Source organism: Brassica oleracea, chromosome C6 (genome assembly GCF_000695525.1).
Source record: "Brassica oleracea var. oleracea cultivar TO1000 chromosome C6, BOL, whole genome shotgun sequence".
In the NCBI taxonomy this organism is placed as follows: Eukaryota; Viridiplantae; Streptophyta; class Magnoliopsida; order Brassicales; family Brassicaceae; genus Brassica; species Brassica oleracea.
In genome coordinates this window covers 17170301-17238286 of record NC_027753.1, presented here as the reverse complement: position 1 = coordinate 17238286, position 67986 = coordinate 17170301, and the positions used below count along the sequence as shown (strand labels likewise).

General features: G+C 34.5%; 6 protein-coding genes across 8 annotated transcripts; 4 read left to right on the top strand and 2 right to left on the bottom strand.

The window, feature by feature from the left end:
- Positions 1–9942: 9942 nt before the first annotated feature.
- LOC106300435 (chloride channel protein CLC-a) lies at positions 9943–13635 on the top strand. Its single transcript, XM_013736572.1, has 6 exons — positions 9943–10491; positions 10909–11109; positions 11202–11379; positions 11464–11996; positions 12077–13196; positions 13286–13635. Exons 1-6 carry the CDS (start codon positions 10316–10318, stop codon positions 13388–13390), a joined length of 2313 nt encoding a protein of 770 aa, XP_013592026.1. The 5' UTR covers positions 9943–10315; the 3' UTR covers positions 13391–13635.
- A 4591-nt stretch (positions 13636–18226) lies between these two features.
- On the bottom strand, positions 18227–21826 carry LOC106297609 (zinc finger CCCH domain-containing protein 62). Its single transcript, XM_013733816.1, is given in 8 exon segments — positions 18227–18447; positions 18450–18511; positions 18513–18570; positions 19407–19410; positions 20406–20513; positions 20644–20769; positions 20771–20808; positions 20881–21826. Coding segments are annotated over 8 exon segments (729 nt in total). The 5' UTR covers positions 20993–21826.
- Positions 21827–24190: 2364 nt separating this feature from the next.
- LOC106296328 (sister chromatid cohesion 1 protein 2-like) lies at positions 24191–28423 on the top strand. Of its 3 annotated transcripts, none has more exons than XM_013732433.1 (13): positions 24191–24443; positions 24802–24991; positions 25144–25184; positions 25257–25309; positions 25396–25463; positions 25550–26001; positions 26080–26194; positions 26280–26416; positions 26502–27034; positions 27109–27145; positions 27399–27420; positions 27506–27638; positions 27755–28417. In XM_013732433.1, the coding sequence occupies exons 1-13, from the start codon at positions 24320–24322 to the stop codon at positions 27848–27850; spliced, it is 2001 nt and encodes a 666-aa protein (XP_013587887.1). In that variant the 5' UTR covers positions 24191–24319; the 3' UTR covers positions 27851–28417. The 3 variants fall into 3 exon arrangements, with proteins under 3 accessions (XP_013587887.1, XP_013587886.1, XP_013587888.1); XM_013732432.1 differs by having other exon boundaries at positions 24802–25066; positions 27112–27145; positions 27755–28411; XM_013732434.1 differs by having other exon boundaries at positions 24271–24443; positions 24802–25066; positions 27755–28423.
- Positions 28424–28988: 565 nt separating this feature from the next.
- Positions 28989–34326, top strand: LOC106298614. Its single transcript, XM_013734752.1, has 5 exons — positions 28989–29322; positions 29616–29667; positions 33207–33243; positions 33334–33826; positions 33899–34326. Exons 4-5 carry the CDS (start codon positions 33362–33364, stop codon positions 34178–34180), a joined length of 747 nt encoding a protein of 248 aa, XP_013590206.1. The 5' UTR covers positions 28989–29322; positions 29616–29667; positions 33207–33243; positions 33334–33361; the 3' UTR covers positions 34181–34326.
- Positions 34327–36898: 2572 nt separating this feature from the next.
- On the bottom strand, positions 36899–41078 carry LOC106297062 (lysine histidine transporter 1). The gene is made up of 8 exons (XM_013733345.1): positions 40834–41078; positions 39039–39196; positions 38575–38958; positions 37814–38207; positions 37614–37719; positions 37408–37499; positions 37247–37315; positions 36899–37132 (listed from the first exon to the last, which is right to left on the bottom strand). Exons 1-8 carry the CDS (start codon positions 40861–40863, stop codon positions 37034–37036), a joined length of 1332 nt encoding a protein of 443 aa, XP_013588799.1. The 5' UTR covers positions 40864–41078; the 3' UTR covers positions 36899–37033.
- A 23787-nt stretch (positions 41079–64865) lies between these two features.
- Positions 64866–66333, top strand: LOC106296535 (prohibitin-3, mitochondrial). Its single transcript, XM_013732682.1, has 2 exons — positions 64866–65279; positions 65634–66333. The coding sequence occupies exons 1-2, from the start codon at positions 64968–64970 to the stop codon at positions 66153–66155; spliced, it is 834 nt and encodes a 277-aa protein (XP_013588136.1). The 5' UTR covers positions 64866–64967; the 3' UTR covers positions 66156–66333.
- The last annotated feature ends 1653 nt before the right edge of the window (positions 66334–67986 follow it).

Sequence of the window (67986 nt, the reverse complement as noted above, 5' to 3'; positions counted from 1 at the left end):
GCACCTTTCTCTTTTGTTTCCGAGGATTCTTATCTTTTGGAACTTATTGTTCTATCTTGTATAGACTCTATAGCAACTTGACTGTGTTTCTCTTCGACATCAATTTAGTTGGTGCTTTACAAGCTGGTTTATGTATGATTTAGTCATTCTTTTTCGGGTCAGCAAATGTGTCTGGCATTGATTAGCTAGCTTTGTAAATGTATAATTTTTGGACGTCTATTTCACATTCTTTAGTCCGAGGATCTTGCCAAGACAATGATGGTCAATGCCATTCTGTTTCTCTTACCAGCTTATTATTTTCTCCCCCTAATGTTGGATAGTCGGATCAATTAAACTTTGCAATCCGTGTTCTTGGCCACTAAATAGATCACCCATATTTGGCTCAAGGTACTTCATTATTTATGGGAGATTCATATCCAACAAATATCCCCATCCTCATCCTCTTCTAAGGATCCATCTTAAACGGCACATATATTTGTGGTGGCTTATCCAAATATCTCAAGATGTATATGTCTGGCTTATGATCCATAATAAATTTGAGATGGGAATATCTATGTTCACTTAATGGTCTGATGCTTATTAGTTAAGATGCATGTAAATTCGTGTGTCCCCAAGCCTTGGACTGAGAGTTTGGACCTATGGGTAATGGCCAATACAGATTTATAAAAGGATTCAGCCATGCTATATATAGTATGGACATGTGCGGATTTGTCCTCACTGTCCCCTCATGGACATACTATAATCTTTAAGGGCTTTGGGACATCATGGCCTAATGAGTTTCCCTTGTGTTTATACTACACACGTGAGATTCTATGGGATAACTCTTTGTGCCCTTTTCAATATCAATTTCGCATCATGTTTTGGACCAGGATGGCCAATCCGGTCATACCATAAAGTGTATAATTTCGTGGGTAAACCATTCTGGTTACCATGACTATTGCATCTATCATACTGATCTTGGCATAGTCTAGATCAATAGAGAATGCATGTATAGTTTTTTTTATAGGACTCATTATGGCATTGGGCTATTTTATACATATATCTGAAGGAACTCTTTGTTTCCTTCTCCCATTGTTTCAATATGGAAACCATTCATTCTTATATCTCTATATAATCTCAATGGGTTTTTCTGGGTGAATATAAAGCATCTAAATGCTTGCCCTTATACATATCTGGCTATAGCCCTTAATGTGTACCATACCCGCAAATCATATGGGCTTCAGGATTCTTCTGGATGATCTTAGCATCGAGCGCCCACTGAAGGTAATTGTCTCCAGATAAATTTAGGGCAGCAAAATCAAGGTTGTTGATTTTCGACACCAATGGATCAATCTCGATTTTTAGGGTTTGGAGATCGAACTTATAGAGTTTCGATTTACTCGCTTAGGATTGATCTATTATCCTATGGCTTTCATCTTAGAGATTATATTTTAGGGTTTCATTCTTTACAATCAACCAAATTTGATTCATTATGTTCTTAGAATTCGAAATACCTTTAGTTTAGTTGTTTGTAGAAACCGGACCACCAAGAATGAACCTCGAGCTTAGACACGATCGGGACGCGAGCTGGCTGGGACGCGAGCTGCTTCTATCGGATCGCGAGCGGCTCTGATGCGAACGGGAGCTGTTGCTGTCGGATCGCGAGCTGTCCTTGATGTAGGATGGAGCTGAGTTCGTCTAGGATCAGGAACGCCTTGGGGCTGGAGCTGATCAGGTGGACATGAGCTGGAACGGAGTCGCGAACGGATTAGGGTTCGTCAATATCGTCGGGTTCGGATTAGGGTTCCAAAGCAAATCGGCGCGCACTGTATCTGTGCGTAAGGGCGCGTCGGTGGTCAGATCGACAAGTGGTTTGCACTGACTGATTCGTCTCAGCCAGGGCTTCGATTTGATATCTTGATCGTTTTCTGGGTCCTCACGGTTTGGGAGAACGGTCTCTTCGAAGTTCTGAGACAGATTATTTTTCATTTAGGGTTTTAGGGTTTTAGCGATTTGGTTTTAGGCTCAGGGTGTTAGAGGCTATCGTGTTGATAACGTGTTGTAAACTTAAAGATATAGAACTGTAAGTTTTTGTATATTATTAATGAATAAGTGTTCCCTTTATATAGGGGCTACAAGAGAGATAAATGAAAATACAATAATAGGAAATATTACAAATTATTAACATAAACGAATTAGGAAATAGGCAAGCTGTAGCCGCCTCTCTCTCTCTAGGGTTGGACCGTCTCTCCCTCTAAGTGTATGGACCGGTTATTGACCGGGCTGGTTATGGACATCCACCAATTGATTTATAACAAGATCCAATTATTAAGGTTGTAAACCGAAAATAAATTTGGTGTCATACAATTTAAAAAAAAATCATATGGTCAAATTTCAATATAAATAAAACGTATGAATATTTATATTTTACCGATGACATCTTGAGATTCTTGACCCATCCTACGGATATGGTCAATTTTATACTGAGTTCTAAAAGATATGTATGATTTGCTGTTAAATGTTTTCTACGTTAGTTGATTTGGAACATGAAACCATAAAAGGAAATTGGTATTTATTTTGTGAAGAGAATAGGTTAATAGAGGTTATATTAATTGGATTAAGGATATTAGTATTAAAAGCTTATTTTTGATTGGTTGAATTTAAAAATGAGGAAAATAACTAAAAATTCTAATAAAGAAATGACATGCCATTGTAATTAACTTAAAAACTCAAGGGAAAATCTTAATAGGAATTTTGCTTTAATAGTATAGATTTCTTCTCGCATAACATAATTTAAATGGTAGATATGGTTGGACAAATTTTGGATTTAGGTGAGATTGAAATTGTTTATGTCTTTGGGTAACGAATGAAAAAAATGGAATTCACCCTCTCTGATACTTTAATTTATTTTTCTTTAAAAAAGATAGAATAAACAAATAGTAAATTAAAATTTAATATTTTGGGTTTAAAATTGTATACCTGAACTAATCTGGAACTAATCCGAATCTGTACCAAAATTTTACTAAGTACTATTTGAATATAATTTTTCTATAACGGAAATATCCGAAACCGATTCAAATACCCTATGTCGCAAGGCTAGGTTAGACTAAGCATGGTTGCTATTGTAAATATTTTTCCTAATCGCTATAACAAGGTAACAAAATATGTAGAGTATTCATAAACGTAAATGAATACGTAAAGCTAACTAAAGCAGTAACTAGTCACTTTATTTTTATTTTTTATTTTTTTTGGTAAAATGTTAAGATTATATTACCAAGTTTTTTTTTTTTACAGAAGAACACAGACACAAAGTAGCAGAGTGCAAGAATTGAAACTAAACAGATCATCTAAAGCAGAGTACAACTTTAAACAAAAGAAGATGATGTCCGGAAAGGGACTGATGTTAACGTAGCAGCGACGGACCTAATGAGAGGGTATGAGCGGAACAAGCCTCCAGTTGCCGTGAGCTACCGGAGAGAAAGGCGCCCTCAAACCTTGAAGCACCGGCTTCTACAGCTTCTAGAAACCCACTCATCAATACATTCCCAAAGAATCACGTCTCGAGCTCGCAAGCACATCCAACATTGCCTCACCGGCAGCACGTTGTTTGTGGATGTTATATGTTATTTGTTTGTTTTTTTAGGGCCGCTGAAGCTTTCAAAGTTTTTTGAAAAAATAAGAAAATTTTTTGAGATCCTTAAAAAAGCTTTTTGTTTTAAAAAGAATTAGCATAGCATTTTATTATATTATTTTATTTTATATGAGATTTTTTTTTAATTAATTTAGTTATGTAGAGTACGTATGGCGGAGCCACCTTTATGGGAAGTGGGTCAATTGACCCAAGTGGATTTCATGTAAAAAAAATTTTAGTTATATTTATGAAACAAAACTAGGAAAATACTGCAAAAATTAGCCTATTGACCCATCTCAAATCTTATGTTTGGAGAATATACATTTGGTAGATGGATCTTAAACTTCTACATCAATTTTAAGTGGAAATGGATGGTTGTGGCTTGATATCATTGAACGGTCACAACTTAACGGTATAAAAAATTATATCCCAAAAAATCCATGTTACATATGAAGTTGGAAGAACTATGCTGGACAATGAAAAATATGTTGACTCATTCGACATGGTAATATTTTGGGATAGAATGCAATGACTTGATAGCGATGCCATTTGGATATGATCACACAAAAAAAAAATACCATCTGGTTTACTATCATTGTATGTTATTATTAATAATAGCAGTCGAAACCAAACATTTTTAAAAAGGAAATTGGACCGTATAACCATCAAACAAATTATAATTCAATGGCTAACCAAAAACCCTACATCACCTATACACTCTACCTCTTATACATAATATTGTCATATTACCCTCACATACAACCGATTGAAACATGTAAGAAAAAATAAATAAAAGTTAATAATAATAATAATAATACTCAAAAAGAACGTGTGGTCTTTGAAAATCACACATTCTCTCGCATGTACTTTATTTTGGTAATTTTACCGTAGGTGCAATTCTTTTTCCCAGATTTTTTCTTGAATTGATTTCTTCTCACGGGAAAAACAATCAATTGTGGTAAAAAAGAAGCAACGATGAAGGCGTAGACGGTGAGAACACACACCAACTCTTTCATTTTTTTCCTCCTTCTCTTAACTCACTGATTCTCACAATCATGCTTTTGTTTTCATATTGTTTTCGTTTTTAAATCTTGCAAATGAGATTGAGATTATCGCATCAGAGTTAGATCCATGATAGATATCCACCGGTGAAGAATAACGACGGCGGATCTGTAAAGTGTCGATGTGTCAGAAAAAAGGGAGGAGATGGAGACGATCTCTATATGGTGGTAAAGAATAATGAGAGTGAGCCAAATGAATGTGTATCATCATGTCTACGAAAGAAGAATTGAAGAAGATGAACTCTCCGTCTATACTATTCAGTGAAATGAATAGTATAGTATATATTCTTTAGGGTAGCTATTTGTATAAGGATACCATACTATTTGAGACGAAATGCCATACTATTCCTTAAAATGTAATAACATGCCATGTTTTCAAATTCAATAGTTATTTTCACCGTCATTTTCTGTGATTGATTGTAATATGAAATTCATTTTTTTTAATGTTGAACAAATTTGATTATTTGGAATATTCATTATTACCAATTCTAGTTTAAAAATCTAAATTCTATTATTTACACGAATGGTGGTGAAGTTGAAGTTTGCATTAGATTTTGAGATTTGGGTTTATAAATTAGGGTTTTGGGTTTATATTTGGGTTTAGGATTTAGTGATTAGTGTTTAGGGTTTAGTAATTTCGTTCTCAAACTTGGTCATTTGGAAAATGTAAATGGAGTGGACCAGTACTTCTATACTATTTATAGCGGTTCCATACTATGTCGTGTATATTGAGAAAATTGACAACATATTATATAGATTTTGTTTGAGTTTATACTTTAGTTATTTGGGTTTAGATTTAGTAACTAGGGGTTTGTCTAGGGTTTTAGTATTTAAGTGGGTGAGTAGAGTTTAGTGTTTAGGGTTTATATTTGGGTTTAAGGTTTAGTGATTAGGGTTTATATTTGGGTTTAGGGTTTAGTGATTATGGTTTAGAGTTTATATTTGGGTTTAGGGTTTAGTGATTAGGGTGTAGGGTTTAGTGATTTCTTTCTCAAACTAGAGTTTAGGGTTTATATGTCATGTCTTCAAATTTAATATTTCTCTTCTATGCCTTTTTGTATGATTGCTCGTAACATAAAATTAGTTTCATTCAAATGTTTGACAATGTTAGGGTCATGTATAGTTCAAGAACGTCTTTTCATCAATAAGTACTTTTATTTCTTCTCGTACTATTTTACATATGATGCTCAACTAATATAAATAGAACAAACATTTGTATACTATTTTATACAATGTTTCATAATATGTATGTATAGTACTTGAAAATATTATAAAATATTATAAAATATTATATATTTCAGATTTTGATTTTCTTTTAAATATATATTATAGCTTAGATTTGGGTTTAAGATTTAGTGGCCAGGGTTTAGAGTTTAGTATGATATTTTTTCATCTTTATATATAGTATAGTTTAATATCACAAAATATTATATATATATATATATATATATATTTCAAATTTTAATTTTATTTTAAAATTATAAATATATAATATAGTTTAAATTTGAGTTTATGTTTAGTGATCCATTTAGGGTTTAGTATTTAAAATATGGAGTTAGATTTAGATTTAGATTTATATTTGAGTTTATGGTTTATATTTGGATTTAGGGTTTAGTGATTAGGATTTAAGGTTTAATATTTAGAGATTAGTTTCAGATTGAGATAAGTTTTAGTATCTAGAATTAAGGGTTGATGTATAATTAATATTTTATATTATTTTGGTTATATAAAGTAGAATTAATGAAATGTTTGTGTTTATTATGTATGTGATGTGGCTGTATTATCTTCTTTTTATTGATGACAGTTTGCATTAATTATTGACCACACTTGGATTTTGTCAATGTCATCTCTATATCTTTAAGTAACCGGCAACTTGTATGAATCAAGGGTAAAACCGGTGAAAATGAAGCACAATTGTTAGATAATACATTATGTCAAAATCAGTACTCTGCAAAAAGTTGGTCATTTCACAAATTCACCCTATTTAAAAATACACAGGAAATGATGAACAAAATAACTGGGCACTCTCTTGCAGATTATGATCAACTAACTACCTAATCCTAAACTACATTTCAGGCCGTAATTTTTTAATCATTTAAGTGGAAGAATAATATAATTTTTATAAAAAAAAAACTCGGCACTATCAACCCATCCCCAAGGTCGAGGAATTGCATAACGCAAACATGGCAAGACTCAAGAGTGTAACGTAGCTGGTCGGCCAAAGGCGGTGAGTCGACGCCGTGTTCATCAACATTACAATCTTATCATCTCTTCTCCAAATTAAACAATAATTGTATCGCCAATATGTTTGTTAAACTTTATACTCAAAAGGATATGTGATAATCTCAGTCCGTAGTTTTTTAACACCCAAATTTTCAAAACTATCATGATAAAGACTTTAAAATCATGAGATCAAAATTGTTTCATTTCAAGTATTATCCATGGTCTTTTATCGATTTTTCTTTATATTTTTAATCGTTTAATAATTTTTAAAAATTTGTAATATTATTTAACACTTTTATTTTGAATAAATATCAGCTGATGAGAAAAAAAGATATTTTTTGCTGAAAGTGAAAAAACAAACTTAATCAAACACATAAGCCCTTTCTCAAAAAAAAAAAAAAAAAAAAAAAAAACTTAATCAAACACATCATATCATAAAACTAAAACCAAAACATTGTCTATTTTATCCGCCTTCCTATATAAAACTAATGTTTTCTTCGAACATATAACTTTTGTTTGTTATAGTTGGTTATGACTTTATGTTATTTCATCATCTCTATCATGGGCGAAAGAAAATAAAAAGCAAAAATCAAAAGCTCACATGAACCACGACTAGTTACGTGTACCATACATGAGACCAGCCAGTTGGATCAAATACTTGTGGTCCCCTGATAAAAACAAGATCATCGTCAAATAGGGACTCTACAAATGGATCACATGGTTTTCACAGTTGCCACGTGTATGTTCATCTGTATGGGCCCCACCCATGACCAAAATATATGTTAAACATTTGATAGCGATGCATCGTACATACTGAAAACCAACCCATTAGAGCATGATTAGCGGTAAAACCCGTTTATGGAGTCTTTAAAAAAAAATTTTAATTTTTTTTTGTTTTCAAACAAAAAAAAATTTTAATTTTTTTTTGTTTTCAAAAAAAAAAAATTGAACCAATCCAAACCACCACGTGTCGGTGGGACCTGCAAACAGTACAAAAACGGGCCCAAAATCAATCCTTAACTCGCGACCGTTTTTTTTTAAAGAGTGAAACCCACCCATTAATTTCCTGCAGAAACCGGTTTAGAAAACCGCGATAATCATCCTCTCAGTTTCCTGAGAGCCTGACCACCAGCGCCAGCCAAATCCAGTTGCTCGTAAGAAGAATTAGATTTTGTTGTTTGGCCACGTAGATAGATGAATAAACTTGAATTGGCATTCGATCCCAAATCTTTTAAGAACATTTGGACGCCATGCGCCACCCGACTAGGTCCTTATAACCCTAAAACTTATGGATTGCTTAATTATATATTCGGTCAAATATTTATTTTAAAGTGAAGTTTGGGGCCGGCATATATTACATATATATAATCACGTGTATGGTGAATAAATGATTACATATAAAATATTCGTACAATGAAAATTAATATTAAAGTGGCTCTTCGTCACCTCAGGGGTCGGAATTGTTTTGAACGTTGGATCTTGAGATAATCAAGTAGTGTGTAATATTACACGTTTTTATATTATTGGTCACAAAAGCTTTGTTGATCTGTCTGGTGTAGTTGGCTGAGTTGTCTGGTTGACACTAGCCACCAGCCTAGATATGGTCACTGGGGCAGTACGCAACCAAATGACTGATTCAAAATTATGTTTATTTATTAGGAAAAATAAACTTTTATTTTGAAGTTGATAATGCTTTTTATGAGGAAATTATTTACGTAACACATGCATATTATTTTTGATGAGAAATGGAAAAGATTAAAAGAACTTTGTCGAATTATTTTTGTGATCTGCCATGTGTACAAAAGCAACCCCAACAAATATTTTAAATTAAAATTGTATAAAGAATAGTCCTCTAGTGCAAATTGTAGAATATTTTACACGTAAAACAGAATAAATTTGTCAATGCCTTGGAGATCCACATGCAACAGTCTTTATCAATCCAAAACGGAAAAGTATGGAGCGTTGGTCTGTCTGTTCAAGAAACAAATAAAACTAGTTATAGTGTATTACTTAAGAAATATAAATTATATATTTAGAAATTGATACATTATGATAAAGTTAGTTATTTCCAATCAACAGAAAATTGATGAAATGTTAAAAAAATGTAAATGAGAAACCCTTTTATGAAAGGCGTAATAACCTAATATTCCCACTTTCGGCCATAAAGGGATGTCACCCGAGGGTTTTGGAACTATCCACGTAAAACTTTTCTGTTTGCCGCCAAAAAAAACTCTTAAATGTTCGAGTTCAAGAGTATATAAAAATTATTAAGTTTAGTGTATACTCCTTATGTTTTATTATAAGTGTCGTTTTAGGTTTCCGCACATAGATTAAGGAAACAATTAATTTTATACATTTCATATAAAAAAATAGTATTACATATACACCTAACCATATTTCAACTAATAGAAAAATAAATTTTATATAAAATTAATAAATTTTGCATTGAAAATCGAAAACGACATTTATTTTGTAACGAAATTTTTTTTTTAAAACGACACTTATATAAAACGGAGTGAGTATATAACAATGTTTATTCATTCCTTCTTCAACTTACGTCAAAATTACATATACATTTTTAATTTGTTTTCTTTTCGCTATTGGAATAAAAAGAGTAGTACAATATTTTTTAGGCATATATATATAGATAATAGTCCATTTCTTTCTAGTCACACACAAAAATGGATGATCTTTCTTTGTGGATAAGAATAAACTATTTCAATTTGACAAATTAGAAGAAAAAGAACTGTCCTTCAAATTTACGTCAAATTCAAAGTGATTTATAAACAACATTGGCCTTTATTTTCATATACAGAAACATATAAGCTAATCTAGGGTTTGTATCCATAATCACAATTTTTTACTTTCTAACAATTTTTTTTTATGTATTCAAGTTAAAAGATAGTTTAAAAGTACGTAGACGATTCATTCACACACAAATTGTTTTTTTTTTTAATATTCCAACATATGCCGTAAATTGCCTTTCTTCTTTTGGCTATATTTATATAGGCCAATAATGATTGTCTTATCTCTAGTGAGAAACGCATATGGCACCCATCCACCCACTGGTGACTCCTCACAACAAATGAAATTTTAAATTAAATGTTCTGTATGTATAAACATTACATTTACATATAGTGTGTATATAGATGATGCATGTATGCGTCTATATGTTTTTTTTTTATGCGTCTATATGTTAGAGAGATCTATAAAGCTTTAGCAAAAGTGCTTCCTCTAGTAAAAACGACAAATTAAACACGCAGAGAAATCCAAACCATAAGTGGTTTTGTGACAGAGAGAGAAAGCTCTTGAAGATCCAACCAAAATCCTTTTATTTTCCATCTTCTTTTTCTTTTCCTTTTTCTTCTCTTTCTTTCTTTGGGTGGTCATATTATCATAAGAGAGATAGGAAGAGTTATCCATGGATGAAGACGGAAACTTACAGATTAGTAATAGTAACTACAATGGAGAAGAAGAAGCAGATCCGGAGAATAACACTATGAACCAGCCACTCCTTAAGAGACATAGAACTCTTTCTTCAACTCCTCTTGCTTTGGTCGGTACCAAAGTTTCACACATCGAGAGCTTAGACTATGAGTATGTCTTCTTTACCTAACAGATTTAGATTCTTGATCTCAGTCTCTCTATAGATCTTACTAGTCTTACTCTCTTGTTTTCAGATTATCGTCATTTATATAAAATAAATAAAAATTGGATGAATATAGCAGTGATGCAGACATATGAACTGTTGTAATACTTCAAGTCTCTCACTTCTTCAATTTTCCGCAAACAATCAATAGCCAAATCTTAAAAAAGAATCGATGTCAAGAACTTGGGTCACCTTTTGCATAGTAGCATGATTAGTCTTGGTCTCATAAAGTTTTTATCTTTACTCTGTTTTCAGATAATATTTAATTTCATAAATAACTCGAAGGAAAGTATTCAGTGATGGAGACATGAACTATTGTAATAATTTTGTAAGAAAAATTAAATTAAAATTTGTGATTACTGCAGAATAAACGAGAATGATCTGTTCAAGCATGACTGGAGAAGCAGATCAAAGACACAAGTGTTGCAATACATATTCGCAAAATGGACATTAGCTTTTCTTGTTGGTCTCTTAACTGGTCTCATAGCTACTCTCATCAACCTCGCCGTCGAAAACATCGCGGGTTACAAACTCCTGGCCGTCGGCCACTATATCGGTCAAGACAGGTATTGACTCATCATCAAAATCTTGACCAAAAAAAAAACGTTCATAACTAAGAAATGGAGTTAACTTGTATGATACGTTTCTGTTGAAATAGATATGTGACAGGTCTGTTGGTTTTTACTGGTGCGAATTTGGGTCTGACTCTGGTGGCGACAGTACTTGTTGTTGTATTTGCTCCTACGGCTGCTGGTCCTGGGATTCCAGAGATCAAAGCTTATCTTAATGGCATCGACACTCCCAATATGTTTGGTGCCACCACCATGATCGTTAAGGTTTGTTTCCTAAAGCTTGTGAGCGTTCATGAGATCTATTAATTATTTGACTCATAGATTTTTTTGCTGTATTTTGGAATATAGATTGTTGGAAGTATTGGAGCAGTTGCAGCTGGACTTGATCTTGGCAAAGAAGGGCCTTTGGTTCACATTGGAAGCTGCATAGCTTCTTTACTCGGTCAAGGTGGTCCAGACAACCATAGAATCAAATGGAGATGGCTTCGTTACTTCAACAACGACAGAGACCGAAGAGATCTTATTACATGTGGATCTGCCTCTGGAGTATGTGCAGCTTTCAGATCACCAGTAGGAGGGGTTCTCTTCGCTCTTGAGGAAGTTGCCACGTGGTGGAGAAGCGCTCTTCTATGGAGAACCTTCTTCAGTACAGCTGTTGTGGTGGTTGTATTGAGAGCTTTCATAGAGATTTGCAACTCCGGTAAATGCGGGCTTTTCGGTAAAGGAGGACTCATTATGTTTGATGTGAGTCATGTAGAGGTTAGGTACCATGCAGTGGATATAATCCCTGTTACATTGATTGGTGTCATTGGTGGCATTCTTGGAAGCTTGTACAATCACCTTCTTCATAAAGTCCTTCGTCTTTACAATCTCATCAATCAGTAAGTGATTTCTTGTGAGTCAAGCAAACATCAGTAACACAAAAGAGTTTCACTTTACTTACGTATGTTTGTTTGTGCAGGAAGGGTAAGCTCCACAAGGTGCTTCTAAGTCTTTCGGTGTCTCTCTTCACATCACTTTGCTTGTATGGGCTTCCTTTCTTAGCGGAATGCAAGCCTTGTAATCCTTCAATAGACGAGGCATGTCCAACAAACGGAAGATCAGGGAACTTCAAGCAGTTCAACTGTCCCAACGGTTACTACAACGATCTAGCGACTCTGTTTCTCACAACCAATGATGATGCTGTCAGAAACGTGTTCTCTTCAAACACTCCTAATGAGTTTGGTATGGTTTCCCTGTGGATATACTTTGGTCTCTACTGCATTTTGGGGCTTATCACATTCGGTATAGCCACACCTTCCGGTCTCTTCTTACCGATCATCCTCATGGGTTCTGCTTACGGTCGGATGCTAGGCACAGTAATGGGACCTTACACAAAGATCGACCAAGGGCTTTACGCGGTCCTTGGTGCAGCTTCACTCATGGCTGGTTCCATGAGAATGACTGTTTCTCTCTGTGTTATATTCCTTGAGCTCACCAACAACCTTCTTTTGTTGCCCATTACTATGTTTGTGCTTCTCATTTCTAAAACAGTTGGAGACAGCTTCAATCTTAGTATCTACGAGATCATTCTCCATCTTAAGGGCTTACCATTCCTGGAAGCAAATCCTGAGCCATGGATGAGGAATCTCACTGTAGGTGAGCTTGGTGATGCTAAGCCTCCGGTGGTTACCCTTCGCGGAGTTGAAAAAGTTGCCAATATAGTAGATGCACTGAGGAACACAACGCATAACGCCTTCCCGGTACTGGATGGTGATGCTACAGAGCTTCATGGGTTGATCTTGAGAGCACATCTTGTTAAAGTTTTGAAAAAGAGATGGTTCTTGAATGAGAAGAGAAGAACAGAAGACTGGGAAGTCAGAGAAAAGTTCACACCGGTGGAGTTGGCTGAGAGAGAAGACAATTTCGACGATGTTGCAATCACAAGCTCAGAGATGCAAATGTATGTTGATCTTCATCCTTTGACCAACACTACACCTTACACAGTGGTGCAGAGTATGTCGGTCGCTAAGGCTTTGGTGCTTTTCCGATCGGTCGGTCTCAGACATCTGCTGATTGTTCCCAAGATTCAAGCTTCAGGAGTAAGTAGTCCCCTCCTTTCTTGAAAGTAAGCAATCTTGCAAGAACACTACTTTAAACTTGTTTTCATGTCTCTTTTATGTGTTTGCAGATGTCTCCTGTGATAGGGATCTTAACAAGGCAAGATCTAAGGGCTTATAACATTCTCCAAGCGTTTCCTCATTTGGATAAACACAAAAGTGGAAAGCTACGATAAAAGAAACTAAGCAAAAGCAAGATTCATTACCTTTTGCTTATGTGTGAGTGATTGCATCATCTTTGGATTATTGTGTTCTTTCTCCCATTCTTAGTGATATTTATTCTGTCCAGTTTTGCTTGCATTCTTTCTTCTAGACCCACACAAAAACACATATATTGTTGTTTCGTACATTTGTACTTTCTACTTGTAAAGCTCTATATTTTTTTTACCATATATTACAAGAAATAATCAATTCGAGTACATTTACAATTCTGTTGAAAGTTTTTGTCAGTATCTGCCGGTCATTTGCAATAGAACCTCTTATAACTCATTTGAACCAAGAATGTATATAAAAAGTTGTTGTCATGAAGAAACGGGGGACTGACGTGTACAAAATAAAAGCGGAATTCAAAGTGCCTATTGTCAAAACCGCTTTTCACCACCAATCAAGAAATTTTCTCAAAAATGTGCGGTTTTAGAGCATCTCCAAAAGACACTCTATAACTTCAAATACGAAGTTTTTTTGCTTTCCAAAAAGAAACTTCAAAACTTCAAATTTGAAATTTTGAGGAGTGAAACTCTATATTTGAAGTTTCACTACTCAAAACTTCAAATTTGAAGTTTCATATTTTATTTGCATTTTGATCCATACAATTACACAACACATTTATGATTCATATATATTTTCTTGTTTATTGTTTTAATCCTTATAAGAATTATATCTCATAAATATTTAAGTTTTGTTTACAAAATTTAAGTTTATACATAAAATTAAATAAAACTTTAAAATAAGATTTAAAATATTTAAGAGCAGATTTAGATAACAAAATCCATACAATTACACAACACATTTATGATTCATATATATTTTCTTGTTTATTGTTTTAATCCTTATAAGAATTATATCTCATAAATATTTAAGTTTTGTTTACAAAATTTAAGTTTATACATAAAATTAAATAAAACTTTAAAATAAGATTTAAAATATTTAAAACTAGATTTAGATAACAAAATATACAAAAGAAACTTAACAAAAAATGCTTTTAAAAATTACATGAAGACATAACTATTTACACAAATTTAAATATTACAACAACACTAATAGTCAAGTAAGTTTGAACCGGAACCTTCAAAATTTCTAAATATTGTCCAATTTTTTTGTGTAACTGAAGATGGTCGTTATTGTTGTTGTTGATGATGTATTTTCGTACAATTATTTCTTGTTTATATTGAATATATTCACGAGTATTAATATTATCGATAAAAATTAGTCTTTTAGCAATATTTTATGTTTATCTTTTACTTTCTTGTTCTTATCTAATGTATTTACAAGTATTAATATCACCCAATTTCAACAATTTTTATATCTAATTTACAAATTAAAAATGAGGATAACCATTTTTACTTCAAAATGCACTAGTAGATCATATATGCATTACGGAAATCACTTAATAGAATAATATGGTATTTTGATTAAAGTTTAATATTAATTAAATTATTTTGTTTAAAAATTTATATTTTAATATAAAATTTTATTAATTAATATTGTTGTAATATGTTTATATATGTGCTAGTTATTTACAAAATTTTTATGAATTCAAATTAGTTATGATAAATATAAGGACCATATTATAAAATATAAATAGTTTTAAAGTTGAGTTTGAAGTTTTGCTTTTGGAGAAGAACAGCTTTAAACTTTAAATATAGAGCTTTAGAAACTTCAAAATAGAGTTCTTTTTTGGAGATGCTCTGACATCACGCAATTGCTCAAACTATCAATCAAATACTTGACACCCGTCTAAAACTGCACTTGAAGTAAAAGCTATGTAAGGGCATGCTAGGACTAATTGTTAAGTCCTTAGATTAGTTAATTATTATTTAGGTGTTAAGGACTAAAGTTAAGGACAATTTTAGAAAATAGGATTATTGGTAGGACTTATTGATGTTTCTTAGTATATTAATTAATTATTTAAATAAGTAATGATATATAAAAGAAAAAAATTAAAATAAAACATATAACATTAAAATTGAAAACATGAGAAAATTACAAAGTTGGAAAAAAAAATTACAAACATGATAAAAAAGCAAACAAACATTTTATTGAATTCATAGAAACTTAAACATTGTAGTTTATTTTTTTTCTCCGTCCAAGTTTTTCTAAACATTGTAGTTATTTGGGAGATGTCCAAATTTAGCCCATATATTTTCAATCGAATCTTCTTTTAATTGTTGATGGCCTTGTCTATCCCGAACTTCTGCTCGACGACCCATTGTAGTACCGAGATTTTTAGTCCTCTTGACTACAAATGTAGGATCAACATCTTGTTGAAATTCTGAAGTGTTATGCTGAGTGTATGAATCTCGTTCATCTTCGACAATCATATTATGGAGTATGATACATGCTCTCATAATATTTTCTATTTTGTCTTTATTCCATAAATTAGATGGATTTCTAACAACGGCGAATCTAGCTTGCAGGACTCCGAAGGCACGCTCTAGCGTGAGGACTTGCTTTGAAATAATTTTCAACACGTTCCCAGAAGGTCCGTGCATTTTGATCGTTTCCAACAACAACATCCTTAGATGTGTTCAGCCAGCCACTTATCGGAACCTCGTCGTCAGAAGGCGTCTATTTCTTCCTCTCCCTACGCTCCACTGGTGTGACTACAGGTTGAGATGGCACGTCAGGTTGTTGGGAACTGAAAGGGGGGATTTTTGATGCTCCAAGGTTCACACTAGAATGAAAACTTCCATAAGGGTAGTTTTCATGGTTAACAGTTTCGTGTTGACTGTTAAGGAGTCCTATATAACCAGAGGACTGGGTATATGGATACCTTGAAGCCATACCAATAAGAACAGAGAAGAGAGGAAAGAACAGAGAAGAGAGAAAGCGAGATAGTAGATTGCGTCGATTATACAATGTATGGTTGAGGTTTAATAGCCAAAAGTTTAAAGTGTGGTAAGTAAACCACATTATGACTAACCATAAACCAACAAGGTCTTATCAGAAGTTATTACACAAACAACAACACAAAAACCAATCAAGTTAACTTTTACAAGGTCATTTAATTCAAAGGGTATTTGGTTTCAATCAAACTAAGTTTCAAACTGTAACTCTAAATCATCAGACTCAATATATAACTCAATTTCAAACTCAATAAGGGCACGGTTTAACTGAAACGATAGTATTAAAAGGCTGACTATATTACATCATTCATTACAGAGCATTTTATACATGAAACTTGATATATAACTCAATGTATAACAGGAATAGAAACGAGAGTCTCTAACTAATCAGTTGCAATATATATATGAAACTCAAAATTTAACTCAATACATACAATAGAAACGAGAATCAAACAAAAAATCAAATGAAATTCTCAATATATAACAGGAATTCAAATGATCCTAAATGAAATCAAACATCAAGGCCAGCTAATTTTCTTAATCAAATCAAGCATCACGGCGTTTGTACAACGAAATTGCTAAACTGTTCTATCCATGCAAGTAATACGAAACAAGATTAAGAAAACCGTAACTCTATTTCATTTACAATCACAAACCACAATCCCATTCATCACAAACGACGATCCGATTCAGAAACATCAAAACCAACCAATCACAGAACAAGGCGGATACAAATCAAAAATCAATACATAATCATCAAAATCCCATGACCGATCCCACAAACCGGAGATACAAATCGTCAATCACAAAAAAAAACCCATGAAGGAGGAGGAAGACATACCTCGTTTAGGTCTGAATCGGCGGAGAAGCGTCGATGTGATGAATCGATTGACTCGGCGAAGAAGCGTTGAAGAGGCAGCAGATCGATTGAATCGGCGGAGAAGCGTCGATGAGGCAACTACTCGCACCTCCGGAGAACCTATCGCCACTGCTATCGCCGCGGAGAAGAGAGAATCAAAGAGAAGGCTGGAAAATAGAAGAGGACGGTCTGACTTTCCCCAACCCTATTTCGACTTCCAACCGGATGCTGCCACGTCGCCCATAAGGACGAAGCCCAAAGACCTTAATTAAGGTCCGTTTACAATGATATTCGGTCTTTTTTATTTATTTTTCGACCCAATAATATGGGGGACGGGCATTAGGACTCGCGATAATAATGGCCTAATAACCGCACTTGACGTAATAACTAGCGTATTTGCAAATACGCACTCCTCCTTCTCTAGATAACTATTGTTTTTATATATTAATTAATTTGTTACTTTTATTTTAAAAATCAAGTAATAAATTAAAACCAGAATATGTTGTAAAGAACTTTTAAAACTAGCACGTAGTTCAAACTATCTCTTTTGACATTTTTATTTTAACTACAGTCATCCAAATATTTATTTTCTGTTTATTAAATGATAATTATACAAATTATTTTAATTATTTAAATATGATTATTGATTATTTAAACAGTAGTTTATATAGTTTTAATAGTAATTTAATGATTCAAATTATATTAATTGTTATAATTATATAACCAAAATTTACTTATTAACTAAAAATAATTAAAATGTTTTATTAAAATTTTGTTATTTTTTTTCTTATCATATTTATAATTAATTTTGATATTTCTTCTGAAAAACTAAAATTTATTTTATTTCAAAAATAGCATAGAAGAAAAAAAAAATTATATTTGTTTTTCCGTAAAAGTCACATTATTTAAAAATTGTAAATTATAAAATATTCTTAAAATAAATATTCTAAATATTTATTTAGCAAAACCGCAAATACTTTTTCTCCAATCAAACACAATTCCGCACCGCTTATTCTATCAACACCGCACTTGTCCCGCAAACCGCATGAACCGCAGTTGGACCGTACCGCACTTTAAATCCGCACCGCTTAATCTATCAAAACCGCGGTTACCATTCGGACCCTTACTTGTTCTCGTCGGCGGGTATATTTAACTTTCAAGATGCCATTTTCAGAAGCAGCCCAGACTTTTATGGTCCCATCCAAAGAAGACGATAAGAGATACTGATCCCAGCGTAAGAGAGATGTGACAGTGTCGGTATGTTGCCTCAGGGTTATTGTGCACTCCAGTGTGTTGAGATCCCACACATTGTTTTATCCACGGAACCAGAGTATAGTCGCTGACCCCCAACAATAGATCATGTGACTTCACTTCACTATGGTGTCCGAAGGATCAGACTCGCCGTCAGTAGCTTTCCAGACAGATATATATGCTATCAAAAGCAACTTAATTTAGATACAACAAGGAAGTGATTAATGTAGAAAATGCTCAAAGAACTTTATTGGAACAGAAATATAATAGCTTATTAAAGCTTTATTTGAGAGCAAGAAATATACATAAAAAGAGAGACTATAATCTTGTCTTCAAGAACAGAACATACGTTAATTGTATTTCAAAATGAGATAGAGAGAAACTGCTTGTAGCAGCCAAGGTTCCAACTTCAGAACATATAACGACATATATATATGAATCTGTAATTCAGTTACATGAGTTATAAAGGCTTCTTATGGATCATGAGGTTGGGCTTTTCTTTGGGCTTCAATACTCCCCCGTAAACTTAGCGTAGGTGAATCTCAATGAGTTATAAAGGCTTCTTATGGATCATGAGGTTGGGCTTTTCTTTGGGATTCAATACTCCCCCGCAAACTTAGGCATAGGTGAATCTCAACGGAGCTCAGTTTGAAACACATGTTGTACTTGATAGGAGCAGAGTAGTAAGAAGGATCCCATGGAGGTGTAAGTAGATTGCTCACTTCGTCACAGAGATAGAGATCAGTATGAGATTGTTTGGTCTCTACTTGGAGAGTATCGCATGGTTTCGTCACAGAGATAGAGATCAGTATGAGATTGTTTGGTCTATACTTGGAGAGTATCGCATGGTTTCACTCAGAGATTTCTCTTGAACTTGGAGAGCTTAGTCGATCTCACTCAGAGGTACATTGTCACCTTTCTTTCTCACTAAGAGTTCGGGTTTCCTTAAGCCCGCTTACCTCAACAAATACTTCTCATGACAAAGGAGAATGTCCCCACAACTACTAAAAAATCTACAACTCTCTACTACCCATCAATTGACTAGCCTATCATTTAGCTCTCAGATTCCAAGCCAATAGCACTAAATCATTCATAACATACCAGAAGATATGCACTGATGAAGAGAAATGAAAGAACTTCCCCTGCTCTTGTCGTTGAAAGGTGAAGTGGGAAACAAGTGCTTTTCGTTTCCACTTTTTTTTTTGCATTTGGGCTTTTATTTGGATGAAAGAACTTCCCCTGCTCTTGTCGTTGAAAGGTGAAGTGGGAAACAAGCGCTTTTCGTTTCCACCTCTCTTTTTTTGCATTTGGGCTTTTATTTGGATGACCCAATAACATGTTGAGTTGCTGGAGCCCAACTTCTTCTTCTTTGATTGGATTCCCCGCTTCTGGTTTTTGTTACCATGCGACTCTGATGGAAAGAGTAAAGCTCAATTCCCCGCTTCTGGTTTTTGTTACCATGCGACTCTGATGGAAAGAGTAGAGCTCGAACTGTAACCCTCACTGTCATATCAACACATATCTGCAACACCATTGCAGAAAGTCTCTTCCTTTCTTTGGATTTCGCCTTCAAAACCAAACACCATGAAACGTTGAAGCAAACTTGATAAGCTTGAGCGGAAGTTCTAGAAGAGGCAAGATAAACCCATTAACCGACTGAAGCTCTGATACCATGATTAAAATGTAGAAAATGCTCAAAGAGCTTTATTGGAACAGAAATATAATAGCTTATTAAAGCTTTATTTGAGAGCAAGAAATATACATAAAAAGAGAGACTATAATCTTGTCTTCAAGAACAGAACATACGTTAATTGTATTTAAAAATGAGATAGGGAGAAGCTGCTTGTAGCAGCCAAGGTTCCAACTTCAGAACATATAACGACATATATATATATGAATCTGTAACTCAGTTACATGAGTTATAAAGGCTTCTTATGGATCATGAGGTTGGGTTTTTCTTTGGGCTTCGATAGGAACTAACACAAGTAGAAAGTGAGAGGAAATTAAAAAAATTACACTTGACCCAGCAAAAAGCATCCCACTGCTAACAGTCATAGCATGCACCTGACCAGCCATTCCATTAAGATGCAAATCTTTATCGGTTTGGAGTTTGGACGTTGAAAGCTTGCAAGGTTGTAAATAAACATAAAAAAACTATGAGATCAGAACAAGCAAGATAAAGACAACTCACGAAGATCACTAGGATTGCTGCAAATATAGTTTAGTTTAAGTAATGCCTCAAACTAAATTTTGCAGCATTTGGCAAGCCAAGGAAAACCCATGGCCCTTCACTTATTAAAAACCCGGCTTCTGCATGAAGTTTGATTGTGTGGCAGTCCCATATTTGCAATGTACCATCGCTACTGGCTGAGAAAAGTTTTATCTGAACCCTTAGGAAGCACAATCCCCTTTATATCCTATAGGCAACTTCATGTTAGCAAAAGAATATTTTTGATTTAGCCAGAAATTTAGAAAAAGGAAAAAAATAAGTTCTTGTGTCCATCGAGAGCAGCTACCATGACCAATCCTGGGAAGCAAGACCAAGAGTGCAGGAATGGGTTTCGTTGACCCGTAGGTGTTATGATCATTCTTCCTTGGCACATTTCCTTCTTATGCGGTCCAAATCAGATTCCTAGACCACTTATTTAGACCGTTCTTCAAAACATATTCTCCGAAGCTGCAAAATCTTGTTGTCTTTTTCACTCCGAAATTCCTACTCTCCTTGGCGCCTTGTGATTCAGACTATCTAAATCACTTAAACTTTAGCAGACTGAAGAGCAGATTCGGGTTGCTTGCATCCATGATGATCCTCTTAGAAGAAGATCAAAAGTTCCATCTAATCTTCTGATAACCCTAGAAGAGGGATCTAGCCCCAACCAATGTATCCATAATCTTTATCGGTAAGCTTCCAGCACTGCTTCTACATCCATATACCGTAGAATAAACAAATCTGATTTCATATCTCCATAAAGAACTGATACGAGCACCAAGGAGAAGGAGTTGGACGAATCATCACTTAAACCGGATGGACAAGAGATCGAAGAGGATGGACCAATGACCCGAGCTAAACCAAAAGGCTTAGGGAAATGGTTGTGGCCTTTTTTAAGAAGATGAATCAGAAAGAAGACAAGAAAGAAGAAGTCCAATCTCTTTTAATATGTCTTTCAGCTTTAGAAGAATGTGGCCCGACCAAAGACCCGACCACTTCAACTGAACCACTCGCTCAACCCGATTGACCCGCTCACCAACCGAGTAACCGGAACCGCTCAACCCGCTCACCTGACCGAGTCACCCGACCCGCTCGACCCACTCACCCGACCCGCTCGACCAGGTCACCAACCCGCTCACCCGACCAAGTAACCCGACCCGCTCCACCCGATGACCCGACCAGCAAAGAACTTTGGTCGGCCAAGAAATGAAAAGTTGGTATTCAACCAAAACCGTGTGAAGACTAGTCTTGGTCTTTGTTTTTTCAGTCAAACTCTTTTGGGATTCAAGTCTTTGTTTTATGAGTTTTATGTCTTGTTTTTTATTTTGCTTTTTATTTTCGATTTTCAATTCTGTAAAACTCTACAAAAAGAGACTTGTTCTGTGTTAAAACCTTTGTGTGTTGTTTGAGAGTGATTCTCAATTGTTCCTTGTGAACATTCGATCTTTGGTGGATTCCAAGATCAAACCGGTTTGTCAAGATATTCTTCATCATATCTTGTGGTGCCATTCGACAAGCCAAAGATCTTAGAAGCGTCCTAAGTTAGACTCTGGGTGTTGGGTTTAACATACTCAGGGTACTTGCTCCACCAACTTCTCGTAAACAAGGATTATTTGTACCTTCCTCAAGTGCATTCAGGGACAGAACCGCTAGGGTTCTATCACGTGTTCCCCCTTTCTTGAAAAATATTTGACCTCGAATCTGTTTGACATACATTCAAACAAAGTGAATCAGTTCCAAAGAAATCAGAGAATGATTTAGGCTTACACAACATCTTTTGGTTCAATGGTCGAATAAGAAAGAATAGACTAAGGCTCACCATCTTGTCTGGTTCATGATCATGGAGACTACCTTCTTTCTGGTTCGTCCAACCTTGCTTTCATGTCTTTAACTACTACGAAAGGTCATTATTAATGTTTTCGTAGACTACGAAAAACAATTAGGCAGGTGCCAAAGCTTTTTCTTAATCTTCGATATAATATTTCCATAATTTAAGTTCTAAAGAATCGTTTTGCAAGAAAAAAATATTTGATATTTAAGTTCGTTTGGAAAACAACTTAATTTCTGTATTACTCTTTATATAAATTTATGTAGGTGAAGAAGACCTGAGAACCAAACAATATTCTTCTTTTTTCTTTTATTAACATTTTTTAATAGATGCGTCTCTTTGCTATTAATAAAAAAAAATCAAGACTTAAAAAAATTATTACTTTCCAATTTATAGTAAAAACATGCAATAGTTAGGTTATAATATATAGCAAACTTTGATTTAAATTGATGCCCAAATAATACGGATTAAGAGTATATCTTACACTTTTAAAAAAAAATTATTTTGTTGGATCACAATATAAATTAACCTTGAGCCATTTATAGAAAGTCAATTTGCCAAGTATTAATTTAATGAAATCATCGAGTATTAATTTAATGAAATAGCCGAGTATTAAGTTTATCATATCATATACATTTATGTTTGTGGTAATATAAATTTTACTAAAAATTGGATTTTAGATTTACTAAGCCAAATTGACATCTTAATTAAATGACACCTAATCAAAACTTTTTTTTTTAATTAATACAAATTTAAGGTTACAACTTTTTAAATATTTTTCTATTAATATATAGGTGATAGTAAAGTAAAATGTACAATAAAAAGGTAAAAACGGAAATATATCTATAAGCAAAAAAATATAAAATGCATGTAATATTTCTTAAAATAAGTTGATCAGTAGATTTTAAGTGTGACTTAATAAAAATTAGATCTCGATCCGCGCAACCGTGCGGACTTTTGTTTTCACTTATTTTTATATAAATATTTTATTTTTCAATTCTAAATTGGTATATATTATAATATATATGTATTTATCAATTTTTAATAAGGTATATTTTTTCATAGAATAGATTGTTTCAAACTTTCACATGTATTTCTATCTTCTTCTGTATATTAATTTTTTGATTTTATTTCATTATTAAAATTGTAACTATATATATAAAGATTAGTAAAATATTGTTTTATTGTCATATTCAAAGATATTGTAACATTTCACAAATTTAGAAAGTTTTTAAAAAATTAAAATTTTCGCTTCATAGATTTATATTATCGAGTAAATAATTAAACATTTAGTTTTTGTTTAATTTTTAAAATAAACTATATAGTTTAAAATTTGTTTTCATTGGTTTAAGATAGTAAAGATTAATCATTGTTAGATAATATGATTTTTGTTATTTAAACAAAGATATTTATAATTTTAAAAGTTAAAATCGACAAATATTTAAATATTTAACATATGGAGGTATAGTATTACAACAATAAATTATATCTATTTAATTTATACTATCTATAAATCCGATGGATCATCTATTGTTTAAATCAAATTATTGATAGTCCAATAAAAATTTCCGGTAGACCCAAATTTTAAATGATAAGATTATAGATTAAATGTAATATAATTTTATAGAAATATGTATATTAGATGATACATTTTTTAAAAAATCACATATGAATTCATAGTATAAAATAATTTCACTTCTTTTGAGAAGCTTGTTCCGTACACCGCATGGACGTCTCATTCCCCCCATTTTTTTTCTTTTTAACTATTCAATTTGTTTCTCTCCTTCCTCGTCGCTTCAGTATCTAAGAAGCTTTTAGTCTTCTACAAAGAAAAAATAGAAAACTATACAGTATAAACCAAGAATCAGGGGAGTGAGAATCATAGAGTCAAAAATGTTTCACTCGGAAGGGCTCGTATCGAGGAAAGGACCTTTAGGAGCGATTTGGGTGGCAGCGTATTTCGTGAAGAAACTAAAGAAAGCTCAAGTCAAAGACACTAACATTCCTTCCTCCGTTGGTTCGTCTTCCTCCTTCCCTTCTCTCTCCCTTTCTGAATTCTGCTCAGTGAGTGTGAAATTACCCGAAATAGAAACTTAGGGTTTCGTTTTCAAGGCTCGACTCCATTTGGATGGGGTTAGAAACCTGACTTCATTTGCTCATTATTTGGCAGATTTGATTTTGTGATTTTTTTTTTTTTTTTTTTTTAATTTCTATGTTTGTTGTTTTTGCGCTCACTAGTTGTTTGCTAGAATGCCTGAATGAACCTCAGAGTCTGAGGTTTTATTTAGCGTTATTACAACTGCTAAAGTTTCGACTGCAAATTGATGGATAAGAACATAATATGTAACTAAAACTCCTTTGTTTGGATCTCGCAGACCAGATCTTGCAACAGGAGTTGGACGCTTTGACATACAGAGGGTTAGCGTATCTTCTTCTTGGTCTTGTTAGAATATATTCCAAGAAGGTGGACTCTTTGTTCCATGATTGCAACACAGCCTTGATCGGTGTAAAGGAGCAGAACAGAGATAACACTAATGTGCCTTTGCCTGCTGCTGCATCTACGGGGTTTCCTTCAATTGCTCTGCCTCAGTGTTTCGAACTGGATGCTTTTGATCTTGGGCTTTTGGAAGATTCTCACGGGTATTTTGCTTGTTAATCCTGTACAGTTATGTATCAGTTATTATAGTCTCACATTTTGTGTTTCTTCTTCTTCTCAGGGATAATGTTAAGCCGCAGGAAGATATTACACTTAAGCATGGTAATTACTTCAAAGAAACACTTTTCAAGTTCATCATGTATTTATTTATACCACTGCATTGCGATGAAACAGATGGAGTTTCTGGTCGGGATACAGAGAGCATTGACCACTACTATATGGAAAGGGTATGGCTTCTTACCTCATAGAATACTGAGTATAGAGTATACAAGTGAAAATATATGTTGTGAAGATACTATTTGTGGAGTTGCAGTTCGACATGGAGGAGGATGACCTCGGCTGTACGTTTCATGTTGTCGATGATCATACTGATACTAGACAGTGAGTGTGATATTGTTTTTGGATCTATTTAACATGTAATCCACAAACACATGCTCAACTTTCTCTTGTTATATCTGTTGTTGCAGTGACACCGCCCATGATATGGACATTGATGTCAGAGATGCTAGTGGAGAAGCATCAGTCAGAGAAGTTGAAGCAGAACCACTGGAGTCTAACAAGTCATCCAGAGATCAACAAAACGCATCTAGGCATGACCGGTCCCTCCCGTCTGAATGCAAGAGTCCTGAAGCGCTTCACGGGATTGAGGAACTAGAACCAGGATCTGTGGTGGGAAATGGAGACTTGCCTGAATGCATAGAGAAACATAGAGGCCATAGTGATGTGGAAATGACGGACACTAATATGTTTCATACAGAGCCATCTGAGACTCCTCAAGTGAATAAAGTTGGATACAATGAGAAAGGTTTCCTCTCTGACATGACTTTGTCAGAAGAGCCTGAGAGTAAAGGGTCTAATGCTAAAGATGCGCCAGTTGCTGCTACTCCCAAAACACCTTCGCGGCTGAAGACCTCTCAAGGTTGTCTGACACTTATTAGAAACAGGAACTCCAGATATTTTATTTAGTAATGTGTGATCTTATACTTCTGGGATACAGGGGAAACAAGCCATCAGTTCTCCATCATTAACACGCCTGGTGGAAAGGAATCTTCTTCTCGGGTTTCGCGGAAGAGAAAATGTCTAATAGATGATGAAGTGATAATCCCGAACAAGTAAGCTAACTTTTTGTAACCTCGGATTATATTCATCTGCGGAGTTCCATACAGGTGTATTATGTTTCTTCTCTTTTTATTGTAGAGTTTTGAAGAAAATGATAGAAGACTCAAGTACATTGGTTACAAAACGTAGAAAGGTTCCTCATACTGACTATTATGAGAGAAGAATCAAACGTTTTGCCGATCCCTCTAGAAGTTTTTGGGACCCTTTGTTTCCATGTAAGTGAAACTTCAGAATTTGCTATACCTTTATTTTCAGATAGTACTACTGTTGTGTTTGCTGATTGTTGTAATTCTATTCCAGATGGCTCTTTGGACCTCCAATTGCTTTTCTGTCAACCCATCAAGTTTAAAGAACAGAACACCACAGAAACTCCTAAAGCTGCTAAAACCGCTAGGCGAATGAAAAGGTCTTCTCTTAGAACAGTTGAAAGCCGTGGGGATGTTTTTCCTTTAGAGCAGACTGAGACTGGTCGGGAAATTATGGAGACTCCTCAGGCTGCTGGTCTTGCCGAGCTGAAAATTACTGTTCCAGAGATGGTTTCAGCAAGTTCCATAGCTGCTGAAAGTGCTCATCAAACAAAGGTTGCTCCAGAGACGCCAATGAAGCCTGCAGAGCCAACGTATATTGCTCCAGAAACACCAGCAGTCTCTGAGCGAGTTGAGATTGCTCCTGATACGCCCGTGAGAGAATCAATGTCGAAAAGATATTTCGAGGACCCTGAGACCTGTGAACAAGAAACAAGACCTTCAAACTCCTTCACCTTCTTTGACGAGTGCCCGTCAGCATTTTGCGAGGATAGAAGGGACCTTGATGCAATTTTGATGAACGAGGAGGTACTGTTCAATAATTAGTTTCACTCATATTTTTAGTTACAGAACTGAGCATTTGTTTTTTGCTTGTGCTTCAGCAGGTGAATGCACATGAAACAGAGGACCTGCAACAAGGTAAACTGGCTTCTGGTCTTATCTTAAGAATGGAAAGCACACAATATCTTGAAACAATAATTCAGAAATGATCTCATGCCAGATTTTGGTTGACTAGTTCACAGAAATCTATGATGAATGGGACTGATGCTTTTTGAGAACCATAAAACATAGACAACTTACAATGGGATCAAAATCTTATCATTATATTGTTTGTTGCATATTTGATGTGTTTTTGTACTGTGTTCTTACGTTGTATGCTACTGATTTGCAGAGACATGGTTAGCAAGAACGAGGTTGGTAGACTCACACCTTTGATCTTAGTTTCTTTGCGTATATTTTCAGATCAAGATCCAAATTTTCTGACTATGGATTGTGCAGGAATGTGGCAAAATTCTTGGAGAAAACGTTTCTGGAGCAAAGGGAGAAAGGAGAAGAAGAAAAAGCGAGTTTGTTACAGTTGTGCAGAGGAAGAACGCAGAAGGAAAGCGCAAGACTCTTCTACGAGACTTTGGTATGTCACATCTGGTTTATCTTTTGTGGGTGGGTTTTCCATCAAGCTGTCGAAAAAGCGAGTTTGTTACAGTTGATTTGATATACGGGAAATAAAATAATAATATTTGTTTGCAGGTATTGAAGACGAAAGGTTACTTGGAAGTGAAGCAAGATCATCCATATAGTGATATTCTTCTCTCGCGGTTCACCGGACAACATGAAGCTTGTTGAGAAGCTCTATCTAGATTTCTTCTCTCCAGTTTAGGTTTTTTTTTTCTGGTAAGTTGTTAGTCTTTTTGTAATCAAAGGGATTTGGGGTTTTTTTCCTTACCGTCGTTTAAGTCAACTCTTTAGACTTGGAATGATCAACCACCTTAATATATATGAATCGACTTGGTTGATCTAATCAAAGTTTTGGAGACAATGCAAAATACTTAAAGACTTCTTTTAGGTTTTGGGAGAACACCCAGAAGAAGGACACGCTAAAACTCTGTATGTTCAAATCTAGATCGTTGTGATAGTGATTAGTTTTCCTGCTTAAAGGTGTATCTGATTTTGTTGAACGGAACTCATCTCTTTGGCTTGTCTAAGTTGTCTTCTTTCTCCCTATATGTTCCTGTCTATGGTCTTGATGACAGTCTATTCTGGAACTTGTAACAATAAGCTTACTATGTTGCTGAGGGGTTTAGTTTAGTTCACGACGTCGAGAACCAGCTTTCGGGATTTGAGAACTGGCCATTTCAGTCTCCTGTAATATGCACACTTGAACCAGAGGCAATGATAGTAAGAAGATCCAGTTGAGACCCATCTGCGCACACACACGGTCATAGAACCAGCGTTTAAAGCAACTGTTACAGGAAATCAATATCCTCTATCTGGTTTAGTCAATTTCGGTTTAGCATTCCATTTCTATATTTCGGTTTTGTACAAACAACTTGTATTTATGCCTTTACCCTATTAGGTTCTTTAGATGATCCTTATTGATCATCTCTTCATCTGATTTCCCTTCTTTCTAGTAAAAGTGTTGGGTGTTGCCATGTTTTGGGAAAGGAATTTACAACTGCAGTTAGAAATTTCTTTGAATCAGGAGAATTGCTGATTGCCACTATCCTTTATATACTAAATCACAAATCATCTAACCAATCAAATTTTGCCACATAATTTATGTTAAAAAAAATTAAAAAACAATTAAAACAAGATAATGATTATAAAAAAAACTTATCAACCGTTTCTAAAAAGAGCGCCCACTACCCATGATCCTACTTCTTCATCCACTATCTTTTCTTTTTCTTATTTTTATATCTCTAAAAATTTGATAAACGAACAACAACGACATTAAACTACCTATCGATTGAGAATATAATAGGAAAGGTTTATACTCTTGCTTCATCAATGTTTTGAGCAGAGTTGAGTTTTTTTTCTTCTAAATAAACGGATCTCTGCAACCAAATTCTCCAGTTACACTATTTTACTATTCAGTACAGTTTTGTTGGCTCAGCGCCTTAGCGAAACACCAAATTGCTTCATCAAAACCTGTTTAAGGCCAAGAAGTTTCGAGAAATAATGGATATAGTGGATCCTAGCTGCTGAAGATTCGACAAGTGCAAAGAGACTTCAAGGTAGGAAAAAGAGAAAGAAAGGGGGAGGAAGAAAGAAAGCAAACGTAGACATGGTACAACAGGAGGAACTGAATTTCATAAAAGGTAAAATCAATTATACTAATTCACCACTTTAAGGATCTGTATTGTTTAAATTCTACTGCGAATACTTTGATATTCGGTGAGAAATTTTGGTCTGTTTACGGTTGTATGGGATAGGAACTTCAAATGTTGATGCCATGGAAAATTAAGAGAGTTATATTAGCTATATGTCTGCATTTTTTTTTAATCTCTAGAAATTGGTCGGCAATCTTTGCAATACATAATTTTTAGATGTTTGATATACCAATACACAACGAAAAATAAATTCTTTCAACTTTGCGTTCTCTTGACTGCAGGGAATATTAGGAACTCAGACAATCAGATTCTTCAATGTTTTTATTCTCTAAGGTAACGTTCTCAAAAAAATATATCTAAGAATGGTTAAATATCAAATTGGAAACATGATATATATATATATATATATATAACTTAAATATGGTCTTCTTTGTAACAAAAAAATATCCCATGGGTAGCATGGGGTCAATACTAGTAAACCATAATCCCCAAGTTTTGTGGAGCAACTTCGGTAACGGACAACATGTCTATTTCTTACTGCAACACTCTCTAAAAAATTATTGGTCAAATAAAAAAACAATAGACAAAGATATAAACTCTTGTGAAAAGAGAAGTATTTGGAGCAGTAATTCAAACACTAAAAATGTAAAATAATAAAGATATAAATAAAGTGTTACAACAAAAAAAGTTTGATATGAAATTGATTGTGAAGAAACATAGTTTCATGTAATAGATACAACTATTTTTAAATTTTTTATTATTCTAATAATAATGGAAGAACTTGAATTATACGACCTTAAAAAATAATCTTTGAAAGATAAATTTGATGAAGAATTAATGATATCAAAATTATGTTCCCGGGAACTCTAGTTATTCGGTTGAATTAAAAAAAAATCGATTTCATAAGATATATTAAAAGGACTAGATATGTTTTAGCTTGAAGTGTCATACTAAAAGTGTTATCTGAGTAAGTTACTAATATTTTTGTGAATGAAAAATATGCCCATCATATGACAAGAAAAATAATAATACGTAACTTTAATTATAAGAGCATAAATAACTCATATGTACAAGAAGAATTTGTAGACGATTGTATGTAAAGAGATTTGGATTGAAATCTAGATAGACCAAGAATTCATATCTATGTCAAAATAGGATTTTGGATTTGAAGTTTAAAGACCCCATATATTATAACAGAAATAAAAAAAGTTTATCATGTTGTACTCAATCTTCTAAAGAGATTTATTTGATCGGAATGCTTTCTTAAAGGTATTACTTCTAAGAGAAGATATATAACCAAAACCGGGCGGATAAATAAATGTCTAGAAGCGAAACAAAAAAATTTAGCCGCAGTTGTAGAGTTTTAAACTCTGGTTTACATATTACATTAACAATAGAGTTACCAATATAGCTACTTGATATTTTGGTTATAATTATCCCCTTAAAACATATATATTCATTAGTCCTGAAGTACATGTTTCATAGGCTGAATGGACGGTAAGCCCTATAGAATATAGTCTGTGGTTATACTCTTTTTCTTTATCATGGTTTTTATCGTACCAGATTTCCATGACAAAATTTTAACGAAGCAAAAAAAAAACATATAAAATTAATAGACATCCAAGAGGAATGTTAATAATTTCAAAGATGTAAATTTATCACCGTTTTAAGAGATTTTGAGATAAAAGAATATCTGAGAAAATGATTAAAGCATAACAAAACCTATACAATGGAGAAGAATGATGGTGTTCGTGTCCTACATATTTGTTAAAGTGACAATTTGGTTGATTTATTCAACAAAGCGTTGTTCATTGCTATTTCCAAAAATTTAATTTATCTATCAGATTACATTGTCACAAAGATCTTTGACAGATGTAAGTTAGTGCATGATGCAATTTTTGTTTACCTTAACCATTATTTGTTCGTATTTAATTTTTTGGTAAGATTTTTAACGAGTAGCATTTTACGATGATCATCAAAAAAATGTTATGATTATTGTACTAAATACACTTATTCCCCAAAGTTCACTTATTCTCCAAGTTACATTTTTGTCTAAGATATTGTATTTCTATATAACAAAAACCATTACTCATAAAATAAGATGCATCAATTAGTTTTTGCTCTTTCTTTTTAACGATGATTTATTATGACATTACATTTATGAGAAATATTACATAGACGATTCGACAACCGACAATACTACATGCCTTATGAAGATCTACACGCCTAACTGTATCATCTTAGCCGTCCTATGAAGATCCATCCCTGACCAGATTTACTTGTGTCATGTTGAAAATTTTTTGTAAACCTTTTTTCTGTAGTCTGCATTAATAAATCGCTCTCTCCGAGACTTGAAACCTAGATTTCATGTAATTTGCAAGAAATTGCATAGTCTGAGGTTCAGGCAAAGATTTCACTCCGCGAAAAAGATGATTCATTCGGATCAACATGAAAGCCCAACTACATTGCATTGCCAGAATTCATGTTATCTATTGGAAAGAGGTTGACCTCCTTGCTTCTATGGTACAATCCTCTTCCCGCTGAGCCTCCTTTCTTCCGTGATTAACTGTTGGCACCAGTCCTACATTTTGTCTCTGTGGACCGAGAAGAAAGGACTCACTGCGCCAAGATCACTAACTAACACGTCTATGGTTAACCGATACAGCACATCATCATTTAGCTATCGCAATTCTTTTCCTAATAGCAGGTCATATGTATAGGACCAACTGGGGTATTGGTCATGGTCTAAAAGATATCTGGATGTAGAAGCTTTTTAAACCTTAACCAGCAGGCTACGGTGCTTCCGCACTCTCTTTTTATTTAAGAACACCCTATAATTTTTAATTACTTTATTTGGGTGTAGGCTCTGGTCAAGGCATTTCCGAACCTAAGAGAACCTCCAATGAAGTCTCTTAGAAGAGGTTCTTAAAAAAACAAAAAAAATAAATAAAAAAGGATAAAACAAGAGAACCGCCTCTTAATATATGGTTTTTGGAATTGATAAGAACCCCATACGTGTCCTCTTGGTATTGGTCTTCTCTTATGTTGATGCTTTTTGTTTTTTTTTTTCCAGAACCATCGTCTTCGTTCCTCTTGTTGCTGAACTTCGTCGATTCAAAATTCTCAGCTCAAAGTGCTCGGGTTGGGATCGTGCGTGACGGATCGACGAATCTGGGACGAATCTGGGTTTCCAACATCGAGCGTTCTGCAACTCTCGTACAGCCATGGCTGATTTCTACTGATTTGCATCTTTGGTCCTTGAGTATTTAACAAAGTACGGTTTGACCCCAAAAACTTCTGTTTGGTGCAGAAAAATTCTCAAAACTGTCTTAAAACTTCTAATTGTGTTTTTCAGCCCCCTATTTATGAAACATGTACAAAAGCAACATCTAATGACACTTAAATACAATTTCTAAACATTAAAATGATCAAAATTAATAGCTAAAAACATGTAAAAAAAAAAATTTAAGAATCTCATAGGGATTTTCCCATTGGACCGTCACAAAACTAATTACATTAATAGGAGTTCTAAACTTTTATAAAGTACACAATATATTATTAAATTAATTTTAAGAACCCATTAAAGACTCTGAGACCATGTTTATCCCTAAGAAATCCATTTGGGTTTCTTAGATTTTTTTTTTAAAAAAAAAAAAATTAAAAAGCAAACCAATCGCGGACCGCCACGAGTCAGTAGGGCCCGCGAACAGTGTAAGAAACTCACTAAAATCGGTTCTTAATTAGTAGTTTTTGTAACCGATACTTAAATGTTTTGTGGGGGTCCACGCACTAAGAAATTCAGTAAGTAAGGACCCCGGATAAACATGGTGTCGGAGGTGGTCTAAATAAATCAGTTTTTTTCCTCTCTCCAGAGTCTCCGAACGCAAATTTGGAAGAGAAAAAAATCAGGTTCGTTTCTTTCTTCTTTTCTCTCTCTCTCTAGACTCTAGAGTGTGAGTTTGTTTTTGTCGGAAGATGAATTTTGATTTCCTGGTTCAGGGCTTATCTGCATGTGAGGATTGCGACCATGGTGAATCTTGATTTCCCCGACGGTACCTCACCGCCTTCACATATTCTCCGCAGTAGAAAATCCCCACGGAAAAATGCTTCAAAGCCTTCTCCTCCTCCAGAACCAGCAACAGAACACGTGACAAAGAAGATGAAGAAGAAGAAGAAGACATTGGCGAGCAGCAGCAGAATTTGGAACGAGGAAGATGAGCTCACGGTGTTAAAAGGGTTAGTGGATTATCAAGCTCAGAAAGGAAACGAACCCAAGAGTAACTGGGCAGACTTTTATCGTTTCCTGGGAGGGTCCATCACGGGGAAATTCTCAAAGGAACAGGTTTTGACAAAGATCCGCAAGCTGAAAGCTAAGTTCATTGCTTGCATGCAGAAAGGAAACACTAGCAAATCTGAAGCCTTTCTACTTTCCAAAAGGATATGGGGCCTCCAAAATGAATCTGATCAGTCTGCTAATCACACCAAGAGTGGTGTAAGTGATATATATCTTATCATCAATTAATGTCTAAATTTGTCTAATCTCTGTTTTGCCAACATGCAAAAGGAGGAAATGGCTAATCATGAACCTTCGAATAATGAGGTAACAAAAGCTGACTTTGAAGGCAACGACGAGTCATGGGCTGTGCGGGATGCGTTCGAGACCATGGTGTCCAAAGGTTTAAGTGATTATCAAAAGAAGTTGCAGCTTGAGAAGCTGATGAACCTTGGATCTGGTAAAAGAAGAGAGTTGAGCGATGAGTGGAAAGAGTTATGTGCTGAGGAAGTTAAACTCAATATCAAGCGGTTTAAGTTTTCTGCTGTGCTTGCAGAGGCTGCTAAATGGTAACTTGGTGTCCTCGTCTTATGACTAGTTTCTGCTTGTGTCTCTAATAGAAGCAGTATGTTTTCTGTGGTGTCTGAAAGTATCAAGTCTCTCGGGTTTAATGTAAATCTTAATGTAATAAAATATCGGTTTCTACAAACTTATACTCTTCCAAGAAAAAGAAACAGTATTCTTGATCACAAGAAAATATAATCACAAGGGTCATGTCCTACAAACACATCTGATAACATGAATCACTGCTAACTAAGACAGAGGTTGTCTGTTCGTTGAGGATATTGCTCCATTGGCAGTTTTGAGACATGGAGCTTATCTTAGGAAGATTCTAAGGGCATGATTATTGGGGGTCTTTGTTTTTGGGTCTTTAATACACATATATTTATGTATATATTATATATGCCCTTACCGTCATTGTTGGAGAGAGTAGAGTCACTATTACTTCTTTTGAGAGACCTCAAACAGAATTTACAAATAGACGACGAGTCCTTTTTTCACAAGCCGTAGCTTCTCGTGGTTTGTGTGTTTCTACGACTCTTTGAGTTCCACTCCTCTGTTAAAACCAAAAATACTCCCTCTGTTTTAATGTTTCAGGTGATTGTTGTTGTTTCACAATAAAAGATGTTTTCGCATATTTAGGTAATTTTAATTTTATCAAAAACTGTGTAGCCAATTGTGTTTTTACTATTTTTGTTTATAATTAAATAAATTAATTTTAAATTATATTTCAAAGATTTTTTTTTTATAAAATGTAATTTTTTAATATGTGTGGAAAGAATCAAAACTTCTTCTAATACGAAAGAGAGAGTATTTACTTTACCAACAACACTCCAACCCCTTTCTGGTTAATTTTTAAACAGTAGAGACTAGAGAGACACATCACTGCTTCGTTAGGATCAACGATCAATGGTTAATTCCAGCGACTCCCCCTCATATTGCTTGGAGAGCCAACAAAAACACAAATCTTAGCCTTCTTCAGACGATGAAAACATCTCCTATACGGAAGCTATGGTCAGGAGGAGAAAGCAACAGAAGAAATATCTGATTTGGAATATAAACGACGTGCTTCTCATTCTCAAGGTTTCTACTTATTCTCTGCCTACTGTCTATTTTTACATCTATATTTTTTTTTTGTTTTTTCTTAACATCTTTATTATAACTTTTTTTTGATGTGGAAAAGGGAATTGTGGAATATGAAAATGAGAGGGGATTCAGATACAATTCCGATTGGGATATCTTTTATGGCTATACCAAGGACTTGATAAACATACGCTTCTCCAAAAAGCAACTCATGGAAGAGGTCAACAAGTTGAAGATGATATTTAATTTCTATTGGCTGAGATCCAAGGATGGGAAACAACTTTCTTTTACTAATTCTTATGAGAAACAACTCTTCAGATTGCGCAACAATCATTTGGGCTAAAAATGAAACAGAAGATGCTGCTAGTGAGAATAGGCAGGACCAAGCTAAGGTAAATACTGATGTGTTCTTGTTTTGAACAAGGATGTGCCTTTGGTGAAGCAAAAGCGGGTGAATGACACAAGAATGGATAAAGATAAGAGCGAGGAGTTAGGTGGTATGGATGAATTTGATGCTCTTCAGGACGCACTTGAGGCATCGACATCTTTTCAGAGTGTAGGGAAAACTAAACAGAAGATGTTGTTTCAGGATTTGAAAACTCTTGGAGCTCAGCGAAGGAGCTAGCTGGTGAGTGGAAGGCATTGCTTAATGAGGAGATGGAATTGCATATGAAGAAACTGACTCTTCTTACCAAAGCTTCCTTGTAAATGAGTTTCTGCTTGGTTCAAGAATTAAAAAAAAAAATATTATATTTGATTCCTATTGATGTTTTTTTTTGTTTCGTGGGTTTTCAAGCCATCGTTTGAACGGTTATAATTAGGGTCTGTTAAAAGATTTGTGGTTTCTTTTGTCTTAGGGTGTGATTTATTCCGCGAAAATCACCCGTCTACTACTACTATTCATTGAGTCTTTTTGATCTCTGTTTTATGTTAATGCGTAGCTTTTTGTGTAACTAATTTTAACAGTAAAGCACTCAGGTGAGAAACCCCTCACAAGTCACAACTGGTAGGTTTGCTGCGAAGTTCCATTTGGTTTGATGGTTGGTTAATATTTTTAGTTCTTTTGCTATTTTCACGGTTTAGCATATATAATCAAAATATTAAAGTTCTACAAACTAATTGCCTAATAAGAATGGTTGGTTCGATGAAGCTATGTTCTTGAATAGAACCTTATTGGCTTGGAGACAGGTTTTGGGATCAAAACCTTATGTAACTTGTTTTCTTCTTCTTCGTGTGGTTTTCAATGACGATGAGTCGATGATCCTTCACAAGTGCTTTCCATCTATAGTATTCGACATCTCATAGGAGGGATTTAAGACTTTGTATTTCTTCATGTATCTTGTTTTGTAATGGATCAAGTACCTAATCAATTATTCTTTTTGAACTCAGATATTTACTCTTATTAGTCTCGGTTGTTATATGCAACATACGAATCCTCAATCATCATATATTTTAATGAATTCACTTGCTAACCATGGATTTAATTAATCGATTATAATATGATAAACTTAGAAGTGTACGAAATATATATCTAGTTTTTCTTGAGAACACGAATAATCAAACATTTTAAAATAAGGAAGAACAAAATATATTCTATTTTGGCACAACAAAATATATTGTCGATAGATATAAACACACCAAGACACAAACCCTAAATGCTATTATAAATTCAATCCTCAGACCAGAGATTATTATATGTCTCATGTTGATCTTTTAAAATCTTCTTCACACACATTAATATATAAATATGTCTCTAAACATTAGTCACATTAAACAGCGCATTTACGAGTAAAACTGGTATTCCTTTGCTTGAATAACGATCGTCCTTAGCCCTCCAATAGGCGACAAGACCATTAAGAAAATACCAAACACGATACATACCTGAAATAAACAACACACCACATTTAATTATTTTGTTCTTTCAGAAAATGGTTTCACAAAATGCAACCATTAATTGCAAACGCCAAAAAAAAAACTGATGACAACGTTACTTACCCAGTTGGCCCACCAAGACAAGCTGTACTTCCTAGGTTTGTAGATGGCTAGCCAAATTATGCAAGGTAGCTGAAAACGATAGTGGTATTTAAATTAGAGTAAATTTCTATTATTAGTAACTAATTCAAAATGGAGAAAAAGTTTAAAGATCGCAATCTTACGAAGTATGTCGTGGGAGCAAACGCGAATCCACCAAAGAACGCCAAAAGGCCACCAAAGAACGGGAACGTCATACCAAGAAACATGGTTGCAGCTACATAAATAGGTTTACGGATCAAGGTAACACCATTACGTAAAGTCTTAAGAAAAACCAATATATTACCAACTATGTATATAATAAAAAGTAAATTTCGGTTGATTTTCTTACCAACGTAGAAACTACGAACACAGAACCGGAGAATCGTGGTTGGTCTAAAATTAAGCTTCTTAACCAATAAAGTTTCCATCATGTCGAAAACCGGCATTGCATATATCTGCAACAAAACAAAATTGGTTTAGATTACGTCAAATTTGTTTATTCAGGCAAAAGAAGAGTTTTGAGAAGAAATCCGGTTTAGATTAACCGACCTGGTAACTACCGATAACATGGATCACGACAAAGATATTAGCCGTCGCGATTAACCAAGCTGGCTTTTTAAGTGATATGAGGAGATTATCTTCAACACTGTTCCCGAAAATGTAGTATCCGACGAGAGCCACCGGAAAATAACAAAGTGCGACAACGATGTAAGCAACGATGACTCCTCTCCACATTGGGCCTTTTGATGGTTTTTCAGGAGTCGAAGGGATCGTTGCTTGGATCTCAAGGACCACATTGTGGCCTGCGTAAGCGAATGCCACATCACCTAAACCGCTGAAGAAGTTGAAAACCGTACCGGCTGTTGATTTTGCTTTGTAACCATATTCAACATCTTCTCGAACGCCTTTACTCGTCGAAGCTGCCCATGCGATTGTTGAGTAGCTATAATCAAAGGAATAACGTTTAGAACCGGTTAGTAATACTACATCCGGTTTTAAAGAAAATGCACAAACCGAATTTCTAGTGTTTAATCCTAGATGAGACTAAATCAAACCAGAATAAAACCGAAATATATTTCAGTTTGAATACGTACGCCAAAATCAACCCCAAATCCATTGTCCAAACCACAATAATTGCAATCAGATTTTGGTAAATCTAAACCAAACGGAGATTTAATTTCCATTTCCCACCCTTAATTTCGAAAAATCGAAAACTAAAGTACCTCGTTGGCATAAAACCAAAATTTCAAGTTATACTGATCCATTCCGGCATATGTATAACCAGCGCATAAACCGGTTATTGTAATTACCTTAGAGACATAACCGCGGCGGCGAGAGAAACGCCAGAGATGGAATTGAAATTGGGGAGATGAGAGAGTACGAAGTGAACAGAAGCAAAGATCATGATGAAGTAAGTAAGTTTGATGGATTTGCAATCCTCACAAACAAGCTCATGAAACTTCTTTAGCGATTGGCCTCCGGTGACCATATAAACGATACAAACGCCGATTTCCACGATCAGCTGTTGCGGTACGACTATGTAAAGACCAAGCTTTTCTCCAAACGCGTGTTGTCCGAGTTCATGGTAACGATCGAAACGCTTTCCCGGAACCATTTCGTGCATTTCAACCATTTGCCATAATGTGTATAGTGTTATTACCCACGAGAGAACCAATACTGCAACTCCCGGTCCCCTGGAAAACCCAATTAAAACCGGTTTAATTTTTCGATGGATCCGGTTTAGGTTAGTAACCAGTATGATTGAAATTTTTACCAGCCGAGCTGAGACATGGCGTAAGGGAGGCCGAGAACTCCTGCACCGACCATGGCGGTGACATTGTGAAAAGCAGAGTACCACCACTTAGCATTTCTTGATGAAGTAATTGGTAACCAATCTTCGATTTCCTTTTGTCTTGCCAATTTCTGATCGTCCTGTTTTGGTTCAAAAATATTCAAATGGAAGAAACAATGTTGGTTTACTCAAAATCATGATTTACGGCTGAAAAGATAGATGTGATCAATTATGGGGAAAAAGAAGAATAAAAGAAAAGTAAAAGGTACAACGATTTTTGAAAGATCTATTGGTTTAAGCTGATTTAGGTGTTGGTACACCAAACTTAAAGGTAAGATCTAGACTACGCGCAAAAAAGCAAAGGAGAAATCGTTTGATATGTTTATTACATCAAATCAAATCAGAGAAGTCAATGATCTTATGTCGGTTTTCTTTTTCATTTCTTTTTGGCTGAATTGTTAATATAATAATTTTGGGTGGTAAAAGGGAGATAATTTGAATGTATATAAGGGTGGATTTTTTGGAAGATCTGTTTGTCCTTTTAAACGGCGGTTTAGTTTGGTACGAGTTCCCTAGACCTTGGAAAAAGCCAGAAACTGAGCCTACGTGATTTGTAAAGGTAAAAGATCTAACTTACGAACAAAAGTGTGGTATAGTTGATTATATAATTATTTATTTTTCTTGTAACTTATAATAACTCAATTATACAGAAGGAAAAAGAAATAACATTTCTCAAAAAATAAAGAAAAAGAAATAATAGCATGTTTATTAGAAGGTTCTTAGGGTGAACTTCTTAACGGAATATAAAAACCCGTCTTTTAATTTTTAACTAAAAAGGTAAGAAGTGGTTCTTAAATAAGATAGGGTGAACTTCTTAACGGAATATAAAAACCCGTCTTTTAATTTTTAACTAAAAAGGTAAGAAGTGGTTCTTAAATAAGATAGGGTGAACTTCTTAACGGAATATAAAAACCCGTCTTTTAATTTTTAACTAAAAAGGTAAGAACTGATTCTTAAATAAGATATTTAAGAACCAGTTCTTAAATTTTTTAGTTAAAAGTTAAGAGACGGATTCTTATATTCTGCTAAGAATCTCACCCTAAAAACTCCACCCTAAGAACCCCCATTAAACATGTTCTAACTTATAATAACTCAATTACAAAAAAGGAAAAAAAAAATAACATTTCTCAAAAAAGAAAGAAAAAGAAATAACATGGTATATATAAACCTCGGAAATTATGGGAGGAAAAAATATCTAAGCTTTTAAATAATCAGAAGTCTGAAACCATAAGCTTACATCAATATCTTGACTTTAAATCTAGTTTTTAATTTTCCTCTACATCCATCTATAAGCACCACAAGTAATTTATTTTCTCGATGGTTTCTTAAGAGAAGAAAAAATTGTTTAAAAATTGTTTAAAAATTAAAAGACAAACGAAGGGAAATTTTTGAGAAAAACCGACAAAATTCTCTGAAAGAAAAGAAAATATTATAAAAAAAGATCAGCGAGCGAGGCTAAAAACAACAAAATGATAACTGTTTATCATTTTTGTAAGGGTTTGTTGTTTATCATTCTCTATAAAGGGTTTGTTGTTTGTCGTTTGACTAAGTAGACTTCATTTCATCTTTAGTGTATTTCCTGAGAATGTATAATTGAAAAGTCCAGTTTGGTTAAACTAAAATTCAACAAACTGATCAAGATCAGTGTTCAAAACAGAAAAGAAAACTCAAAATCTTAATCACAGTAACGCAATAAAACAGAGAGATAGTGACTCACATAATCATCTTGAGGAGCTTGATTTACCATGGATACACCGGGAGAAAATGAGGGAGAAAGATATAAAGAGGAGAGAAGACGTCTTGACAAGTTCTCAACTTCTCAGAGAGATTATGCTAAATATATAAAGCTCCTTATGAACATTATATACACTGATACATGTATTATATGCACTTATTAAGTTTGAATATTATGAGAGAGTAAAAAAGTTGAAGTTTTTGTTTGACTTCGCAAACTACCTGTGGAGATGGGCACAAGATTTGTGAGCTGGAATCTGCTCCTATATAAACCAATTAAAAATATAATCTTAAAAATCAGTACCAATTAACCAACTAAATATTTCTCATCAGTCATTCATCTACTAAACTGAAATTTTTTTTTTATGCATGTAGTTTCACATCGGATTCCTAGTTTCGTTTACTTAAATAGGGTTGGCTCAAAAGAGAAGGGAGTTTGCTTTTTTCTGTAAGTTGTAACTTTTGGTTAATTTGAATAAATCAGTTGTGTAGAAATTAGCTGTCATACTTTAATCAGTGAAGTTCTATAATAGGTATATATCTAGTGGAGTTTTAGTATATATGTCAAATAATATTTTATATGTAATACATGAATTTTGATGAAATTTTATGTATTTTTTTTGATCAAATATACATAAAATTTCATCAAAATTCATGTATTACATATAAAATATGTATATAAGCTACTTATGTTTTTCCTTTATAAGTTATCTTTTATTGACGAGAATAAAGTGGGTGAAGAATGCCGTTCACTTTGTTCACACCTCGATTAAGTCGTCTTAATTATTGTCTTTGATAAAAAAAAATTATTGTCTATATAATATCTAGGGCTGGCAAATTATCCGTTAAATTTGAACAGATTCGTTATTCATTTCAATTTGATCCAAAAAATCCAGATAACCATAATGCTTCGAATCAAAGCCAATATAAAAGATGATATCCGTAAAAAACGAAACAAATCACAAATATCATTTTCTTGGAAAGCCGGATATCAGATCTAATCCAATCCATATTTTTAAAAATATGTAATGTAATTGTATATACAAACTATTATATCTATACATATTTTATGATATAATTTGGTTAATTTTTTTTATTTTAAGTTGTTTTTTCAAATTTTGTTCTGGGTTATTGCATATCCAATTTAATTTTTATGTTGAATCAAATATTAACATATGGATTTTTTATTAGGCTTGTTAATATTAAGTTTTGTTTTACAATTTCGGTTAAAAATGTTAGTTTGTTAGTATGATATTATTATTTTTAGTTTAAATTGGTATTAAAGTTTTTTTAGTTAATTTTAATTTTAATATTAATATTATTTTTTATTTTTCATATAATTGGCAGATCAAATCAATTAATCCACGAATAATTTTTTTAAAAAATCTGGTTATTAGAAATTTCGGGTATCCAGAATTTCCAGATCAAAACGAATCATAAATATAGATATTCTTCTGAAGCGGAGCGGATCATGGATATTGTAATTTTTTTGGATATCTGCTTCGTGCCAAGGCCTAATATCCATGAAAGGAAAATATGTATCAAACTATGTGTTATATAGGTGAAGAATATTTGCTATATAGCCTATTGGTTGTTACTTGTTACTACTCCTAGTATATATAGGGACAGAAACGCGAGAAGTGCATTTAGTAATGTTTTTTATCGTTGACCGCCACCAACATGTTACCAAATAGCCCGTTACCGGTATTATGCGGGATTTTAAGACGTTACGTAAACTCTCCAGTTCTGTCATGGTTGGAAATTTTATACTTCCTCCGTTCCCGAAATAAATATTTTATAGAGTATTCACACATATTAAAAATATAATAAATATTTACAATTAAATTTATTGTTTATTTCACTATATATTTTCCAATAACTATCAACCAATAGTATTTAATCAATTCAAATATTTTCAATTAAATGTTTTTTAAAAGTATACAACTTATCAATAATAACTACTAAAAGTACCTTAAAATTCTAGAAAATCTATTATTTTTGAACAAAAAATAAATCTAGAAAATCCTACTTTTAGAAACGGAAGAAATAGTATTTCTTTACAGACCAAAATATTTATTTATTGCTTGTGGAAAAACACAAGTATTTTATTTGATTGTGATTTTGAGAGAGACACAAGAGAGTATATCATTTTGGGTCAGTTTTTGAGTTTTAATTTCATTCTAGGTACATTTTAGCTACTGAGGTAGTTTTAAGATTGTAAAAACTAATATGATCCTAACTAAATTCAGCTTTTACCAACTAAACCATTTCTTCTTTCTTTGTCACATGTCTTTTGAATGAAAAATTTAAATTTAAATTTCTTATTTTATTGCTTTTAATCAAAAATACGTAAAAAACATCATTTTCCTTTATTTATTCTTTAACTTTACTACAAGAACGAAAGAGTGAGTGAATGAGCTTATAAGAGATTATTCTCAGAAAAAGAAGAAGTCGTCTTCTTCTCACCACAAACCCGCTCAAGCTCACCGCCGTCTGTTTTTGTCGCTATTCGTGCTCATCTGCGGCATAGATTTGTGAAGGTAGCTCATCCTCCATTGTTGTTTTGCTCAGTACCACCATAAAACTCCTCTCCGCCGCATCAGTTTCTTAGCCGGGATGCTTCATATACCCGGAGATGAGCGTACTCGAGCCAGATTGTGCTTTCCAGAGGAAGATCCAATAAATATTTTGGGACTGACTCTTATATCCCGAGTCTTGGCGGGCGACCTCGCCTCTTGAAAGATGAGGCTCTTTGGGTTGTAGAGTTTTTCTCCCTTGGAGCTATCAGTTGCGAAACATATGTAAGAATTGGTGGTGGAAGACCCAAAAAAACAGTACAAGCTCTGACAATTTCTACTACTGTTTCTTCGACCATTATGATTGTCTGACTCTGTAGCACTCGTTGTCTTCGAGCCGGCCTTTAATTATGATCAGCTACATTAGTGTATTGGATGGTGGCTTCTTGAAGTTCTTCCAAGACCTCTTCCGCAGTAGGAATCAATGGGTGGTGGAAAGACTTGGGTATCAAGATTTCTCTCTAGAGGCATTCGCAGTGGTGTTGAGTGCGATGTGTGATCTCTATTGTGCTCTTCCATACGAGTTTCCTTACTCTCATTGCAGGTTTGGTGGCTGGATTCTACATATATTCTCCCTTCGAGATATAGCATGTTGATTTCTTCTTTGGGAGTAAGGTGGAGAGCCGTAACGCTCTCTAGCGTGTGACAGGTATCAAAATTGGTTTAAAGGAGAGGGAGAAGCCGGTTTATCGACATCTGGTGATATTTTGTTCTTTGGTCCTTGAGCTCTAGTCGAATAAGAGGAAACCATGTTTCCAAAAAGGTTACCAAGTCTGTTAACTCTCTCTTGGAAATCTGTTTGCAGAAAATTTTGGAGGTTTGTAGGATGATGTGGTCAGTGGTGAAGGGAACCTTCGCTCTCTTCTAGGAGAGGATGGAGAATGGGGAGGTTCCAAGATAGTGTGGAGATGTGTTTTCGTTACTCTAGACATTGAGATTGCAAGTGGTTCAAACGAAAGCACAAGGAGCAGTGATTATACAATTTCTCATATTCCAGAGAAATGACGCTTTCCTCACCTGAGTCAAAATAAATGATAGGCTCACTTATCAGAGGTTTTAAACGATCCAAAATAACACAGATACGAGCAAAGGATTTAATAATGTTGTAGTCATCAAGTTTGACAATCTCCAAACCAATGTTGCGGACTACCGTCTCGTATAAGTAATGAAGAGGGATTCCTTTGAGCCTGATCCAAAATGGCATATGGTATGGGAAGGAGGATGATATGATTGGCTCCCTTCATTGAATAAGCAACATCCATCGTCCGTCGTGGTAAGGGCAGTTATGAAGTACCTCATGAAGGTATGCTTCGTCAGTGAAATGAATTTGGAAGATATTGTTCACCAGATCTGAACCTGTCGTTCTTCCCAGCATATTCCAATTATTTTGGTAGAAATGGTAGAACATATGACACTTTTTGCTCCTTTGGGTTTGTCAGTCTTCCACCCAGAGTTAAGAGGTTCTCTTTGATGCGTCCGGCAAAGTCTGGGGTTCTGATGTGAATATGTGGTTGTTCTGTAGCTTTAACGACCACTCCCTTCCCTTTTTCTTCGGCTGTGAATCTTTTCATTCTAAGGTGAGTTGAGAGGGGCAGAGGAGAGGATATAGTCTGTAGGGCATAGTTTCACCAAGACAGAGGAATCTGTTTGGGTCGTCGATAAGTAAATGGTGAAAGTTTTGTGATGAGTAATGATAGTCGACTCACAAGAGCTAAGGGCTTGTAACAGAACGGAAGCTGAGAAGAAAAGAGACTCTCAGATTCAGAGATGGTTTATCGGGGATATGTTATGACGCTGTAGAAAGCTTTCCGAGAGGAGTAACTGAATCAGGGTACCAGATATAGCAATTTTTTTAGCGCTTCTCGTCTATGAGGAAGGAGAGAGTAAGGATGAGCAGAACATAGGTTTGATTTGGCGGTGCCCATGGCCATCCTTCAACCAGAGTCGATGCTAGAAGGCGCGCTATCTAGAGCAGTTTGAGATTTTAAAATGTATAAAAGAAGAAAAGAAAGCAAGGTAAATGAAATGCTCATAATTGATGCAGAAAATCAAACATCTCAAAATTGGTGGTTCGAAATAAACCAGGGACCAAAACTAAAGAGATGTCAACCTGAATTGGTTTGTGGACCAGGAAAATAAATCGCCTTAAAGGGAGAAAAATGTTTTGTATAACATGTAATCTAGTAATTTACATTAATATCATCATTATGCTGATTTTGTGAGTCAAGGTGACAAATTCTTAATATTGTATGTTGTTGAAGAAAAAGACGAATATATATATACATGTATACATTTTTGGGAAAAGGTCATAACTATCCTAAACTTTCAAAATTAGGCCACTTTTTTTTATAAAGGATTTCATAAATACTAATGTGGCTAAGAGGCTGCCAGCCTTTTACAAAGTAGAAGAAAAATAGGGGGATGGATCACAAAGGTGATAAACAACATTCAGAAGGGGGAAATGGATAAGACTTCCTATTATGGAGGCTTCTAAATTCGAATGAGAAAAGGATCTCGAGGACACCCAAGAGGGCACAAAGCATGGCATTTGTCAACAACAATTTCCATTGCTCTACGTGCCACAACTAGAGGAGACCTGGTTAGCCCAGAATGCATACGAGTTTTACGTTTTTCCCATAAACAATACACAGCAGCCTGCTAACCTTGAAGAAGAGCCAACCATCTGAAGCTATCTCCGTGGGCATGAGGTAGCCAGAGTAAAATGGCCGATTAAGTGGAGGGTGGAGATAAAAGGTTGATCATGTTTACAATTCTGACCCACACTTGCTTAGAGTAGTGACACTCGAAGAACAGATGGTCTCGCGATTCATTTTCTATCCCACACAAGAGGCAAGTAGTCAATGATTCAGCATCCCAATTATGAATCCAATCAAGAGTAGGATTCCAATTTAGAAGAAACAGCCAAGCTGTGGTGGCGTGTCGTGGAACAGTAGCCTTGTGCCGCCCACGACACAACCTGCTTCAACGGTCTTATAACATTCCATACTGCCTTGGAAACAAAAGATTTATGAACTGAACCTGAGACAGACCAGATAGGTAAATCAGAGGCCAAAACCAAAGGGATAGTGGTTACATAAGCGTGCAACTGAAGCTGTCTCTCAGAGCGAGCAGGAGGAAGGTTCCAGTTGCCAGTTGGCGCCATCCCTATTCTCTGTGACAGTTGCAAATAAGGGGATCCCTAGTCTTGAAGGACTATCCTGACCGAGATAAGAGGACCAAATGGTATCCAAGGATCCCACCAGAAGAAAGTAGAATCCCCATTCCCCAACTTTATTCTCAGAAACTGAAGAGCTTTACTTCTCAATTTAAGTAACTTGCGGAACATCCATGAATAACAATAATTTTTTTCGTTTAAAGACCAAAAAGGAGCGGAACTAAGATATTTGTTCCGATTCCAAGCCACCCATATTGATCCAGCTCTGAAGTAGAGCATCCAGATCAGTTTTAAACCACATGTATCACTTCATATTTCCACATTCCTAATCCCTAACCCTCTTTCTGATTTTGAGTTGAGACCTCAGCCCATGCCACTTTAGCGCCTCTTGGATGGTCTATGGTTCCATACCACAAAAAAGAGCTACACATAGAACTGATAGCCTTGATTACCTTCTTTGGTAGGAAGAAAGCACTTGTCCAGTAGCCAATTATGCCAGAGATGACCGAAGATAGAAGGGTTAAACGACCCACCATTGAAAGAGCCTTGGTTGTACAAGAATTCATCTTCTTCTTGAGCTGAAGGAGGAGTGAATCACAACCTCCAAAAGATAGCTTCTTGGAACATAAAGGAACACCAAGATAACGAACTGGTAGATGGGATCTTGAGAGGCCAAACCGAGAACTCAGTTGAATAATTATATCCTCCTGAATTCAACATAGTTGTCTTAGAAATATTCACTGCCAAGCCAGACATCCTTTCGAAATCTGATAAAACTCTCAAAACTCCTTCCACTGATGACTGTGTGCCTTCAATAAATATCAATAAATCATCAGCAAAACAAAGATGAGTTAATTGCTGAGCTTCGCAGCCTGGATTCAGACCAAAAGACCCCATTTCAGCGGTTTTGTTAAGCATCATGGAGAAAATATTCATCATCATGACAAATAAAATAGAAGACAATCGGTCGCCTTGACGCAAACATGTCCTCCCTTTGAAGTATCCAGTTGTGACACCATTGATGCTCAATGAGAAGGAGGGAGAACAGATACAGGACCTAATCCATTGGATAAGCTGAGTAGGGATATCATACACCTGAAGTGAACTCAAGACAAAATCCCATATAACTGAATCAAATGCCTTGTCTATGTCCACTTTCAAAGTAATTTTTGGCTCTGATGAAGGCCGATGATAACCAAGCATTACCTCAGAAGCAAGAAGAATATTCTCAAGAATCAGTCTATCTTTAACAAAGCAGTCTGATTCGGTAAGATAAGAGTCGGAAGCACTATCTTCAACCTACTGGATAAGAGCTTCGAGATGAGTTTATACTGAGTATTAAGGCAAGCTATTGGTCTGAACAGATTAATAGAATCAGCACCCAGTTTCTTAGGTAACATGACCAATGAAGTAGAATTCAGAGACGTCGACATGAAGGAGGACAGAAAGAACTGATACGTCGAATCCATAAACTCCTTCCCCAGAATTGACCAGTCAGCTCTAAAAAACTCAGGAGTAAACCCATCCGGACTAGGAGTCTTTTTGTTTTTCATCTTGAGAAGACATTGATAAATGTTGTCATCAGAGATGGCATAATTAAAGAACCAGAGCCATCTTCAGGGCATTTAACCTGTATAATTCATTCCAAGAATCTAGGAAGATCTGTGCAGAAGAGACCTCTTTCATTACATAAGATACCTTCAAAATAAGCCACTGCAAGATGATGCACTTCTTCAAGAGATGTAGTGTAGGAGCCATCAGGTTTGAGAAGATGCTTAGCAACATTAATAGCATTGCGCATAATCATCACCTGATGGTAGAAGGGGGTATTAGCATCACCTTCTCCCAACCATTTGATCCGGGATCGTTAACGGAAGAAACTTTCTTCAGCCAATCTGAGAAAATTGCACGCATCTCTCGCCAATACTTCCCTTGCAAGATTCTCTGGTGAAGGACTATTAAGAGTAAGCATCTGAGTAGAATGCAAGACATCAACTGCAATTCTCACCCTCTTCTCAATTTCGCTGTAATTATCCTTTAGCAAAGTCTTCATAGAGCGCTTAAGGGATTTTAGTTTAAAGCAAAAATCCCTCAAAGAGGAAGCTGGATCACCTGATTCCAGCCAAGCATCTCGTACAGTCTCAATGAAACTCTGGTTCTTAATGAGGAGATTGTAGAACCGAAAAGCACGAGTTCAAATGCCGGTGGAGGCATTTGAAGCTTCACCAAGCATGGAGTGTGATCAGAGAATTCTGGGGCCTGAAAGAGACAGTGACTAGAATGAACCTGCTGAAGCCAAGCTCCATTCACAAGGCATCAGTCAATATTTTTCCCCACAGGTTGAGAAAGACATTTGTTTGTCCAGGTAAAAGTGGGACTTGTCGCAGGTAGATCAAAGAGACCAAGATCACCTAAACATTCCTCAAATAGTCGCATACTCCTTGAAGTTCTTGTTATAGAAGAATTTGTAGTTTCTGAGGGATGAAGAATCTCATTAAAATTACCTAAGATAATCCAAAGCGCTGAAGACAATCCAAAGGATGCATTAGTATCTCTCAAAGAAATCCAGAGCTCTATACGGACCTCCTCCACATTGGCTCCGTCGATCGCTGTATAGAAAAAATTTGTGTCATCCTCCAAGGTGACATCGCATGTTATTGAATGTAGATCCACGTAAAGAAGAGTAACTTGAACCGGAGCCTTATAAATAATCCATATTTTTCCTAGGCCTGAATGTTGATAGTTATCTAAAAGAGACCATCCCTGGCCTAAAGCTGAAAGAACAAAATGCTTATTTACTTCCTGCACATGCATTTCCAAAAGCGTCCCAAAAGAAACTGACCTAGTAGAGAACCAATCAGATAATGGGCTATACTTTGAAGATTCATTGAGTCCGCGCACGTTCCAAAAAACGTATTCGACATAGAATTAGTTGGGGGTGTGAACTTTCTTCCATTCAAGTGAAAGAACTTCACGAGTAACTGGAGACTGCAGAGAATTGAACTTGCTTTTTTTTCCTACTGGTCGGAGAAGAAGAATTATAAGGAGAGTGGCCAGCTAGTGATACCCCTTGGTTAACCCCTTGGTTAAAACCAAATCAAAATATTGCTAAGGAGAAGGATCTGAGGCCCAAGTTTTAACTGCCACTGGGCTTAGGATCAAATTCATTGGAGCAGACACACTAAAATTCTTGTTCGTTGGAGAACGCGCAGGAGGATCGATATCAGGGGGAGAAGGACCCGAGCCAGAAGATGAAGCTGCAAGCTTATTCTCAAACTGAATTATCTCTTTATCCTTGCTAGGCTTCTGATTAGAGTTCACATCTTGTGAATGTTTAGTTGCCCCATTACTAGGAATAAGAACTGAATAATTTGGATGAATCGCCTTTCCTTTGGATTTGCTTTTCTTATGCTTCTTCTTTGATTGAACGTTTTTCCAACCCTCTTCCCCGTTACCAATTGGAAAATTTCCCCCATTACCAGCTGGACCACCTGAGGAAGCGTTCTCTTTAGCTGTAGCATCAAGGTTATTTCATTATAAATACGGCAGAGAGGTGGCAACCATGGATAAGTGACCGACAACATCAAGATCCTACCATCCTCACATTCAAGTTCCAATTCTGGTGGCAATCGTTTTGTAAGATCAACAATAACCTTTACCTCTGATGATGAAATGCTCGTGAATGGTTTAGCATCAACTACACGACCCAACGGGGAGAAAATAACACTGAGACCTTCGTCTGTAATCAAATCAAAAGGAATCCCATTGATCTTTGCCCAGACAGGAGCTCTATCAAGAGAAGGAGGATTCAAGCTGAATTCAGACTTCCATTCTATAACGAAAAATGGAGAATCACCCACATGCCATAGCTCGTGCTGAAGAATTCGCCTACGGAGCGATGGAGATGGAATGTGAAAAATATAGGCATTTTTGGCCAGATGATGAACGGTAACATGTTTGTCTTTGCCCCAAAGATAGTTCAATTCCCCCCATATTTTGCCATACGAAGGAGCCTTGCCGTAGAAGTAGGTTAAGAAATCACCGTGGAGTCGCACTTTACTGGAGTCGCACTTTCAAGTTTGATACACAACACTAGGTCAACTTAAAACATGGTAAGAGTTAGGCCACTTTAAACTTGAACTTTTCATAGGTCAACTTAAAACATGAATTTTTTATTGAATCTAATCTATTAATTTAGAGTCCTATTTTTTATCTACCATACAAAAGTCTATGTTAGACCATTAATTAGAAACTAAACTAATTATCCTAAATTTATGCATATATGATATTTTCTAACAAAAACATTATATACATCTAAACAATAACATTCTTTAAAAAAAAGCCAAATACATTTCCATTATGCAATTATTTTGTTTATCATATTTAGTCTAGACCAAACTTTATATATATTTAAGTAACTAATTTCGAAATTGAATAGTATATCCCAATTCTTTTTGAAATTATCATAAAATTATATACGTAAAAATTGATATTAAATATATATCTTTATAAATTATTTTATATTTTAAATGTTATTTTAAAAACAAACATATATCCGCACGTATGTGCGGGTTCAAATCTAGTTGTAGTTTAAAATCACTTACTTTTGTTAATTGAGCCATATTAAGAATGTCGTTAAATGAGTTAACAAAATTTTAAATGTCCTTAATTAAACAGTGTGTAATCACCGTTAATCTAAATAACGTAGTTTTGTTTTTATTCACAAAATCCTCAATTCACAAATCAAACCCTAATTTTGTTTTCTTCTTCTTCTGTCGTTTTCTTCTTCCTTTTACTCTGTCACATTCTTCGTTTCTCTGTTTATTTTTTCTTTGTCTTCTCTTTATCAATTTATTCTTCTTGTTATCTTTGTTAATTTTGTTTGAGATTGTTGTCCGATGGTAAGGGTTAGAGGAGGAGGTACACATCGACAGAAGCTTGAAATGCGTCAGAGAAAGCAACATACAACAACTCGAGGAGAACATGAGACAGTTGTTGTTAATGTCGAAGATGGAGCTCTCATGGTAACTAAAGAGGCCCATGAAACAGAGGATGTTGGAGCTGGAGTTGAATCTCCTTTCCCATGTGGAAATTCATAGTTAGAAGGATGCAGAAATTTTGAGCACGAGCGCGAGCCATTGCGTCAAAGCCCTGAGTTGGAAAAGACAGAGTTGTTGAAAGGGATGATGATTATGATGCTGTGAATGATGAAGAAGCTGGTGATAGTTTAGGTATCGAAGAAGATGGAAACTTAGAAGATGATTTTAGAGAAGCTGCAAAAGATGAGGAAGTTGAGATTGATATAGACAGTGGAGATGATATTTGGGATGATGAGAGAATTCCTGGCTGTTTATCATCTAGCGATGACGACGAAGAAGAGGCAGAGCAAGAGCTTAGAGAGAATGAAGAAGCATAAGAGCTGCTTACTTTGGGAAAGATACAATTCTACTGAGGATTTTAAGATTGTCATTCTAAAGTATTCTGTATAAACTAGATATGACGTTAAGCTCTATAGATCTCAGGCTATAAAGGTTGGTGCAAAGTGTGCTGACACACATGTTGAATGTCTATGGAGAGTTTACTGCTCGTATGAGAAGAGGAGACATAAAATGCAAATAAAAGTCTATGTGAATAACCATATATGTATTAGATCAGGGTGGTCTAATATGTTGAAGCGATCAACAATTGCTTGGTTGTTCTCAGAAAGGCAGAGAGTTAATTAATCCTAGACTTACAAAAGAAGAGATGGTTTATGAGATCAAGAGGGAATACAATTTGGAAGTGACTGACGACCAGTGTGAAAGAACAAAGTCAAAAGTTCCAACAGAAAGAAAAGCTTGCCATGAAATGCATTTTTCAAGGATATGGGATTACCAAGCTGAGATATATCTACGAAATAAAGGATCTACTTTCGAGATCCAGATTGTTCCAGGAACAACATTTGGAAGCAAACAAAGTTTTTATCGTCTATATGTTTGTTTTAAAGCACAAAGAGAATCTTGGAAACAAACTTGTGGACCCATCATAGGATTGGACGGTGCGTTTCTAAAATGGGATATAAAGGGTCATCTTTTAGTTGCAGTTGGAAGGGATGTAGATAATAGGATAGTGGCCATTGCTTGGCCAGTAGTTGAAATAGAGAATGACGATAATTGAGACTGGCTTGTTAGACTTCTCTCTGTCGATTTGGATCTTGGTGATGGAAGAAATGTTGCAATCCTTTTAGATAAACAGAGGGTTAGTAGTGATGCAATTCTTTGATATATTTATATTTTTGTTTGTTTGATGCTTTATTTGATACATTCTTTCTTTTTGCAGGGTTTAGTTAAGGCTGTTCACACAATTCTTCCACAAGCTGAACATAGACAATGTGCTAGACACATAATGGACAATTGAAAGAGCGATAGTCATGATCAAGAACTACATCACCTGTTTTGGAAGATAGCTCGTAGCTATATGATAGGAGAGTATACAGACAATTCAGAAGCACTTAAAAGGTTCAATCTTCATGCTTATAATTCTCTGCAAAATACCAATCCTGAATCATGGTCTAGAGCTTTCTTCAGGAATATTGGAACATGCTGCAATGACAATCTCAATAATCTCAGTGAGTAGTTTAATAGAACTATTCGAGAAGCAAGGAAAAAGCCTTTACTAGACTTGCTAGAGGATATTAGGAGACAGTGTATGGTGTGTAACACAAAGAGTTCCATTATTGCTGAAAGGTTGAAGACAAGGTTCACAAAAAGAGCACATTGTGAGATAGAAAAAGCGATAACTGGGTCACAAAATTGCACCCGCTACATGGCCAAAAATAATTTGCATAAGGTAGAACACAATAATGTGAACTATGTGGTTGATATTAATGAGAAGACTTGTGGTTGCAGGAAGTGGCAGATGGTTGGAATGCCTTGTGTTCATGCCGCAAGTGTTATAATAGGTAAGAAAGAAAAGGTTGAAGCTTATGTGAATGAGTGTTGCACAACAAAGAAGTGGCAAGAAAATTATAAAGATGGTATAAAGCATGTACAAGGGATGATGTTGCGGCCTAGATTGAATAGGCTAGCTGTCTTGCCACCACCATGGAGAAGAGGTAATCCGGGAAGGCCAAGTAACTATGCTAGGAGGAAAGGAAGGAATGAATCTGGATCAAGTAAGACTACATTAACACGCCAGAAGAGAGTGATAACATGCTCAAACAGTAAGGAAGATGGACACAATAAGCAAGGTTGTACAAATTCAAGTGTTAGAGAGTCAACCAAAAAGGCCAAGGGGACGACCAAAAAAACAGGTTTGTATGTCACTGAAATTTTCAGTTTATTTGACACATTTCAGTTTTGTTTGTATCATATATTTTATTGTTTTCTGAATTAGGGAGGAGTTTCACAATCACAACAAGGATCACAAACACAAACACAAAGACAATCTCAAGGACAAGGTGTTTCACAAGAACCTGGATCACAAGGTTGAAGAGCATGGTTTGAATGCTAAAAATGAGTTGTGTTTTATTGTGTAATGACTATGTTTTGACTATCAGTTTATTACTCTTTGTTGAATTCATTCTCGTTCTGTATACATTTTTTTATGGTTTGGTTTATGTCTTTTTGTTCATCTTGTGTCAATAGGTAGTGCTCAATATCAAGCAAATTGCTGCCAAAATTTCATTACCAAAAACACATGCTAAATTAACATAGTAAAACTACATAATTTTGTTGAACATTTATTAGACACCGTTTAGTTAACGTAGTTTAAGATTCTGTTAATTCACTTAACAATGTGTCCAATATGGTTCTGTCAACAAAAAATTGTGATTTAAAATACAAATTAATGAAACTTAGTGATTTAAGTTGTTCAGTAAAAAGTTCATGCTTAAAATGGCCTAATTTTGAAAGTTTGAGATTTTTATAAAAATTTTCCCATACATTTTTTCTAAGCCTAGAATATATTAATTTCAAATTTACTGTTTGGTTACTATTGATGATGAACATCAAATTAACACCAAACATGGGATTCTATTTAAAATCCTATATATTTAGAATATTATATAAGTCTATTGTAGTGAAATCACCTCATCCACATACATTTTTTTTGTTTTTTGGTAAAAATGTTAAATTCATTACCATTTTCGAGTTTTTGACAGAACAACATAGAAACTAGGAGCAGATTAACGAACTACACTAACAACACAACAATAACAACGAATAAAAGAACTAAAAACGAAGGCAATCTTAACAACGCAAATCATCTATCACAGAGCATTGCCACGACTGTAAGGAAAGGAAGCAAGAGACCAATTGAAGCCGTAGGATGAGAATAAGCTGCTGTTAAGCCCGTGAGCACGAACCCGATAGAAATTGGCTGATACCCGGTGTCCGTCTCATAAAGATGAGCAGCCAGCCGCCACAAACCTCCAAACCGGGGGGCTACTGCCGCGGAGACACCATCACAAAGGCAGGAACGCCGACGCATTTATTTGGACAGAAGTGACGAAACGAGCTGCCACCGCTCAACACCAACCGAAGGAATAGAGAGACCACAAAGAGAGGCGGATGCACCCTCAGGCCTCCACACGTGTTGCTACAGAAGTCTGCTTCACTCAGATGAAAAGTCCGAGGGAAGAGAACTCCTCACATGCACCCACCGCCGAGGACTGACAGAAGGATCTCCCAAGGAGGAAGACAGAGCTCCACACGCCGTCAACTAAGCCAGAACTTGGGCTTGTGAGGAGGAACCACTGAGTCTTGATCTTCATAACCTTTCACACAAGGAACAACACTGCTAGAAGGAACCGAATGACACCATTGAAGCTTCTAACCAGCGCCTTGCTCCGGCACAAAGAACCTGGACCGGAATCTTCTGCGCCTCGAGGAGGAAGCCGTCGACGGAGAGTCTAGGAACCCCAAGAAGCGGTTAGGAAGATGGCTCTGGATCATGGAGATGCAGAGCACTGGAGAAACAATGAAGCGAGATGGACAGACAAAGACCGTGTAGTTGACGGAGAAGAAAAAACTTCAGCCATGGACGACAGAGCTTGACTCCAAACTTAAACCACACACGGAAACCCACGGAGAAGATAACCGCCACGCAGCCACTAAGCATCCGTGCACGCGCTGATAGGGAGACCGAACATGGAGCCCCATCGCCAATCCTGAGCTGAAACTAAACATCTCCCCCACAGTAAGACGCCTAGCTGAGGAGAACAAGAAGAGCTCTTCTCCACTCACCAACGAAGAGAAAGCTTCGGATAGCACATGATGCCAGCACGAGTAGAGAGTCTGCACTGAATCTCTCAGGCCTCCAAATCACAAGGCAAAACTAGATCTGAGAAAGTAAAACCCCAAATCCAGCCTTCACCCTAATCCTAAACACCGACTACACCGACAGAGACCCACACCTAAACCGTGAGCGTCGCCGAAGCCGGAGCTTTCCTGCAGTAAAGACTAACTCGGGCAGTCTCCAGAGCAGAGCGTCGGACAAGGCAGAGAGAGTGAGAGAGAGACGACGATGTAGCAAAGAGAAAATGAGCTGAGGAGAGAGAGGAAGGCGCCTCCGGACGCCAGTACGCGCCGCCGCGCGCAGTCTGGGCTGGAGCAAAAACCAGACTGAGCAAAAGTAGATCTGAAGAAGTCGCCGCTAGAGAGAGATACGGAGAGAGAGCCTCAATTCGTCATCCACATACATGCGACGAGCATCAGAGCATTAATGGATTACATGGCATGAACATGTTCATGTATTTCTCCATTGAATTTTATCCGTTGCATTCAAATTTCATATTGCGTTGAACACGAGAAATCAACATTTCTTTTGACTTCCTAATCATAGAAAAGTAGTTAACCTCAAGCATTAATGCCATCAACATAACTTATCTTTTTCTTCATATAGTATCTGACTTGTTTCAACAACATTCTTCCGAGAAATGTATTAGAAAAGTTGACTGGTAACATCGGATATAAATCTATATACCCAACTGTTTTTACTAAAGTCTAAGAATTTGTTTTACCAGACCAATAAACAAACAAGGCCAAAACTTTTTAATATAGATTTACATTTTTGTGAAACCTAGACAACAGGGTGAAGTAAAACTCTATCAATGATCTTGTTGGTCAATGGCGGAGCTACCTCCATGGAAAGGGGTTATTTGACTCCTATGAATGTCTATAAACATTTTTTTAACTTGTATTTCAAAAGAGAATTTTGTAAAATATTACAAATTAAATTATATAACTCTTATAACATATGGTTGGAATTAAACTGGCTCTGGTTAAAGATGTGGCTGCCTCCGTCACTATGTTGGTCAACTTGGTAGAAAAAGATAGCCTCAACAGGCCGATCAGTTAAAATATATTATCAAGACAATAGTGGAAAAAAATATTTATCGCAAGAATTTGATAGTTATCTTACGTGTATGCAGTGACGGATTCGTCTTTTAGTTTGATAAGTCAACTACAATTTTTTTTTCTTTATATAAAAATTAAATCAGCTGATTTAATGATATTATCAATTGTTAATTAGAGTTATATACTACACTTATACAACAAAAAGCTGATCCAAACGTATTGTACATATATAGTTTTTTCTTTTTTTTTGACTAACACATATATAGTTTTTTTCTTTATCAAAAAAAATTACAGCCGACCAATTTGGTGGTATGGTGATTAAAATATTTATTGTGTTTATTGGGGATTTTAATCTAAAATTTCTTAATAAAAAAAGCGAAAAAGTAATTCATTGCCACCAATGGGAATGACTAATAAAACTACTCCATACGTTTCATAAAGATAAATTTTTTAGTGTTTTCACACATATTAAAAAAAAAAATTAAATCACTATAATAAATATATCGTTTTCTTTAATTTTTAATTTTTAATAACTTTTAACCAATAATAATTCAATAAAACTATTTTTTTTTTGAAGTTTACAATATTTTCATAAAAAACATAAAAATATATATTTTTGTGAAACAATTTTTGTTGTAAAATTGTGAAACGAAAAGAATATTAGATAAGAATCATTGATTCTATAATAATTGATATTGACATCATTTCAACGTACCAAGTTCGATATAAATATCGCTACATGGTACATTTTTGTAATCTGTTATATTTTGAATGTAAGCATCTATGTGATGATAATTACATATATTGTACTATACTAGTTTGTAGAATAATGACCCTTAGCAAGCTTGGTGGTGGAAAATTATCTGACGACAATTGTCACGCATCTATACAGTTAACATGTTTTTTAAGTATAGTTTTTTTTGTTCAAAGTTAAGTATAGCTTTAACTTTAAGATCTGACTTGTATACAAAAAATATCGTAGGAGGAGAAACGATACACGGGTTCATTACAGAAAAACAAACTCGAGTCAACTCTTGAATGTTTCATATTATTTTTTAAAACATAGTATATACTATATAATAAGTTCTGTTGATTTTTTTTACAGAATTGGCTTACTATTATAATTGAGTTTTATTTCTTCTCGAGAAAAAGAAACTTGCGTCAGTCAAATTTGGTCTCTTGTTTATTTGGGTTATTTGTTATACCTATTTGGATAAATATTATCTCGTATGCATAAGCAAACACATATCCGGTTTGAGTAAAAAATGTTGAAATTACCCTTTCTTAATCAAATGATAGTTCTGGACAAATGAAATTAGCAGAATATATTTTTGGGAGAGTTATAGTCAAACGGGCACAAGATTCGACACCGCAACATTTGACATTTATGATAACGTGAGTCGCAGGGTGACCTTTTAAGTAAAACTCTTTCGTCATTTGTTTAATTTTCATTCTAGTATTCAAAAGCGACTTAATTAAATCTATCTTATTAAAGCAGAAATACATTTAGTATTTGTTTGAAAACATGGATAATAGTAAAAATATAAATATAATGCTGTTTAGAAATAATGATAACAGTAAGTTAGAAAAAAAAAATTGGTTTATGCTATTAAAAAAATTGAAAATCCATTACATGGAGTATTAAAAAGTAAAGTGATTATGTTAACTGATATACATATTCAAATCAAAATAATAAATTAAAATTGATTTATATCAAAAATTCATTCAAAAATATACATATATTCAAAAATTGATTTTTACTAACATATTTTCCAATAACCTTTATAAACAAGTTTTCAATATATATAAGAAAAATACAATACAAAATCCAATTTCAAACACCAACTAAAATTATGGTTTTTATATTTCACATTAAAATTTAAAAATATAATATATGTGATTATTTATATGATTGTGCGTATAAAATATTATTAATTATAAGATTACTTATTTGATGGTAAGTATAAAATACAATAAATTATATGATAACACATATTTTTGTAACCTACGATGACACATATAGGATATATAATAGTGATTAGGGGTAGGCGTTCGGGTTTGTTTTCGGGTCTGTTTGGGATTTCGTGTTCGGTTCAGATCTTTGAGGATTCGGTTTAGATTTGGATAACCAAGTTAAATTATTAAAAAAAAATTAAAATTTATTATATGCTTTAATTTTTTTTAAAAATATATAAATAATAGAATATATTACATATAAATTTGAATAACATATGTCAGAGTAGCTAACTTAACATATAAATTGGTTTGGTTTAAATAATGAGCAATTCTCTCAAATAACCATTTTTAAGTTTTTGTGACAAAAACTTAAAAAATGCTATCATAATGAATTTCTCTTAAATATTTGGATAAAAAATTAATAATTATTTAAGTATTTTTGGAGTTTTGAGTATATTTTAACTATTTTAGATATTTACGTTCGATTAATTGTATATATTTTCAAGTATTTAAATTAACTTAAAAGTATCATATATATTCTGGATGTTTATATATATATATATTAAATCTAAAAATAATTAATATATATAAGTATATAAATCTTTTTTGGATACCCAAAATACTTCGGTTCGGATCGGATTAGGTTGCAGTTCTTCGGATACCAAAATTTTGAATAATTCGGATATTTAATCAATTTCGGTTTGGGTTTGGTACTGTTTATTACGATTGGGATCGGTTCAGTTCTTCGAATTCAAGTTTTTTGTCCAATCCTAAATATTGACATAAAAAACAAATAGCTTCGTCTTTTTTAAAAAATACACCCGCGGCGCCACCCGCGGCGCCAATCTAGTATTCTATTAACATTTTAACACGTAATCACTCCAAGGGTAAACTGCTTGGAAGGTACGATTGTGGTGTATCAGTCTTTGCTTCAGATTTAATTATGGTTCTATTCCTACCATAATCTAGCCGTATTCTAATTTGAATTATTTTTAATTTTTAAAAAAATATCTAAACTGGCCCACTTTTCAAAAGTATATTCAATCAAAAATAACATAACATTTAAATTTACACATTATCGTTTAAATTTTAGCATTTAATAGATACTAGAAATTGATCCGCACATGCGGGTGCTCATTTTTACATTTTAATAAGCAAATATTGGTTTTTCTTGATTAGGGATAAATTTTAACATTTGTAGTATAACTCATTATATATTTTTATTTTCCAAAAAAAGTTATATAGTGTTAATGTGATAATTTAATTTATTATTTCAAATTAGCATTTGTATCACATTTTTCTATAAAATATTAATTTTATTAGTTTTAAGTTCGAGTTTTAAAATTTAAGAATATATTGTAAAACAATATTTTGAATATTATTTGTATCAATAATTTATATATTAATAAATTTGGTACATACATGTATATTTAATTTAAAAATTATTAGCAATACATAATTAATTATGTAAAAAATTTATATTATTTCGTTTTGTTTCCTTATATATTTGAAACAATATGTTTAAACATTAATTAGTTAGAAATGATTAAGGTATGTTACTTGCTTGTTTTAATTGATGGAAAGGTAATTAATGCAAAAATCTAGGAATAACTAAAATTTCATGGGCAGAATCTTTAATTTTTAACTTCAAAGAAGTTTATTTTATTTGTAGACTCCAATTTTAATAATATAGCTGATTGGATTTATAAAATTTTATAAATTTTTTATAATTATTATTAAAAGTTATAAATGATTTAGAAGAATTAATTTATTTTTAATTGGTAATTAAAATTATTTATGAAAATAGCTATCCTTTAAACGTATATTTAAAAAAAAAATCAAATTTGTGGTAAAATTAAAATTTCTTCAAACAAAAAAAATATCAGTGTGACTGATAACACATTTAAAAAAGCTCTAGTTTCAAACTTCTTGCAAAACGAAAAAACAGTTCCTCCTACCGCGATATTTGAAAAGTTACTAAACATGCGGTAGTCTTATGGTAATGTAGGGATTTTTTTTTTGCAATAAGCAAACTAAAAAATTGCTATATAATAATATTTAATAAATTGAAAATTTTAAAGATTAATGGAAAATAATAGCGGTTTGACGAAAAACAAAGATTAATGGAAGATTTATGGGTCAAACGTTTGTCATTTTCATGATCTTCGTTTAGTTTGACGAGAAATAAATTAGAGATCTCAAATCATAAATTGTTTGAAAACGTTGAACTGTACCAATTTATTGTCGGAATATGTTTTCTTTTGGATACGAGTTAGTTATGAAACAAAATATAGTAAAGATAAATTTTCTTAATATTTATAAAATATATATATAGCCACAAAATAATCTATAGGAACTAACCACAATAAGAAGATACTACTTTTATTTTAAAAATATATATTTGAAATCTTCACACAAAACACATTATAATTTTAAAATAAATACATTGTTTCCATCTCTATAATATTATTTGATAAGTCAGGTTTATATGTTTGTTCTCAAGTTAGTTTTTATAATGGCGGATTGAAAAGTTAACCTTAATCAGTTAAAAGTTATACATAATTTTCATTACTTAAAATATTTTTCTTTCCTTTTTATATAATAAATTTCTAATTAGGTTTTAATTTCTATTTTCTTTTTAACTTTTGGAAATTTTACAAATTTTCTTTTCCTTTTTACTTTTACAAAACCTACCTATACAATAGAAACGAAATATCAATAAATATATAATTTTTACGTTTATAACGAATTTTTATATTTTTTCTTCATATTTTTATAAAACAGCTTAAATCAAAAAGGAAATATCTTTTTTTCCAACCAAGAAATATATATATATATATATATATATATATATATATATATATATCTGTACATAAACCTTTGTTTCACAAAAATGTATTTTCTTCAAAAATAAAATAAAACAGTTTCAAATCTATAATAGCCTTGTTCGTTTCTTTAACGCCGCGTCAGCGTCGATGACCAAAAATTAACAAACAAAACGGAGATATTTAGTCGCAGCGTCGATATAAAGTTGCCGCCGGCGACTCTCCCAACTGATCTCGTCCGTATTTTCATCGAAAACACCTGACGCCGTAAATATTAGCGGCTCGACGCTGACTCTGCGTCTCAAATATTCTTATCATTTAACTCCCTGTTCTAACTTTTTGCTAACCTGAAATTTAAACTCCTTTGTATTTCCTTGCCGCTGGAAGCTGAGGCTGCGTCGCAACAACGAACAGAGCTAATTTAAACCAAAATAAATGCAATAAAAACTTAATCAGTTTTTTTTAATGACAATTGTAATTTGAATGGCTGTGATGAATATGATGATGTTGACTTGAGTAAGAAAGAAGAAAACAAACGAAATAGTGTTCAATTTTTGTTGATGGAAGTTGTGAAGCAGGATGAAAAGTTTCGAAACAAATCGTTGTTGAAAACATCATTCGAAATCTCAGCAATGAAGCGTAACTTCAATTACAAAGTTGTGAAGTTAGATACAAAATTTCATATATCCAGTGCATAAACAACAACAGCTACTGAAGCGTTTGTGCAAAGGGGTTATTATGATCCACATATTTCACCATCAAAAAATATGTGGTGAATCATACATGTGTTGCATCAACTAGGAAAAATAATGGTCGGACAGCTTCTGCAAAATCTATTGGAAATCTAATAATGCATCGGTATGAATGTGTGAAAGAAGGTCTAAAATCTAATGATGTCGTACATATTATGAGAACGGAGAATGGACGCAAGATATCTTTCAGCTCTTATAATGTCAGCATGAACAATAACATTGCAATTCCCAATGAAAGAGATGTATGAAAATACAATGAAAATCAGTTACATTAATAAGGAATCAGAAATTATTTTGGATCCAAAATTAGACTATTAATATCCTCAAAAGAAACCTTAGAAGATCCTTTCCAGTTACTGCATCCCATGCTTGTGATACCATTTTTGAGTTTTCAACCCAACAGAGTCCTAATGTCTGGGATAGCCTCCATCAACCAAATCTGAAGTGCGTACGAGAGTCCATCTGTAACATAGTTGTTATGATCAGTTTTTCCATAGCTTTGATAATGGAACTCACCAGCTCATCAAATGCGTGAAAACCCCATAAATACTTTCTCATCTTATCAAAGTATATCACAATCTTGATGTATTTGTGTTGGAATTACACCTTTCTTGATTCGCCATAATTATACCAGCAATCACACACAAATACACCAACTTCAGTCTATCAACATGAGACCACATATTACAAGTTTCCAGATGCTTCTTCTTGATTGTATTTAGGCATATATTTCATCTTCTCTTGATCAACTTACTCCAAAATCCATTTTTATCTATCTAGTTATCAATCTCCAAGTCGGGTTCATCTTCATATTTCAGACCAGTGACTGCGAAAAAATTATTGCACTGAAAATCTCATAGGCCTCCTAGCAAACACGAACCACAACTCATGAAACTTTGCGGTCAGCAGCTGCTTACAAACAAAGCTGTGGATCACTCTTCCCGAATAGCGAAGATTGCTAAAGACTTCTATGTACTCTACTCGAATGAAATTCTTCAATCTCTGAAGGATGATTATTCAGCAAGTGTTGTTGAGCTTATCAATTTGTGTTTCAGTTCCCTCTTCAACTATGGGTTTAGGCAACGGATCCATCGCCATACCTTTGAACAATGAAACAAATACAATCACAGCAGTCAATATTCATGCTACTATAACTCATAAAAAAAATATAGTAATGCATGTTTTCGTTCCAAAAACATGCATTTTAGTCAAAGCAAAACAAACAAAGTCACCTTAGACAATTATACAAAACTGAAACCATATACATTGCAAGCTTTTCATTTGTCTCACCCAATCCAATAAAAATCCATTCCTACATCAATGTCACGAGATAACACAACCCAAACTGTATGAGAGTGAAACAACAATTTGGTGACCACAGAAACATATTAAAACATTAGCCATGACTAACATCGAAACCTATGAAACTTTAGATAATATAGAAACATAAATCAATCACACAACTGAAATCGAAACCTATCAAACGCAAACTCTGATGATAATATAAAAAAAAATTCAAATCAAATCAAACAAAGAAAGACATGCAAAACAAATCAAAAGTCCAACAACAAACCTGAAAATCTTGATTTGTGGGGCTTGAAATAAGATCTGGGAGTGTATATTTTAGAGTCAGTGAGACATGAGCTTGAGATTTTTCGGCGAGTTACTTGAGAACGAGAGTGTGAAGTGAGCATAAGGTGTAGGAGACTTCGATTAAGAAGAGAAAGACCGGTGGAGTCCTAGAAGGAAGAAGGAACACCGGGGATGGTGAAGTGAAGCAGCGGTGAAGCGTCTCTGATTTGCTATCGAGAGCCAATGAGTAAAGGTGAGATTTTGGTTCGTCGTTTTCGATTTGAGACTAAATAAATATATTTTTCTTCGGAAAACCCAAAAAAATCTGATATTTAATTCAAAACCCGATTTTTTCTGACTTTTTAACTTTTAACTAACTGAAAACATGAATGAACCAGAACCATTTGAGATTTGAAATTGTCTCAGATATTAGTGGGTTTGTAATTTTGTTAGCCGAACCGAACCGAGAACCAAAAAAACGAAACAGAATCAAATTTTTTAAATACCCGAGCAGATCCTAAACTTCTAAAACCAAAGAACCGAACACAGCAAATTATTTTTGATATCGGTTAGATGAATATGTTCGAATTCATCGTTTATATGAATATGATTCATCGGTGATTTTGTATACAGTCCTCAAAGAGTATGATCAAATGTTTTGTTATTGCTTTGATTTTCTTGGTTATTCAGCTTTAAAAAAAATGATAATAAAATGACAAATAATACATGTCTAGAAGCAGAAAAATCATAAATATTAAAATTCTGAAGAGATCTTAATGGGCTTCAGTTCGTGATATTAGGCAATTTACTTGGCCCATTAAAGCATTTCCCGTCGTAGCTTCCCGAAGCACCACCATCTCATAAACCCTAACAAAACTCTCATCGTCTCAAATCTCTCTTCGATCTTCTCGGCTCAGAATAAAAATGGGAAGCCAACAAGCGGCGGTTTCGTTCCTTTCCAATTTAGCAAAGGCGGCTTTCGGTCTGGGAACGGCGGCGACGGTGCTGAACACGTCGCTATACACAGTAGACGGCGGAGAGAGAGCTGTCATCTTCGATCGATTCAGAGGAGTGATGGATCAAACCGTCGGTGAAGGGACTCATTTCCTGATCCCGATTCTCCAGAAGCCTCACATCTTCGACATCCGCACGAAGCCTCACACCTTCTCTTCAATCTCCGGTACGAAGGATCTTCAGATGGTTAATCTCACCCTTCGTGTTCTCTCTCGCCCCGAGGTATGTGAAGTTGATTAGTTGGTTAAGTTCGGTTAAACAGATTATGTGAAGTAGACTAGTTGATTAAGTCCCGGTTAAGCAGATTAGTTGGTTAAGTTCAGTTATACAACCGGTTATTTAACTGAACAGAACCAACTAATATATTTCGCATCATCTGTTAATTGATTATCTACAAAACTTTAATTGAGGGCTATAATAAGGGTTTATGTAAATTTAGGGTTTAGGGTTCTTATGATCGACTTAGGCAGTTTTAGGATTTAGGGTTTATGGAAATGTAGAATCTTTTATGTTGCTTTGATTATATTATGTTTTTAAGTATCTGACTTGTTTATGTGATGTTCATCATGCCTCAAGGTTATTCGTCTACCCTACATTTTTCAAACATTGGGTCTTGAGTATGATGAGAAGGTTCTTCCTTCGATTGGAAACGAGGTTTTAAAAGCCGTGGTTGCACAGTTCAACGCTGACCAGCTCCTCACAGAGCGTCCTCACGTCTCAGCGCTTGTTCGTGAATCGCTAATCAAACGTGCCAAAGACTTCAACATTGTGCTCGACGATGTTGCCATCACGCACTTGTCTTACGGTTATGAGTTCTCAAAGGCTGTTGAGCAGAAACAAGTGGCTCAGCAAGAGGCAGAGCGGTCTAAGTTTGTGGTGATGAAGGCTGATCAAGAGAGGAGAGCCGCGGTTATAAGAGCTGAAGGTGAGAGTGAAGCTGCACAGCTGATCTCTGATGCTACGGCTAAAGCTGGTATGGGACTTATCGAACTTAGGAGGATTGAGGCTTCGAGGGAGGTCGCAGCTACTCTTGCTAGATCTCCTAATGTGGCTTACTTGCCCGGCGGCCAGAGCATGCTCTTTTCTCTGAACCGTTGATCTTGATCAGGCATGGATGGAAGAACTTGTTGCTGTCAGATTTTGTCGTGTGATACTTTCGTCTTGTGAAATCCTACAGGTTGTGAATCTGGATTGAATTAAAGAGCTATTTGAATTATATATTGACCTTGTTTGAGACTTCTTATTTTCATCAAATATATCTCTGTTTGTTATATGATTTTTTATTTTACATTAAACTCCATGTTTTGGTAAATTGATTCAAAAAGTTTAGCTTGTGCATGGGCCTTCTTTTGGCAAAAAGGTCGACGTTAACGTATATACCATTTTGAAGTCAAACCTGGCCATATCTCTTCGTCATCAATCAATTTAACTAGGCCGTCCACGGATCAGGTTCGAAGCAATTTCAGTCGGGCATTTATTGGATTTATTGACTTAGACCGAGCAATCAATTTCTTTTGGGGGTAAAATGTTAAATTTCTTATCACACTTCTAATCATTACTCATAATTGAACTGATGCCTTTTTTACACCATATTTTAAAAAATTGAGTTCAACAAGAAACGGGAATTATTAGTAAATCTCCGTTTGTTATGAGTAACTGAAAATATATGCTAGGACTAGTCATTCGGGACCAATCAGGTTTCGGTTCGGATTCAACCGAGTTCTCAAATTTATGAATTTAAGTTTGATTCGTATTTGGTTCGGTTTAGTAACATTTTCAAAAATCGGTTGAACCCGATATAGTTTTGGGTTTGAAATCGTAATTAAACTTCAGGTTCCAAAATATTGTTTTCAAAATATTGTTTTGTATTTAGTTAAACCCAAAACCAAATAAAGATCTAGTGAAACAAAGACAAAAAAATAAATAAAAAATGAAATGTGAAATGAGAAATGCTCTTATCACGATTCTTTTTGGTTTTGCTGTCATTTTTGACAAGTGAGAAGAGTAAAGACAATGAAATTAGAGAACAAAAATCAAAAATTATGTGCAAACACATCTGATAAAACCGAATAAACTCGACTATATAGAAGTAGAAAAATCACCAAATACCAAGTATATTAAATTAAGTATTTGAGTTAATTATTCATATAATACATATTTATTTGAAATACTTAAGTTTTTGTCACAAAAATAGCATTCACGGAAAAAATGAGCAAAATAACTTTATTTTAAAAAAAATTGAAGCTCTATTCCCAAAACTCCACTCTTTTAACTCTAAGCTCTAAGTTTAGATTCGTTAACTATAGGGTAAAAATATATTTTTACGTTTTAATAAAATTTATTTTGGTCATTTTCTTCTTTGAGAACTATTTTTGTGAAAATAAACTAAAAAGAGTTATAATAAAAAAATTCTCATACTTCAATAAAATCTTAGAGTGTTTTTGGTTTTATATCTATTCGAGTTCGAACCCCGGTTAATATTATAAAGTAAGTCTCAATCTGTATTTATGTCAAATTTAGATAGATTTGACATAAATACAGATTGAGACACAGCAGCAGGTTTGGTTAAATACAGATTATAAAGTAAGTCTCAATATGTATTTATGTATTAAAAATGAAGCTGTATCTCATTTCCAGAAGTTTCTGCAAATGCAACCTGACGATGGGAATGACTATTCTATTGAAGAACTGCAAGAGCTGCTGACTTATCGTTGCACAGAGGACACAGCAGCAGGTTTGGTTGCGCCTGTGGAGGGGCCTGAGATCCTTGCAGCACTGAAACCACTGCCCAATGATAAAGTTTCGGGTCTAGATGGATTCACGAAGGAGTTCTATATTGGAGCTTGGTCTGTTATTGGCAGGGACTTCATCACTGCAGTCCAATCTTTCTTTATGTTTGGGTTCATGCCTCGTGGAGTTAATGCAACCA

Coding starts and splice junctions, on each gene's coding strand:
- LOC106300435 (XM_013736572.1), top strand. CDS start 10,316: ATGGATGAAGACGGAAACTTACAGATTAGTAATAGTAACTACAATGGA. Junction 10,492..10,908: donor ATCGAGAGCTTAGACTATGA/GTATGTCTTCTT, acceptor TGATTACTGCAG/AATAAACGAGAATGATCTGT. Junction 13,197..13,285: donor CCAAGATTCAAGCTTCAGGA/GTAAGTAGTCCC, acceptor ATGTGTTTGCAG/ATGTCTCCTGTGATAGGGAT.
- LOC106296328 (XM_013732434.1), top strand. CDS start 24,320: ATGTTTCACTCGGAAGGGCTCGTATCGAGGAAAGGACCTTTAGGAGCG. Junction 24,444..24,801: donor TAACATTCCTTCCTCCGTTG/GTTCGTCTTCCT, acceptor TGGATCTCGCAG/ACCAGATCTTGCAACAGGAG. Junction 26,417..26,501: donor TTGGGACCCTTTGTTTCCAT/GTAAGTGAAACT, acceptor ATTCTATTCCAG/ATGGCTCTTTGGACCTCCAA.
- LOC106298614 (XM_013734752.1), top strand. CDS start 33,362: ATGGTGAATCTTGATTTCCCCGACGGTACCTCACCGCCTTCACATATT. Junction 33,827..33,898: donor CTAATCACACCAAGAGTGGT/GTAAGTGATATA, acceptor AACATGCAAAAG/GAGGAAATGGCTAATCATGA.
- LOC106297062 (XM_013733345.1), bottom strand. CDS start 40,863: ATGGTAAATCAAGCTCCTCAAGATGATTAT. Junction 37,720..37,813: donor ATGTTATCGGTAGTTACCAG/GTCGGTTAATCT, acceptor GTTTTGTTGCAG/ATATATGCAATGCCGGTTTT. Junction 37,316..37,407: donor TTGCTCCCACGACATACTTC/GTAAGATTGCGA, acceptor TATCGTTTTCAG/CTACCTTGCATAATTTGGCT.
- LOC106296535 (XM_013732682.1), top strand. CDS start 64,968: ATGGGAAGCCAACAAGCGGCGGTTTCGTTCCTTTCCAATTTAGCAAAG. Junction 65,280..65,633: donor GTGTTCTCTCTCGCCCCGAG/GTATGTGAAGTT, acceptor TCATGCCTCAAG/GTTATTCGTCTACCCTACAT.